Raw genomic sequence first — 53,961 nt, 5'->3', positions numbered from 1 at the left:
ACAACAGTCTGTGCCAAGGCTGGGAGAGGTGCAGGGGGCTGCAGAGCCCAGAGAAGGTCCGGGTGGGCGACAGTGGAGGGCGGGCTTCCTGAGATGGCCCCAAAGGTGCGGGGCGGGGGGGGGGGGGGAGTGGCCAGGGTCCACCCCTTCACAGTAGCAGGGCAGTGTGGGTGCGCGGGCGCGCAGGCGGGGCCGTGCACCTGGCGGGAGACGCTGCTGGGACGCGAGCCTCTGTAGGCCGGGGGGGGGGGGGGGGCCCTGGTGGGAGCGGGGCTGGGAATGGTCCACACGGCCTGGGGTGGGTGGACGGGTGAGTAGGGGACACTGAGTCGGCCGAGGCAGGGAGAAGAGATGCAAGGCTGGGGTAGGGAGGCTTGTGAGAGAGGGTCCTCAGTCCTGGACCAGAAAACATGCCGGGAGCGCGGCCGCCGCGCCGGGGATGGGGCCTGGGCCTCCGCGGGCCTCCGGCGCTCCCCGAGCGAGCGCGCAGAGCGGAGGCCGCGGGCCCGACTCCCCGCTTAAGCAAGGCGCCCGGGGAGGGGGAAAGGACGCCGGAGGGCCGGCGGCGTGGGCCCAGCAGGGACAAACCACCGGGGCCCCGGGACGCGCGCGGCGGCGAGAAACCACTTCCGTTCCATTTCCTTCCTGGCGGCGCGGGAACCAGGTCTCGGGTCTCAGGTGGGGCTGCAGCGCCCCCTGGAGGCCCTGCTCCCCCTCCCGCTCCCGGTCCCCCGCGCGCTTCGGCGCGTGCGTGCCACAGAGGCCCCGGGCGCCCGCCGAGGGGACAGCGCCCCGCGCAGGAAGCACGTAGCGGGGGCCCGGGAGGGCGGAGGCTGCCCCCGCACTGCGTCCTTACTGTCCCCTCTGGTCTCCCCAGGTTCCGAGCTCGGCAGTCGGCAGCAGTGGCGCCCTCAGAGCGGCTGGACAGGCCACGTCGCGCCATGCCCGCGGGCTGAGCGCCGCCGCCGCAGGGCCTCGTCCCGCCTCGCGTGGGGGCCAGGTGAGCCCAGGCCGGGGTCCCGGCGGCCGACCATGGTGCTGCCGCCCCCGGACCGGCGCCACGTGTGCCTGACCACGCTGGTGATCATGGGCAGCATGGCGGTCATGGACGCGTACCTGGTGGAGCAGAACCAGGGCCCGCGCAAGATCGGTGTGTGCATCATCGTGCTGGTGGGCGACGTGTGCTTCCTGCTGGTGCTGCGCTACGTGGCCGTGTGGGTGGGCGCCGAGGTGCGCACCGCCAAACGCGGCTACGCCATGATCCTTTGGTTCCTCTACATCTTCGTGCTGGAGATCAAACTCTACTTCATTTTCCAGAACTACAAGGCGGCTCGGCGAGGCGCGGCCGACCCGGTGGCGCGCAAGGCGCTGACGTTGCTGCTGTCGGTGTGCGTGCCCGGGCTCTTCCTGCTGCTCGTGGCGCTCGACCGCATGGAGTACGTGCGCACGTTCCGCAAGCGCGAGGACCTGCGCGGCCGCCTCTTCTGGGTGGCGCTGGACCTCCTGGACCTGCTGGACATGCAGGCCAATCTGTGGGAGCCGCCGCGCACCGGGCTGCCGCTGTGGGCCGAGGGCCTCACTTTCTTCTACTGCTACATGCTGCTGCTGGTGCTGCCGTGCGTGGCGCTCAGCGAGGTCAGCATGCAGGGCGAGCACATCGCGCCGCAGAAGATGATGCTCTACCCCGTGCTCAGCCTCGCCACCGTCAACGTGGTGGCTGTGCTGGCGCGGGCCGCCAACATGGCGCTCTTCCGCGACAGCCGCGTCTCGGCCATCTTCGTGGGCAAGAACGTGGTGGCGCTGGCCACCAAGGCCTGCACGTTCCTCGAGTACCGCCGCCAGGTGCGCGACTTCCCGCCGCCTGCGCTGGCGCTGGAGCTGCAGCCGCCGCCCCCGCAGCGCAACTCCGTGCCACCGCCCCCGCCGCTGCACTGCCCGCCCGGCCGCCCCCACGGGCCCTCGCCCACGCGTGACGCCCTGGGCACGTGACAGTGCCCGCGAGGCTTGCATGGGATGGAGTGGGGGCGGGCTCCCCACAGGGCCCGGGGGCCGCGGCCACTTCTTCATCTCAGGAATCCCTCGGACCGTGGACTCGCAGCCCCGCTCCCCCAGCGCGCGGCCGCCCCAGTGCGTGGGCCCGTGTGTGCTTGGCCTGGGCGCACCCCTCCTGTGGGGGCCTGGTGGGGGGAAGGGAGAACAGAGCGGGCGGAGGTCCCGTCCCTCGGGGTCCCTTGGTGGGGGCCTCTGGCTCAGAGTTTGGGGCCAAGGAGGCCTCTCATTTTAAAGACTCGTGTTTACAGTTTTGTATCCAAAGCCGCCGTGCCCTGCGTGTTTCCTGAGCCTGTTTCTGACAGCCGGACTGGGTGGGAGGGGGACGTGGGGGGGGGGGCGGCAGCGGCGAGGGGTCTGGGCCAGCTCCTGGCTGCGCGACCATTGCTGCGCTGTCACAGAGACCCTGTCCCAGTTCACCGTCCCCACCCGCACAGGTGCCAGAACGCGGACTCTGGGCTTCCTGGGGTATCTTAACCACGTAAGCGCGTGCACACCTGAGGGCCAGAATTGACCCGAGCCCCGGGTTCTCTCCTCAGCGTCAGGGGTGGGAGGTGGGGTGGGAGGTGGAGGTGGGATGGGGGGGGGCGCGGTGTGGGACCAGGTGCCGGCTTTGCTCCCAGGTGGACCTCGTAGGCTGAGGCCAGGAGCACGGAGCCTGGCCCCACCTCACCTGGGCCTGGTGGGGACAGATACCCATGGAGCCCACAGCAGCGTGGCCCCAGTAGCTTGGTGCCCTGGTGGGGCAGAGGGGACGCCTCAGGCTGTCTGACCTGCCTCTGCCTGGCACCAAGCCCTTGTGATGTGGCCCTGGGCACCCACCCGGCCAGGGACAGTCTCCATAGCGTTTGGGGAAGGGGCTCTTTGCCTCAGGGTTAGCAGGCTGTCGACGTGGCTGTTTGAGGACGCCTTGTGAGATTCCTGGCTGATGGCACCGTGAGGCTAGGCCTGCGCTCATGCATTCGCGTCCCTGCTGGGGGACAACGCCCACCACCCCGTTGCCTGACTGTGTCTAGAACCCACAGCTCCCAGAAGGGTTCAGAGGAGTGGGCGCAGAGCAGGGTCCTGTCCGAGCTCCCTTCCGCCAGCCGCTGGTCAGGGCTTGGCTGGCTGGTCGCTGGGCCCCCTTGGCAGGGTGTGGGTCCCCGCTCCCCTAATGTCTGGCCTCCCCCAGCTTGAGGACAGTCCCTGTCCTCAGATACGCAGGGACTACTCACGGCTACAACACTGCTCTTGTCTTCCAACGTGACCGCTCGGCCCCGCGCTCTGACCACAACCTCGGCAGTGTCTCTCTGAGCCTGGGGAGCCCAGCTGTGGAGCAGGGGTGCTCTGTCCTCCTGTGTTGGCAAGTAGAGGGGGGGAGGGAAGGGGGAGGAGGAGGTGGTGCAGAGGAGGTGCTAGTGGGGAGTTGCCCGGCAAAGGCCACAGGCGAGGCCCGGAGAGCGTGAGGGGCTGCAAGGGGTCCAGCCTGCGAGTGGGGCAGGGGGTAGTGGGGCAGGGTGTGGGTGCAGTCTTGGGAGTGTGTGGTCTGGGGTGGGGGCAGTGGGTGAGCTTCAGTGTTGCCCATCCTGTCCCCTCCGGTCTCTGTGGTGTGTCCTTGGTGAGTCTGTGGAAACAGGGATGCTGTGAGGGGTGCGTGGGGGGCTGACAAGTCTAGGCTCCTGCCACCCTCTCCCCGTGGCCTGTTTTGACTCTTACCCTGGAAGCCTGTTCTCAGAGGAGCCCCTGCTGGCCCTTGGGTTGGGGAACATTTTGGGGGGTCAGCTTTGCTGTGAGGCCCCCGCGTCCAGTGTCAGAAGTGAGAACTGGTCAGACTCCCAAGTAAACCCTCAGCACTGGTCACTGCCTCCCATCTCTGCCTCCGTTGGCCTCCCCAGGCCATTGAGTGCCGAGGACACTGTCCCCACCCCATCCTGACTTGGTTTCCTATGTGCCCTTCCGATGGTCTCTGAGGGCATCTGGACAGATGTGGAGGATGCGAGGGGCCCCTGGCTGCAGTGAGGCCTGTGGCCGGCGTCCACTGTTTTCATGACAGAGCTGGGCTCTGGCTGCAGCAGGTCTGGGAACCGGGGGCGTTTGGAAGGCTTGTGGCCTGAGGTGTCTGTTCTCTGGGGTCTGCCTTGGCAACAAGATGCGGACGGCCGAGTTCCAGCCTGCCCTTCTCTGGCTTCCTGAGGTGGCCTGCGTGGCCAGACGTGGCAGAGAAGCCAGCCCCTGGTCCCTTGCCCCTCGTCCTCTTGCTGGTGAGCTCCCAGGTCCTGATGCAGTTCTGCAGTGGCTGAACTGACCAGCCCTGTGCTGGTCCTGGTGCTGAGCCCAGGCAGAGGCTGTCCCTGTGTAGGTGGGGGGCGGACTTGGGGGGCGGCCAGACCCTGCGGGACACTCTTGGAGGGAGAGGTCGGGTCTGGGAAGAGCGGGGAAGCCTTCCTCAGACGGTGTAGGGGCTGCAGTGAGGGTGATGGGCTCTGGGCCAGCAGGGCAGGGACTGAGAGGTGGGCCGGGGGATGTGGGGTGGACTGACGTCCATGGGCCCCCGGGAGACCACTGGCGACTTGATAAAACTGCATCCATGGATTTTGGGTGGCGGCTGGTCTGGGCTGCTCAGGTAGGAGTGGGAAGGAGAATGAAGAGGGGTGAGGCCAGCTCCGTGGGGAGGGGCAGCAGGGGGGCAGAGGGGAGGACCTGGGCAGTGAGGTCCAGAGAGGGGGTGTTTCTGGGAGCCGTGCCCCTCCCATGGGTCTAGCCTGCCTGTCTTGCAGCCCCTTCCTGCCGGGCCAGGTCAGATGCCCCGCCCTTCCCCACCCTCTGCCAACGGGAGAGTCCATGGAGGGTCCTAGGAGAAAACCCCGATATGGTAACGGCTGGACTGCGATCTGCGCCCATGCCCCAGACTGGGGATGCCCTCCTCCCAGCGTGGGCTGTCCTGGCCAGAGAGACCCCCAGTTCCAGCTGCCTGGGGAGCTGGCCCCAGCAGGATCTGAGGTGCCGTCCTGAGCCCACCAGAGGTGTCGTGCCTGGACACGTGAGGTCCCCAGCGGGGCCTCGCTGCTCACCGTGCTGCTCCAGCCCTAGCTCTGCGGTCACCTGGGACGTCAGGGCCACTGGTCCCGCTCTGAGAAGGCCCCAGCCTGATAACCTCCAACGAGAGCTCGGGCTTAGCTTGCTTCAGGTGGGAAGGTCAGACTGTGGCCCTGAGGACATCGGTCACCTTGTTCGGAGTTTGCGACCAGCCCTCCCAGGGTGTCTGCAGCAGGTTGGCCACGTCAGGCAGCAGCGGGCTCTGTCTGACTACTTCGCGTTTTGGAGGGTTGGCGATGTCTCCCTGGGTCGTCCCAAGGTCCACACAGCACCATGCAGACATCTTCTCAAGAACAACGTCCAAATGCAGGAAGAAGAGGGCTGAGGCCCCTCCTGTTGGTAGGAAAATCTTTCTCTGGTTCCCTTGGGCCCCACGGTCCAGCTCTGGCTCCCGTGACGGCCCCTCCACTGAGGGCTGGCTGTGGGGCCTGGAGGCCGTGACTGGCCGGCTCCCCGGGTCCGAGACAGGGGACTTCATTACGGCGCAGCAGGAGCTCCAGCTTGCCACCCGGTCCCTCTGCCCATGGCCCGTGGGGGGGCGCGGGGAGGGCCCGGTGGGTGTGGCACCCTCCCTTTGATGTCTCGGTGGCATCCGAGGTGTTGGCCCGGGGGCCCAGCTCCCCCGCAGAGGCCGGGCGTGCGCGCACTGCCTTTGACCGGGTCAAAGCCGTACTCATCCCCGGTTCCATTGCTGAGACTTTCCGCGTGATGCCAGCACACGTCCAAGTCCCCAGACGAAGAAATATGCAGGGAAGCCCCCAAAGGGCCCCTCGCTGTGCAGGTCGCCCACCGTGTGAATCACGCCCCTTCCCGAGTGCTCCCAACAGCAAGACTGGAACTGCTGCTGGGCCTCTGGGCGGTCCTGGGGTGTCCCTGGCTGGAGCCCCACCCACCTCCGAGCCCCGTCCTCCCCTGGGCTGGGGGGCAGGCCCACCTTCACCTGCCTGTGGGGTCACTCGGAAACAGAAAACATGAACGTCCGACTCTCCACATTCCACCCAAAGCACATTCACACTTTCTGTAGCAAAACGGCCTCATAACAGTAGAACAATTTAGCAAAATTGAACCCACTCGTGTTAAGTGACACCTGACACCTCACACCATCAGGTTCATTTTGTGCGGCCGGTACTAGCGCTCCACTCGCCGACGGCACGGGAAGAAAAGCCGCCAGCACCCCTGTCCAGCTCAGGATGGCCCCGTGTCTTCTGCCTCCCGTGGCGGGGGAGGGGGCGGGGCTGGTGGCCCCAGGCCAAGGACGAAGGACACTGTGGTCACCTTGCCAGTCTTGGCAAGGTCACTGCGTCTAACCAGCGAGACTAAGAAGACACAGCCCGACCAGAGTACTGCGCGAGGGGGTCAGCCTGGGCTGGGGGCTCTGATGCGTGAGCAGCCGCGTTCAGAAGGATCCCTTCTGGGAGCTGGCTGCAGGGAGGGCTGCGCCGGACGCTGAGAGCGGAGGGGCAGGGGCTCCGGAGGTGGGCCTCAGTCAGCGTTAGGCGGAGACACAGCCACTGGGACAGATGGAGACACACAGAAAGAGATGTGATGAGGACCTGGGCTCTGGGACATCCCCCCGCCCCTGCCGAGTCTGCCAGGTGGGGTCCAACTCAGTCCAAGCCCGAAGGTCTAGGGACCAAGGGCCCCAGTGTCTGTCCGAGGGCAGAAGACGGGGGTCCCAGCTCCAGCACGGAGTCCTCCCTTCTCAGAGCCTTCTAGCCCTTCCTGGTGCTGGGTTGGGCGGGGCTGCCCGTGCTGGGAGGGCTGCCTGCTTCACGCTGTCCACGGACGTGGTGCCCATCGCTCGTGGAGGCACCCTGTCTGACGCGCCATCCTCACACCCCGGGGCCCTGACACGTACGAGTAAGCTGCACAGGTGCGGAGGGAGGACCGTGGGGTTGGCAGCCCACGCGCGGACGGCACACCAGAGGGAAGACTGGGTGCTGGAGGAAGGTCGGCGCGGGTGATGCCTGCTGGGCTGTGAGTCGGGCATTGCTGTGGATGCCCCGTGGTCACCCCTGCGTCTCTCCTCAGCCCCGTGGTCAGTGTGGGACCCTCTCCATCCTCTCCAGTGATCACGGCTCTGTCTGTCAGTCACTGGGAAAGGTGCACTAGCCTCCCACTGACTGTGGCCTCGTCCATGTCCCCTGGGATGGTGGTTGCTCAGTGACGTGCACATTCACACACCTCTCGCATGCGAGTCTGGCAGGCTGTCCAGGCTGCTGTCCCCCCCAGCCTGGCAAGGACACACTCCTCTGTGCGAGGCCTGCTCCCACGGTTCACCTTGAAAGGGACCCTGGTGGGATGTCTGCGTGGCTCTCGGAAGTTGGGGAGAGGCCCGTGGCTTTCACCCCACTGTCCTGAACGTGGACACGTGGGCACATTGAGCTGCGGGGTGCCCAGGGGTCCAGGTGACATTCTGCTTCTGGGTGGGGGGCACTTACTGGTCTGCAAAGGAGCAACACCTCAGAATTTGACCCCAGTTTTTAGTTTTTTCCCTCCAAAATCTTTGTCCTCATTTACGGTCTCGGTGGGAGAGTGTGGGGGTTCCAGCAGCTCCGCCCCGCCCTCGCCTGGCCTTGAGAGTTCCGGAGGGAGAGCATCTGTGCCTCTGGAGACACCCCCGCCCCGCATGAGTCTCGATAATAACTGCATGGAGCGAGCCTTGTTCACCCCGAGGCCAGGAGCCTCCTTCCGCACAGACCGAATCCATAAGCATCCTCGCGAGCTGGCCTTGGTGCCAGCTGCTTCTGGCTTCCTGGAAAGGGTGTCGTGCTCTCTGTGTCCTTCTGTGACTCATCTCTTCCGTCCGTGTTTTACGAAGATGTGCCCGTGTTGCCTGGTGTCTGGGTTAATTCCAGGGCATGCTCATTCTCCTCTGGTCCACTCTGTCCCCGGGGCCGGCCATGGATCTGCCTGTGGTTTTGCCGGTGTCAGCAGCGCTGGGCACTGCAACGGTGAACAGCCCTCCTGCGGGCGAGCTTTCTTGGTGGCACACGTCCAGCAGTCCGTCAGTCTGTCTGCCAGGACGCAGGTAAGGGGATGGTACCCGTCCCGAAGCAATGCCACGTGGCTTCCCAAGAGTGCTGTGTCAAGGGACACCCGGCATCGTGCATGGAGCCCGCGGCCCCGCCATGCTCTCAGACATGGTATTTTTGTCATCCGTGTTGCTGTCGGAAACTCTCCGGTGAGTCTGAGTCTTGAGTCTTCGTGGGGAATGTGTCTGCCGTGGTCTCGGATGTGCCGTGCTGTGCGCAGCTCTGCTTCTCTCCCCCGTTGGGCCTGATGTCTCTGTGCCAGGAATCGAGCGGCGGTGAGGTTCCGAATGCCATCGGTGCCAGTTCTGCTGTCTGAAGGACGGGTCTTGGTTTTGGGCAGAAAGCTCCCGTGAGATCGCGGGTGTCGTGCTCTGTGTGGTTTGCTGTGAGCTCCTCACGGGTTCAGCTCCAGGTCCCTTTGTTACGGTGAGCGTTTGCGGCGGTCCCGGTTTCCCCGGCTTCGGCCTCTGCCTGAGCTCTGCCCACCAGCTTGGCTTCCCCTGGAGTTCGCACAGCAGACGGGTCCCACCCTCTGCCTCAAACGCTGTGCTCCGGGTGGAGCGCCTGTGTCTGGAAGCCACAGCCGAGTCGGTGGCCGTCTTGCCAGGGTTCTTACGGCATGCCGTTTGGGAGAGAGCACGAGTGACGCACACGGTCAAGCCTTTAGGCCCTACTGGGAGTCTCAGAAAACAAACTTTCAACCTTTTATTACGTCGCAAAGGAATATCGAGCATGAAACGGTAAACGCATCGACTGACCGACGGAGTGTTAAGTCCGCATACAGGAACGCTTGTTCCGCCAGGCCTCGGCAGGGAGGCCACAGTGTCTTCCCGGAACTCAGTGCTGCAAGATTTGCCCAGGAAGGTCGCACTGGGCAGTCACGGCGGCTGCAAAAGAAAGCTCACAGTGACAGAAGCCTCCATTTGGCGAGACGGGGTGTGAGTGGACGCTGGCTGCGAATCAAGTCCTCACCGTACACTTGATAAGGAAGAGAACCGTTATTATTTTAATGAATGTGGGTGACAACGGAGGGTACTGGGAGTGGCGTGAGGGCAGTGCGGAGAGAGCCGAGGACGGTGGCTTCGCTCCAGGAAATGCCTCCCCGGGAGAGCGGCGTGAGCGGTTGGTGCCCCATCCAGGCGGCTGTGAGCAAGGAGCCCAGCCCACGCTCAGATCCCACCCCGGCCTCCCGCCCGCCCTGGGGCCCTGAGCCGCACACGCGTGTGTGTGTCCCCCAGGCTTGGCTAGAACGCCCCTGAGGCCCCGCCCCCGTCGCCTCTGGGCGTTGAGGTTGTGCTGATTGTCACTCCCGGGGAGGTGAAGCTCTGGGCCTGGGGGAGACACGTCTCGTGCAGGCGGGTGGCCAGTGCGATGCAGGGGAGAGCAGGGGCGTCATCCCCACTAGGGGATGCTTTGCTGGGGCTGGACCAGGGGGGACAGGGGGCACGGTGGGGGGGAACCTTGTCCTGCACACAGCTCAGGGGCCCCGGGGCCCCAACCTGCAGGCAGATCATGCAATGGCTCAGGCTGGCCACAAGGGGGCTCCAGAGCCTCATCTCTGCCAGGCTGGCCTGTGAGTCACAGGCCACAGGTGCACCTGTCAGTGAGACCCTGACTCTGGTCTGCGCGGTGGTCGCCGGACCCCCGTCTGCTGCCCTGTTGCAGCGAGGCCTGGCCAAAGGGCTGAGGACAGAGTGGTGCGTATGTCACATCTGGGCTGATGTGTAAGCTGTCAGCCATCTTGTGACCTGCGATGTTGTGAGCTTGGGGGTCCGCAGAGGAAGGGCGACCTCCTCATCCTGGGCCCCAGAGGGGCCATGTGGAGCTGATCCTGCAGACCCCTGCCAGACACGGACCCAGGGCAGGAATACACCTGGTTGCTTCTGCCTGCGTGTGTCTGTGTGTCCGTGTGTGAGCCTGCGTGTGTCTGTGTGTCCGTGTGTGAGCGTGTGAGCCTGCGTGCGTCCGTGTGTGAGCGTGTGAGCCTGCGTGTGTCTGTGTGTCCGTGTGTGAGCGTGTGAGCCTGCGTGTGTCTGTGTGTCCGTGTGTGAGCGTGTGAGCCTGCGTGTGTCTGTGTGTCTGTGTGTGAGCGTGTGAGCCTGCGTGTGTCTGTGTGTCCGTGTGTGACCGTGTGAGTCTGTGGCTTGTCGCCCGACCGACCCTCATCATAGACCAATCCCCTGAGCTCAGCTGAACATGGACTTGATGCTGGTCACGCCTGAGCTGGAACCCTGGCCGTGGACCTGGCGTTCGTCAGCCCTGGCGTCCGTGGCAGCATCTTAGCTGTGCCCTGCAGAATGCTAGTGGCGGGGCGCTGTGCGTGCTGGGTGGAGTTCTGTGTAAGCACACCTGAGGTTTAGGGCATGTGCTGAACTGCCCACTGGACCCGGTTTCTCACTGGTGTCGGGCGACCGGCTGCCCGATGGTGATGGTTCCTTAAGTGCCACCGTGTTGGACAAGTCTTAGCTGACCTAGCGAGTTCCTTCCCAGTACAAGTCTGGGTGATGAGTGACAGCACGAGTGCAATCTGGTGACCCCAGTAACCTGCACGCACAGAGCTCAGGGCGTGGTAGTGAGTCAGCAACGGACACTGCGGTCAGTGCACGGTGGCCCCCTGGCCTCCCCGCCAGGCCCGCCCGCCACGTGACCGTCCCTCCTGGGCGTGTCCAGGGCCCCGCCCCGCGCCGTGCTGCGTGTCCGGGTGCGGCTCCTCCCGGTCCGCTGTCCGCTCGGGCTTCAGGGCTTTCTCGGGCGCCGTCTTCCTGGCTTCGGGCACACCGTTGGTCGTGTGAAATGTCCGCTTTTGTCCGGTTCGCGTAGGCGGCTCTGCGGGGCGTGGGCGGTGGCCGCAGCAGCCCCCTGACCTGTCTGGCTGGCGAGGGGCACGTGCGGTGGCGCAGGATGGCCACCGGGGGGCGCCCGAACCCCACGGTGTGGCCGCGGTGACCCGGACTGCTGTGCATGGGGCCCTGGCCGCGCAGGCGGGTGACCGAGCGGACTGAGCCCTGGCTGCCCCAGCCTCAGCCTGACCCCCGCACGGCCTGTGCCCAGAGCCCGATGTTGGGCCACGGTCTTCCCTTTGGCCTGTCCTGGCCCTCTGAGCTCCTGGGACACTCGGAGGTGTGAGGCCATGGACTGTACTACTGCAGGTCTTCCCTGGGGCTGAGCCCCTATGCCCCCTGCCCCTGGTCTAAGCCCGCTGCCCCTGGTCTATGCTCCCCGACCCTGGTCTGTGCCCCTGGCCCCTGGTCTATGCCCTCAGCCCCTGGTCTATGCCCCCTGCCCCTGGTCTATGCCCGCTGCCCCTGGGTATGCCCCCTGCCCCTGGTCTATGCTCCCTGCCCCTGGTCTATGCCCCCCCGCCCCCTGGTCTATGCCCGCTGACCCTGATCTATGCCCCCTGCCCCTGGTCTATGCCCCCTGTCCCTGGTCTATGCCCGCTGCCCCTGGGTATGCCCCCTGCCCCTGGTCTATGCCCCCTGCCCTGTGTCCCCTAGTCTATGCCCCCTGCCCCTGGTCTATGATCTGTGCCTCCTGCCCCTGGTCAGTGCCCCCTGCCCCCTAGTCTGTGCCCCCTGCCCCCTGGTATGCCCCCCTGCCCCCTGGTCTGTGCCCCCTGCCCCCTGGTCTATGCCCCCCTGCCCCCTGGTCTGTGCCCACTGCCCCCTGGTCTGTGCCCCCTGCCCCTGGTCATTGCCTCCTGCCCCCTGGTCTATCCCCTGCCCACTGATCCATGCTTCCAGCCCCTGGTCTATGCATCCTGCCCCTGATCTATGCCCCCTGCCCCCGATCTATGCCCGCTGCCCCCTGATCTATGCCTCCTGCCCCTGGTCTGTGCCCCCTGCCCCCTGGTCTATGCCCACTGCCCCCTGGTCTGTAGCTCCTGCCTCCTGGTCTATGCCTCCTGCCCCCTGGTCTGTAGCCCCAGGTCTGGGAACACCTCTGGTTGGCAGCGTGCATGCAGTGCTGCTGATGGCCACATGACGGCAGCAGAGCTTGGCGCGCGCAGGTGCCTGAGGTCCAGCTTCCCGGACTGCTGTGCTGGGCGCCATCTGGGAGTGGGACAGAGGGGAGGCTGCACTGAGGCCAGTGCCAGGCCCACCTGACCAGGACCCCAGGTCCCCCAGCGCAGGCACCAGCTGACCTGACCCAGGCCCCAGGTCCCCCAGCTCTGGCCCTGGTCAGGCCAAGCTCAACGGCCCTTGGCCTTGCATTGAGCAGTGTGCACCCTGAGGGCTGTGGTTGGACACCTCTGGGGACGCTGGGCCCCTGGGCACTGACGTTGGTGCTTGGTAAACAGGGTGGAGGGACCCCACTCCTGGTCACATGTCCTGGGCTGGGCCCTTCAGGGTGGGGGTCCCAGGAGGGCAGGAGGAGGAAGTCTGGGCCTGTGGGGGCCGCTTGGGCCTCCAGGGGAGGGTCTGGTTGGTCAGACCCAGAAGGGAACCAGCTCCTATGCGTCAGGAGCTCTGGGGCCCCCAGGGATCCAGGTCTCAAGTTGTGCACATCTGCACACAGCTGTGGGGTTTGCCCTTCCGAGGGCCAACAATTCGAGCTGAGAGTGCCGCTCTTGGTTCTAGAACAGTAGTGCCGAGTCATAGCTTGTACGGCTGCGAAGGCTCTGACAATTACAGCGCCTTGCACGTGCATGAAGAGGAGGACCGTCTGCGTCTTCCGTGGAGACGCCGGCTGACCTCTGGTGACACACGCGGGCTCTGGACGCTGCATCACCAGCGGCCCGGACTCCTGTCTGAGCCGCTGCCCCGCATCAGTCTCAGGGGTGTGGACAGGGCTTCAGGCTTCGCTGGCATCGAGTGCGGGTGCTTGCTGGTGGCTGGGTCCTCTGAAACCCAGGCCGGCTCTTGGGGGCCTCCCACCCCCAGTGTCTCCGGCTGGGAGTCTGGCAGCTCACACAGCAGGCCGCGCGCGGTGTTGCGTCGGCGGCTCTCCGCTGCAGACAGCAGGGGAAGGACGCCGCCTTGAGCCCCCCGTAGAGGGGGTCACACTCGTAGTCCATTTGCGAGAACGGGCCCCGAGGAATGGCAGTGCGCGCGTGCACACTGAGATCATTTCAAAGTTCAGAAACTTTGCAGGCACTTTACAAACATATATGCCATTTATTGATTACTGTCCCGGGACTGGGCAGAGCCAGGGTGAATACACGCAGAGACGCAGGCACACGCACGCAGGCGTACCTGTGCGGGGCTTGCTCCGCGGAGCTGGGGCCGGACCAGTCTCCGCGCACCACCTGCCCCGCCCGGTAGGGCATGCAGTGACGCAGGACGGCCACAAGGGGCGCTCTGCGGGAAAGACGGTCTGACAGTGAGGTTACCTCCCGGGAAGCCTATGGTCCGCGGAAAACGTCCTAAACCAGAGATGCGTGCCCCACACTCACCCTGCTGGGCATCACAGCCCGCTTTCCACGCGCTCAGAGTGCTCACAGCGCACAGCTGAGCAAAACGCTCTAACTCGGAGCCTGCACCTGGTGAGCGCACGCTGAAGGCCCCCGCGCGCCCCCGTACGGTCCGCTTGGTCACCTGCCCTAAAGCAAGGGGAGCAGGATTATCACGCACGGTCGCGGCCCCAAACTCAGCAACGTCTTGCCGCGCGGTTAGCCTGCTTGAGGGGCCGGAGAGCGAAGGGTCTGACGGCTGGCTGCACAAACCCTGCCCTTAGGAGGGGACGCATCCGTGAGTCCTGGGGCCCCGCAGCCCTCGCCGCTCCTGCTGGCCCTCTGACCACCGGCTGACCGGAGGGCCGCCACCCCGCGCTCTGCACTGAGCCGGCGGCCCCGGTCGTGACCTTGAGGTGCCGGGGAGACAGCGCACCCACAGTTCAAAGGGTGCTTTTCCGAGTGCGTAAGGCTTCCACACCGTCGCACAGTCGGAACATCTCAGGGGCAGGCATCTAGGGCGGGGCGGTCTGTGCCCTTTGGGCAGCGCAGAGGGGAGCACTCGCTCGACAGCCCAGCGGGAATTAGGGGCGTCAGTCCTGCCAAGAAGCAGAGACGAGCGAGCGGCGGCTCGCTGCAGAACGGCACGCGCAGCGGGACAGGTGAATTCCAGGGCGCACCACACCCCCTCCCGCAGCCGCCCACCCAAATTGTTTGGATTCCCAGCCCGGAAGATCTGTGTCTCCCGCTCAAGGAATCTTGTATTCCAGGATTTGCTTCCAGCAGGGCGGGCGCGGCAACTACTTTATGCTTTGGGCTCGTCCCGGGCATGACCAGAAGGGACGCGCATGCTCCCAGCCTGGCCCCGGGGGCGCATCGGCTGGGGCCCGGGTCACTAGGCTGATGGACACTGTGGTCAGTGCACCGTGGCCCCCTGGCCTCCCAGCCAGGCCCGCCCGCCACGTGACCGTCCCTCCTGGGCGTGTCCAGGGCCCCGCCCCGCGCCGTGCTGCGTGTCCGGGTGCGGCTCCTCCCGGTCCGCTGTCCGCTCGGGCTTCAGGGCTTTCTCGGGCGCCGTCTTCCTGGCTTCGGGCACACCGTTGGTCGTGTGAAATGTCCGCTTTTGTCCGGTTCGCGTAGGCGGCTCTGCGGGGCGTGGGCGGTGGCCGCAGCAGCCCCCTGACCTGTCTGGCTGGCGAGGGGCACGTGCGGTGGCGCAGGATGGCCACCGGGGGGCGCCCGAACCCCACGGTGTGGCCGCGGTGACCCGGACTGCTGTGCATGGGGCCCTGGCCGCGCAGGCGGGTGACCGAGCGGACTGAGCCCTGGCTGCCCCAGCCTCAGCCTGACCCCCGCACGGCCTGTGCCCAGAGCCCGATGTTGGGCCACGGTCTTCCCTTTGGCCTGTCCTGGCCCTCTGAGCTCCTGGGACACTCGGAGGTGTGAGGCCATGGACTATACTACTGCAGGTCTTCCCTGGGGCTGAGCCCCTATGCCCCCTGCCCCTGGTCTGTGCTCCCCGACCCTGGCCTATGCCCCCCGCCCCCTGGTCTGTGCCCCCGGCCCCTGGTCTATGCCCCCTGCCCCGTGTCCCCTATTCTATGCCCCCTGCCCCTGGTCTATGCCCGCTGCCCCTGGGTATGCCCCCCGGCCCCTGGTCTATGCTCCCTGCCCCTGGTCTATGCCCCCCGCCCCCTGGTCTATGCCCCCTGCCCCTGGTCTATGCCCGCTGCCCCTGGGTATGCCCCCTGCCCCTGGTCTATGCCCCCTGCCCCTGGTCTAACCCCTGTCCCTGGTCTATGCCCCCTGCCCCTGGTCTATGCCCGCTTCCCCTGGTCTATGCCCCCTGTCCCTGGTCTATGCCCCCTGTCCCTGGTCTATGCCTCCTGCCCCCTGGTCTGTAGCGCCAGGTCTGGGAACACCTCTGGTTGGCAGCGTGCATGCAGTGCTGCTGATGGCCACATGAGGGCAGCAGAGCTTGGCGCGCGCAGGTGCCTGAGGTCCAGCTTCCCGGACTGCTGTGCTGGGCGCCATCTGGGAGTGGGACAGAGGGGAGGCTGCACTGAGGCCAGTGCCAGGCTCACCTGACCGGGACCCCAGGTCCCCCAGCGCAGGCACCAGGTCCCCCAACCAAAGCCCAGCTGACCTGACCCACCCCAGCCTTACCAGACCCAGATCCCAGTCTTACCAGACTCAGGCCCCAGGTTTACCAGATTTAGAACCCAGCCTTACTAAACTAGGTCCCAGGCTTACCAGAAAGAGATCCCGGCTTACCAGACCCAGGCCCCAAACTTTTTTTTTTTTTTTTAAAGATTTTATTTATTTATTCGACAGAGATGGAGATAGCCAGCGAGAGAGGGAACACAAGCAGGGGGAGTGGGAGAGGAAGAAGCAGGCTCATAGCGGAGGAGCCTGATGTGGGGCTTGATCCCATAACGCCGGGATCACGCCCTGAGCCGAAGGCAGATGCTTAACCGCGGTGCCACCCAGGCAACCCCCAGGCCCCAATCTTACAAGACCCAGGTACCAGGTTTACTAGTCCTAGGTCTCAACCTTACCAGACCTTGCCCCATGCTTACCAGACTTCTGCTCCAGGCTCACCTGGTCCAGGCCCCACCTTACCAAACCAGGTCCTAGCCTTACAAGTCCTAGGTCCCAGCCTTACCAGACCGAGACCCCAGCCTTACCAGACCCAGACCCTAGCCTTAGAGACCCATTTCCCAGCCTTACCAGACCCAGATCCCAGCCTTACCAGACCCAGGTCCCAGCCTTACCAGACCCAGGTCCCAGCCTTACCAGACCCAGGTCCCAGCCTTACCAGACCCAGGTCCCAGCCTTACCAGACCAGGTCCCAGTCTTACCAGACCCGGGTCCCAGCCTTACCAGACCCAGGTCCCAGCCTTACCAGACCCAGACCCAGTCTTACCAGACTCAGGCCCCAGCCTTACCAGACCCAGACCCAGTCTTACCAGACTCAGGCCCCAGCCTTACCAGACCCAGACCCAGTCTTACCAGACTCAGGCCCCAGCCTTACCAGACCCAGACCCAGTCTTACCAGACTCAGGCCCCAGCCTTACCAGACCCAGACCCAGTCTTACCAGACTCAGGCCCCAGCCTTACCAGACCCAGACCCAGTCTTACCAGACTCAGGCCCCAGCCTTACCAGACCCAGACCCAGTCTTACCAGACTCAGGCCCCAGCCTTACCAGACCCAGACCCAGTCTTACCAGACTCAGGCCCCAGCCTTACCAGACCCAGACCCAGTCTTACCAGACTCAGGCCCCAGCCTTACCAGACCCAGATCCCAGCCTTACCAGACCCAGACCCAGTCTTACCAGACCCAGACCCAGTCTTACCAGACCCAGGTTCCAGCCTTACCAGACCCAGACCCAGTCTTACCAGACCCGGGTCCCAGCCTTACCAGACCCAGGTCCCAGTCTTACCAGACCCAGACCCAGTCTTACCAGACCCAGGTCCCAGCCTTACCAGACCCAGACCCAGTCTTACCAGACCCGGGTCCCAGCCTTACCAGACCAGGTCCCAGTCTTACCAGACCCGGGTCCCAGCCTTACCAGACCCAGACCCAGCCTTACCAGACCCAGACCCAGTCTTACCAGACCCAGGTCCCAGCCTTACCAGACCCAGGTCCCAGCCTTACCAGACCCAGACCCAGTCTTACCAGACCAGGTCCCAGCCTTACCAGACCCGGGCTCCAGACTTATCAGACCCGGGTCCCAGACTTACCAGACCCGGGTCCCAGCCTTACCAGACCCAAGCCCCACCCTTACTAGATTCAGGCCGAAGCCTTACCAGACCTAGATCCCAGGCTTTCCAGACCCAATTCCCAGGTTTACCAGATCTAGACCCCAACCTTACTAAACTAAGTCCCAGGCTTACCAGAATGAGATCCCAGCCTTACCAGACCCAGACCCCAGCCTTATCAGACCCAGGTCCCAGCCTTACCAGACCGAGGCCTCAGCCCTACCAGACTCAGGCCCCACTCTTACCAGATTCAGGCCCTAGCCTTACCAGACCGAGGTCCCAGCCTTACCAGACCCGGGTCCCAGCCTTACCAGCCCCAATTCCCAGGTTTACCAGATCTAGACCCCAGCCTTACTAAACTAGTTCCCAGGCTTACCACAATGAGATCCCAGGCTTACCAGACCTAGGCCCCAATCATACCAGATGCAGGTCCCAGGTTTACAGGACCCGGGTTCTAGCCTTACCAGACCCAGGTCCCAGCCTTACCAGACCCAGGCCACAGCCTTACCAGACCTAGGCTCCATACTTACAAGACCCAGGCCCCAGGCTTACCAGACTCAGTCCCCAATCTTACCAGACCAAGGTCCCAGGCTTACCAGACACAGATCCCAGGCTTACCAGACCCAGGCCCCAGGCTAACCAGATACAGGCCCCAATCTTATCAGACCCAGGCCCCAATCTTACCAGACTCAGTCCCCAATCTTACCAGATCCCAGTCTTACCAGACCCAGACCCCAGCTTTACCAGACCCAGATCCCAGTCTTACCAGACCCAGGCTCCAGCCTTACCAGACCCAGGCTCTAGAATTACCAGACCCATGTCCCAGCCTTATGAGACCCAGGTCCCAGGCTTACCAGACCCAGGTCCCAGGCTTACCAGGCCCAGGCCCCAGGCTAACCAGGCCCAGGCCCCAGGCTAACCAGATCCAGGCCCCAATCTTACCAGACCCAGGTTCCAGCCTTACCAGACCCAGGTTCTAACGTTACCAGACCTAGTCCCAGCCTTATTAGTCCTAGGTCCCAGCCTTACCAGACCTTTCCCCATGCTTACCAGACTTCTGTCCCAGGCTCACCTGGTCCAGCCCCCACCTTACCAAACTAGGTCCCAGCCTTACCAGACTCAGGCCCCAGCCTTACCAGACCCAGGCTCCAGACTTACAAGACCCAGGCTCTAGGCTTACCAGACCCAAGTCCCAGCCTTACAAGACCTCTGCCCCAGACTTTTCAGGCCCAAGTCCCAGCCTTATCAGACCCTGGTCCTAATTTTACCAGACCCAGGTTCCAAGCTTACCAGTCCCAGGTCCCAGGCTTACCAGACCCAGGTCCCAGCCTTACCAGACTCATGCCCCAGGCTTACCAGACTCAGTCCCCATTCTTACCAGACCCAGTCCCCAGGCTTACCAGACCCAGGCTCTAGAATTACCAGACCCATGTCCCAGCCTTATGAGACCCAGGTCCCAGGCTTACCAGACTCAGGTCCCAGTCTTATCAGACCCAGATCCCAGGCTTACCAGACCCAGGCCCCTGGCTAACCAGATCCAGTCCCCAATCTTATCAGACCCAGGCCCCAATCTTACCAGACTCAGGCCCCAGTCTTACCAAACCCAGGTCCCAGGCTTACCAGACCCAGGTCCTAGCCTACCAGACCTAGGCCCCAGCTTTAGCTGACCTCTGCCCCAAGCTAACCTGATCCAGGCCCCATGTCAATCAACCAGGCCCCACCTGATCTGACCTAGGCCCCAGGCTTAACAGACTTCTCCCCAGATAGGGCCCTGGGAGGGAGTCCTGAGCCCATGGGGTGTTAGGGTTGGAGTAGGGGGCTGTTCCAGAGACCCTGGTGGAGACACAATGCTACTGCCTGTGTCTAATTATATTTGGAAAGGTATCACACTGGATGCGTGGAAAAGGCTGGAGGTGTGCTCCCCAGTGAGGACACCCCTGGGGGCTTGTCTTCCTTTCCCTTTAGGACATTGGATCGCAAATGGTGCACATGTCTGCAACTTGTGGTATATGGTGTCAGAGTTTTATGAGAGCAGTGTTAGAAGTTAGTGTTTTCTTTTCTTTTTTCTTTTTTTTTCTTTTAATGATTTTTTATTATATTATGTTAGTCACCATACAGTACATCCCCGGTTTCCGATGTAAGGCTCGATGATTCATTAGTTGCGTATAACACCCAGTGCACCATGCAATGCGTGCCCTCCTTACTACCCATCACCAGCCTATCCCATTCCCCCACCCCCTCCCTTCTGAGGCCCTCAGTTTGTTTCTCATAGTCCATAGTCTCTCATGGTTCATTCCCCCTTCTGATTACCCCCCCTTTCTTTATCCCTTTCTTCCCCTACCGATCTTCCTACTTCTTATGTTCCATAAATGAGAGAAATCACATGATAGTTGTCTTTCTCTGCTTGACTTATTTCACTTAGCATTATCTCCTCCAGTGCCGTCCATGTTGCAGCAAATGTTGAGAAGAAGTTAGTGTTTTCAACACAGAGAAATATGACACAACATCGGTGTTCTAACCGTGCAGGGAGAGCCTGAGGCGAGGCCAGGTGAGCAGCCCCCATTCAGTTTCAGGATGGCGGTCCCTCCTCCAGCCAGTCCTGGGGGTGTCCCAGGGCTCCTGTGTCATATGCATCCCCTCCCTCTCCTGGGTGGAGCAGGGCCGGGGGCTAAGCAGGAGGTTTTGGAGGGGGGCACCCTCCACTCCCAGGGTCACCAGAACTTCCTTCCCATCAGCCAAGGGACAATGGGGGAAGGACTGGTGGGGAGGAAAGAGCCGAGAGTGGGGCTTTCTGGGCGGTGCCGTGACCCGCCATCCCATGGGACCCTTTGAAGTCTCCCCTGGCCCCAGCCTGCCAAACTCACTGAAGGGGACCCGGGTTGGCAGCCCGTGCTTCTGCTCTGCCCAGGATGGGCTTGTCTTCCTTTTCTCTTATCTTAAAGAATAGAAGTCCCTTTTTGTTGTGAAATGTCCCATTCTCACAGCACGGTGCCCCAAGCCAAGACGCATACCCACCCCTGGCCCAGCTGGAGCAGCCCCATCCTCCCAAAGCACCCAAGACTTCATGGCTTCAATTTCTGAGGGGCCCTTGTACCCCTCCAGTCCCCTGGAGCCTGTGGGCACAGGTGACCGTGGGGGAGCTTGGCCTCTGCTTGGGTAGTGGTGGCTGGTGACGAGGAAGCTTCCTGCACCAGGGTCCAGGCTGGCTGGAGGGCAGCAGGAGGGGACCAGAGGCAGTGGTGATCATGCCTGCACCTGCTGCCCTCGGCTGGGGCCCTCACAGCTCCATGCACAGACCTTGCTTCAGAGACCCCACCAGCACTGGTGTGTGGAACCAGGGGGCTGAGGGTGGCTGTGCAGGAGGGCAGGGCTTGGCCAGGATTCACCCCAAGAGTGCTGGAGGCCATGGTCTGCTGTGGGTTCTGAAACAATCCCCAGGGTGGCAGATAGGAGTCAGGGGTGCTGCAGGCTGAGAGCCCTACAGGGAAAGGGTCAGTGTGGGTCCATGGCGAAGTGCAGAGCCTAGCTGTGGGGAGACACACACTCAGGGTCTGAAGTAGACTGACTCAGGACAGCTGGACCGTGAGCCGGAACTGCTCGGCCCCTCGGGACTGCTGGGGTCTCAGGGGCTGCTGGCCAGCCAGCTGGGCTCTGTGTGTGCAGGGTGGACATGTGTTCACAGCCCGAGCCATCGCCAACTCTCTGGGTGTGGACCCCATGCTGGTGGATGTGTGTCTGAGGGGCTCTGGGTGTGGGGTTGGGGCACTGTGTGTCCCGTTCTGGAAGTCCATCTCTGGGCCCGTGTTCCCAGAATGAAGCCAACGGGAAGATGTGGGACAACAGGCCTGGGGGTCTCTGGGCTCAGCAGCTTCTCCCTCGGGCTCCTCAGGAAATCCATGGCTATACCCACCCCAAGCTGCATGTGCGTCTCTGGAGAGAGTGTGTGTGTGTGTGTGTGTGTGTGTGACCGTGTGAGCCTGCGTGTGTCTGTGTGTCTGTGTGTGACCGTGTGAGCCTGTGTGTGTCTGTGTGTGACCGTGTGAGCCTGTGTGTGTCTGTGTGTGACCGTGTGAGCCTGTGCGTGTGTGTGTCTGTGTGTGACCGTGTGAGCCCCTGTGTGTGTGTGACCGTGTGTGAGCCTGTGTGTGTCTGTGTGTCTGTGTGTGACCATGTGAGCCTGCATGTGTCTGTGTGTCTGTGTGTGACCATGTGAGCCTGCGTGTGTCTGTGTGTCTGTGTGTGACCATGTGAGCCCCTGTGTGTGTGTGACCGTGTGTGAACCTGTGTGTGTCTGTGTGTCTGTGTGTGACCGTGTGAGCCTGCGTGTGTCTGTGGGACTCTGTGTGACCATGTGAGCCCCTGTGTGTGTGTGTGACCATGTGTGAACCTGTGTGTGTCTGTGTGTCTGTGTGTGACCGTGAGAGCCTGTGTGTGTCTGTGTGTGACCATGTGAGCCTGTGTGTGTCTGTGGGACTGTGTGTGACTGTGTGAGCCTGCGTGTGTCTGTGTGGGACTGTGTGTGACTGTGTGAGCCTGTGTGTGTCTGTGGGACTGTGTGTGACCGTGTGAGCCTGTGTGTGTGTGTGTGACTGTGTGAGTCTGTGTGTGTCTGTGTGTCTGTGTGTCTGTGTGTGACCGTGTGAGTCTGTGTGTGTCTGTGTGTCTGTGTGTGAGTGTATGAGACTGTGTGTGTTGGTGGGACTGTGTGTGACTGTGTGAGCCTGTGTGTCTGTGTCTGTGTGTGACCATGTGAGCCTGCGTGTGTCTGTGTGTCTGTGTGTGAGCGTGTGAGCCTGTGTGTCTGTGGGACTGTGTGTGAGCGTGTGAGCCTGTGTGTGTCTGTGTGTCTGTGTGTGACTGTGTGAGCCCCTGTGTGTCTGTGTGTAACCGTGTGAACCTGTGCGTGTCTGTGTGTCTGTGTGTTACCGTGTGATCTGCGTGTGTCTGTGGGACTGTGTGTGACCCTGTGAGCCTGTGTGTGTCTGTGTGTCTGTGTGTGAGCGTGTGAGCCTGTGTGTCTGTGGGACTGTGTGTGAGCGTGTGAGCCTGTGTGTGTCTGTGTGTCTGTGTGTGACTGTGTGAGCCCCTGTGTGTGTGTGTAACCGTGTGAACCTGTGCGTGTCTGTGTGTCCGTGTGTTACCGTGTGAGCTGCGTGTGTCTGTGGGACTGTGTGTGACCCTGTGAGCCTGTGTGTGTCTGTGTGTCTGTGTGTGACTGTGAGCCTGTGCACCTGTGTGACTGTGGTGTGTTTGTGGGAGCCTGTAGGACTCGTGGTCGTGGCAGGCTATGTGACTGCCGCTCTGTGAGCCTCTGGTACCTGTGTGTGTCTGAGTGTATGTTCATGTGTGCTTGTGCACGTGGCTGTGACTGAGTGTGTCTCCGAGTGTGGTCAAGTGGCTGGGAGGTGTCTGTGTGTGTCTGTGTCCGTGTGTCTGGTCAGTGGGCACCTCTGTGTGTGGAAGCCTGTGTACATATGCGTGTGTGTGTCTCTAAGAGTGTGTCTCTGCCCTGTGTGTGTGTGTGTGTGTGTCTGTGTGTCTGTCCATGTGGCTGTGTGATTCTGTGTGGCTACGTGTGTGGGAGACTATGTGGAAGGGCCACCACACTGACCCCCGTCATCTAGGCCACAGCTGGACACCCTCCTGGAGACCTGGGTCAAGTTTAGGTCTTCTGTGGAGGGTTCTGGCCTGGATGGGGAGGTGGGTGCAGGCAGAGACCCCTGTTCTAGGTGGCCGAGGTGGGGACCGGCCCGCCCAGTCAGGACACTGGGAGCCCACGTCCTGGAGCTGGGCCTCCGCAGGGTGTCCCTCAGCACGGTTGTCATGCCCGTGCCGGTCCTCCAAGGCTCTCAGGCAGGGGTGCTGGCACCAGGGGCAGCTCTGTGTGTGCAGCTCACGGGGCCTCCACAGCCCACTTGGGGCAAGGGCAGGCCTGCATCCAGGGTGGCCAGCTGGGGCAGGCCCTGAGGGTCTCTGGGCCGGGGTGGGAGGGGTGCCCTCAGCAAGGGGCTGCCTCCTGAAGGCACACACATTGGCCATGGAGGGGGCAGCCCGTATTCTGGGCACAGCGGGGACAAAGGTTGGGGGCAGGATGGACTGTGAGGGGCCGTGCAGGTTGGAGCTGAGGGGTGGGTGGAAACTGGCTATGGGCCAGGGGCTTTGTCCCCTCCCGCCCCCAGCAAAGGGAGGCCCCTTCCAGCAGACAGTCCTCTGGGAGGCACCCCGGGGGCCTGGCCACTCTGGACCTGGTCCCCTGGGGGGATGGCCAGGGCAGGGGGACAGTGGTCAGGAATCGTCCCAACTAGCAGCCAGCTGGCACCAGCCTCCCCGCCTCCCCAATGCAAATGCTGCAGGGTTCTGGCCGGGCTGTTTCAGTCTCAGGGGCCAGTGGGGCTTTCCATCCCGGCCCCCACCTGCTCTGCGGTTCCTGACCTTGGTGTTTTTAGAAATATTTGCAAGTGTATGTTTGTGCCCATGTAGGGTGTGGTCGGGAGCCGCACCAGTGCCCACGGGGTCATGTTTTTCAGACTGGGCTGGGGGGAGGGGAGTCCTGCATCCAGCCTCCACGGGGAGGGCAGTGAGGGTCCTGGTGAGGCCCCAGGGTGTGTGTCTCCACTCTGGGCAGCAAGTGGAGCCCAGGCCTGGGTTGTGTCTTTGGTGGGGAGGCCCTAGGGGCCAAGGTGCCCGTCCTGGGTGTGGCCCAGGGCCCTGCCACCCAAAACCTTCCAGAAGCACTGTGTCCCTGGGCTGAGGGACAGAAGGAAAGTGAGCCTCAGTGGCAGGCAGGTCCCAGCTGCACACTCATAGCCCGTGCATGTGCACACACTTGCTACACCGGCCTCCTGGGTGTCCTTGAGGTGAGGGTGACAAGAGCTGGCCTCTTGCCGTGGCCGCACAGCTCTGACCTCGTCTCTGACCACGGAGACCCAGGGGGGCCACTGTGCCCACTCAGGCAGACTTCCTGCCCCAGGGACGGAGCTCAGCTCCACAGTGCTGCTCGTGTGAGCGCGAGTGTGCAGTGAGCACACGAGTGTGTGTGCCGAGAGTGGGGCGAGCAGGGCCCGTGGGCATGCGTGCGTGTGCACAGATATACACAGGGGCTTGCGGTGTGGAGGGTGTGCAAGATGTGTGCAGTGAGTGTGTGCACAAGCCGGCGGTGGGCGCCCCTCTCACTCTCCAGGCTGGCTCATCACCACACTGCCTCCGGGACAACCCTGGGTCGTCCTGGTTCTCCCTGTGCCCCCCAAGCCCCGTGGGCAGTGACAGGGCTGGGCTGGTGGTCAGGGCCATAGCCAGGCAGGGACAGAGGCACTCGGTCAGCTGTGGAGCCCTGGGGGGCAGGGTGAGTGGAAAGGGTAGGGTGGGGGGCCCTGTGATTCAGCCTCCTGGGGGAGCCTGGCTCAGGTCAGGTGGCCCAGACCTACACAGAGATGGACACTTGGAACCCACTCCCCGTACACACCACACGAAACATGCAGAGACACTCAGCCCCCACCCACCCTCCAGCTCCAGGCCCTGGGGGCTCAGGGGGTCCCTCGCTCAGGCCTGGCCACTCCCTATAGGGCTGAGCAGCACACCCAGGTGTCTGGGGCCCAGCCTCACCACTCACGAGACCTGCACCCTCGTCCAGCCTTGGCGTCCCATCTGTGAGGTGGGCACATGCCCTCTGTGCAGGGAAGGCCTCCCCCCCCCGGCCAAACGGTGCAGGAGCTCGTGGGCAGAGGTCAGCCAGCAGCGGGGAGCAGCCGAGCAAGCCCTGGGACAGAGCCAGGGGGCTGTGTGCAGGTGGGGACAGAGCAGCTTGGGGACCCCAGTGCCCCTCGGGGGTCCGGCCCCCACGGCGCTGGGATGCCCACCCAGCCCCGTGCGCTCTGCATGGTCACTGCCGGCCTGAGCAGGCCCTGGAGCCTTGGGAAGAACCCCGCAGGCCTGCCTGAGTCCCCAGCAGGGGGCTGGGAAGAGGGGGCCCCCGAGGCAGGGGAGGCACTGGGACTCCAGCTGCGAGGCTCAGGCCTGGGGCCAGTGCAGGTTTCCCCACAAGGAGCTGACAGCCAGGGCCGTGGGCCTGCTGCCCTTCTGGCCGGTGCCTGGGGGACAACCAGAGAGCAGGACGACCACACAGCACAGCCTGAGGACAGGGATGGACGCTGGGAGGTCATCAGGCCAGAGGGACGGGGTGACTCCCAGAGTGCTGGGGGCCCTGGCAGGGCCATGTGTGGCGTCGGTGTCCGTGGGAGGGGTCCAGGAGCAGCCCAGAGTGGCCAGGCTGGGTGGGGAATGGGGGCAGAGGAGCAGTGAGGCGGGGGCCTCTGGGGGAGGCTGACCTTGCTGGCAGGGAGCTCAGGCCCAGAGGGGCTGCCACGTGGGGAATAGCCCTGGAGCGCGGGTGGGGGCAGGGGCATCGTGGGCAGCGGTTGGGGGTCCGGTGGACTGCAGGGGTGCAGGGCGGGGGCCAGACCGGGAGGGAGTGTGGAGGTCAGCGGGGGTTTGGACTGCTCAGAATGGGTGTTTCAGACGTGCCCCAAGAAGAGCAAGCTGGTGGTGGCGGGGGCAGGGGCGAGGGTCAGTGGCATGGATTGAGGTCACGGGGATGAGCGCCCAGCGCGGGAGTGTTCTCACGGGCACGGTGATGGCGGAGTGGGGCATGGGTGCCGCCTGCACTCCCCAAGGGGAGCGTGAGTCCTGTGCAGACCTGGGTGGACTTGTGCCGTCACCCTGTCCCGCACCTGACACCAGCGGGACGTGGTGTGTCAGCTCGGCTCCGTAGGAAGTAGAGCCTGCCCCAGCCCAGGTCCCACCACCTCGCATGTCAGAGTCCCTGCAGCCCCTCCTCTCCTCCTCCGCACCTTTGGAGGCCCATCCGAAAACCCTTGCTGAGGAGGGCGCGTGGCGGGGGGCTAAGGGTCAGGGCACGCCCGGGCTCACACCCTGCCCGCAGCCCCAGACGCCCCAGAGCTCACCTGCGAACCCTCCGCGTGTGCCTCTAAATCCCGGGGCCTTTGCAGGCAGCCAAGCTGTGCTGTGCTCACTGCTCCCAGTGGCGACCCCTGACTTCCCGGTGTCCCCCAGGCCCACTCACATTCCCCCTCCGTCCGGATGGAGTCCGGTGGCCGCCCCCCTCCCACCCACCACATGCACGTCGTGTCCCCTGTCCTTGGCGGTCCCACCCGGACCCTCGCCCTGGTCCCCTGTCCCTGCCCTGCCGTTCCGGGGGTGGGTCTGGGCACGGGGGCAGCCCCGGCTCCTTGGACCCTCCATCCCATGTGGTGAAACCCCAGCTCTCTCTGGAGCTCACGGAGCTGCAGGTTTGGGCATGGTGGCCACTGGCCATCGCTGCCCCGCCGTGCCCCAGACTGGCCCACCGGGTGGGTCGGCATCAGGAGACTCTAGAGTCCCCCGTCAGGACCACTGGCCTCGGACACTGTCACCAAGGGCCACACGACGCCTTGGGGCGTGACCCTGCTGTGACCCCATCCCTTGGCTGCCATGTGCAGCAGGGACCCGGGGTCCAGGCAGAGGCAGGGACACCCTTTCATTGAGGGTCGGGGGTGGGGTCTCCCACTTCATTCCCTCTCTGTGTGTTAGCCGGGAGCCCTCCAGAAGAAGTTCCCTCGTCTGCTTTCTAGCTGGTGGTTGTGGAGCCCAGATCCTTCTGGAAGGCGCGCTCTGAGCCGCTGGGATAAGGCTGCCTTCCCCCCACTCATCAGTTTGAGACATGAAGAGACACCAGTGGAGAGAGACAGATGTGCAGAGAGAGACAGAAAGACAGAGACAGAGAGATAGAAAGAGACAGAGAAAGAGGGAGACAGAAGCAGAAAGACACAGATAGGGAGAGACAGACATATAGAGAAGGACACAGGGAAAGAGAGACAGAGAGAGGCAGAGACAAAGAGACAGAGAGACAGAGGCAGAGAGAGAAGGGGTGAGAGGTAGAGGGGAAGACAGAGAGAGACATGGGCAAGGAAGAGGCAGAGCCAGAGGTTCAGATGCAGGCAGGGTGTGGACAGGTGGGATGGGGACGAGGACAGGCCCAGGCAGGGACAACAGGCTGACCCGGGCTAGGTGCTGTGGACACCCATGGGCCCACAGGCTCGGGGGCCCTGGTGCCCATCCCCACGTGACCTCAGGCCAGCTCCGTGGCCCTGCCGAGCCTCCCTCTCTTGGTGTGTAGCGTGAGGACTACCAAGCTGATGGGGTGGCCGGTGCACGGGGCACAGGGCCCCTGGGCTTGTCCTCAGCACACCCTCTTGCTCCCTCTACACCCCACCCACACTGGAGCTTGGAGCACCCCAGTCTGGCCTCCGGGGCGCCTCCCTGGGGACCCTGGTCACAGAGAGGAGACACGCTGAGAACCATCTTAACTCACTAAAGGCACCATTTGCAGGGCAGTCACTGTGTCAGTAACCCAAGGTGGGCCTCTGCCAGCTGGGAGGGGTGGAGGGCTGCCCCGAACCCTGAGGCCGGGGCTAACCTGGCCGTGCTGTGGGGCGGTGGCTGGGGCTGCAGGTGGGGATGGGTGCAAGCTATTTCTGGAAACAGCCCCCGCGGGTGAGAAAGATGTTTTTCAGTGTGGAACAAACAGCCATTTGCATGTCCCCTTCAGGGCCAACTTTGCCCAAAATGAGTAACTCGGGGAGACACGGAGGCTGGAGCCCTGACACCTGTCTTGGGTGGGGGTGGGGTGGCAGGGGTGGGCGCAGTGTCGGAGCCTGGTGTGGGGACCGGAGACCCTGACGGTGCAGCCCCAGCCCCGCACAGCCGTGCCGGCTCAGCCCAGGGCCTCAGAGGCCGACTTGGGCTGGGACCAGGCCACGCTAAGCCGTGGCCTCGCTGCACGCCCGTGGCCAGCCAGGATGTGGCACCCTCAGGGGGCAGGGCAGTCAGAGGGAGCAGCCGTGAGACCCCGGCTTGCCCTCTGGGGCTCCCAGGCAGAGTGAGGGTGGGGCGCTTGACCAGCGAGGGTGTGAGGAGGTGGGGGTCCTCAGGCACCGCCTCAGCACTCGGGTCTGTGGGACCCCGGCCGGCGCGGCTCCCCCAGCAGCAGTTGTCGCTGGTCCAGACGCAGGGCCGTGCCCAGTGCGGGCGATGGGAAGGCAGGGAGGCCAGAGGGCTGGCTTGAAGGGGGGCACCATGGCGTTCATGTTCCAAAAGTAACCCTTGACACTTGGGACCTGATTCCTTGTTGTGAAAACATGAGTGGGGGGAAGGCAGCCTTATCCCAGCGGCTCAGAGCGCGCCTTCCAGAAGGATCTGGGCTCCACAACCACCAGCTAGAAAGCAGACGAGGGAACTTCTTCTGGAGGGCTCCCGGCTAACACACGGAGAGGGAATGAAGTGGGAGACCCCACCCCCGACCCTCAATGAAAGGGTGTCCCTGCCTCTGCCTGGACCCCGGGTCCCTGCTGCACATGGCAGCCAAGGGATGGGGTCACAGCAGGGTCACGCCCCAAGGCGTCGTGTGGCCCTTGGTGACAGTGTCCGAGGCCAGTGGTCCTGACGGGGGACTCTAGAGTCTCCTGATGCCGACCCACCCGGTGGGCCAGTCTGGGGCACGGCGGGGCAGCGATGGCCAGTGGCCACCATGCCCAAACCTGCAGCTCCGTGAGCTCCAGAGAGAGCTGGGGTTTCACCACATGGGATGGAGGGTCCAAGGAGCCGGGGCTGCCCCCGTGCCCAGACCCACCCCCGGAACGGCAGGGCAGGGACAGGGGACCAGGGCGAGGGTCCGGGTGGGACCGCCAAGGACAGGGGACACGACGTGCATGTGGTGGGTGGGAGGGGGGCGGCCACCGGACTCCATCCGGACGGAGGGGGAATGTGAGTGGGCCTGGGGGACACCGGGAAGTCAGGGGTCGCCACTGGGAGCAGTGAGCACAGCACAGCTTGGCTGCCTGCAAAGGCCCCGGGATTTAGAGGCACACGCGGAGGGTTCGCAGGTGAGCTCTGGGGCGTCTGGGGCTGCGGGCAGGGTGTGAGCCCGGGCGTGCCCTGACCCTTAGCCCCCCGCCACGCGCCCTCCTCAGCAAGGGTTTTCGGATGGGCCTCCAAAGGTGCGGAGGAGGAGAGGAGGGGCTGCAGGGACTCTGACATGCGAGGTGGTGGGACCTGGGCTGGGGCAGGCTCTACTTCCTACGGAGCCGAGCTGACACACCACGTCCCGCTGGTGTCAGGTGCGGGACAGGGTGACGGCACAAGTCCACCCAGGTCTGCACAGGACTCACGCTCCCCTTGGGGAGTGCAGGCGGCACCCATGCCCCACTCCGCCATCACCGTGCCCGTGAGAACACTCCCGCGCTGGGCGCTCATCCCCGTGACCTCAATCCATGCCACTGACCCTCGCCCCTGCCCCCGCCACCACCAGCTTGCTCTTCTTGGGGCACGTCTGAAACACCCATTCTGAGCAGTCCAAACCCCCGCTGACCTCCACACTCCCTCCCGGTCTGGCCCCCGCCCTGCACCCCTGCAGTCCACCGGACCCCCAACCGCTGCCCACGATGCCCCTGCCCCCACCCGCGCTCCAGGGCTATTCCCCACGTGGCAGCCCCTCTGGGCCTGAGCTCCCTGCCAGCAAGGTCAGCCTCCCCCAGAGGCCCCCGCCTCACTGCTCCTCTGCCCCCATTCCCCACCCAGCCTGGCCACTCTGGGCTGCTCCTGGACCCCTCCCACGGACACCGACGCCACACATGGCCCTGCCAGGGCCCCCAGCACTCTGGGAGTCACCCCGTCCCTCTGGCCTGATGACCTCCCAGCGTCCATCCCTGTCCTCAGGCTGTGCTGTGTGGTCGTCCTGCTCTCTGGTTGTCCCCCAGGCACCGGCCAGAAGGGCAGCAGGCCCACGGCCCTGGCTGTCAGCTCCTTGTGGGGAAACCTGCACTGGCCCCAGGCCTGAGCCTCGCAGCTGGAGTCCCAGTGCCTCCCCTGCCTCGGGGGCCCCCTCTTCCCAGCCCCCTGCTGGGGACTCAGGCAGGCCTGCGGGGTTCTTCCCAAGGCTCCAGGGCCTGCTCAGGCCGGCAGTGACCATGCAGAGCGCACGGGGCTGGGTGGGCATCCCAGCGCCGTGGGGGCCGGACCCCCGAGGGGCACTGGGGTCCCCAAGCTGCTCTGTCCCCACCTGCACACAGCCCCCTGGCTCTGTCCCAGGGCTTGCTCGGCTGCTCCCCGCTGCTGGCTGACCTCTGCCCACGAGCTCCTGCACCGTTTGGCCGGGGGGGGGGGGGGCCTTCCCTGCGCAGAGGGCATGTGCCCACCTCACAGATGGGACGCCAAGGCTGGACGAGGGTGCAGGTCTCGTGAGTGGTGAGGCTGGGCCCCAGACACCTGGGTGTGCTGCTCAGCCCTATAGGGAGTGGCCAGGCCTGAGCGAGGGACCCCCTGAGCCCCCAGGGCCTGGAGCTGGAGGGTGGGTGGGAGTGTGGCTGTATGCATGTGCGTGTCTGGATGCCCACGTGTGTGGACAGGAGTGTGGGAGCTTGAGAGTGAGGAGGTCAGTGTGTTCAGAGGCACGTCCGTGAGTGCACGCATAGCAGGGCGCGGGTGTGTGAGTGTACATGGGTGGGCTGGTGCTTGCGGGAGGGGCTTGCCCCGGGGCCTGTACCCGGCCCTGCCCCTCTGTCTGTGTGTCCTGGTCCTTGACCTTTCCTTTGTGGCTCTCCAGTCCTTTCTCCTTTCCCATCTCTGCGTCTCTCTCCCTTTCTGTCTCTGTCTCTCCCATTCCCTTCCTTCCTGGACCCTCAGCGTCCCCAGGTGTGGGATGTGGGTCTTGCCGTGAGCCTCATGGAGAGTGTGCCTGTCCTGGTCCACAGCCCAGGCTGTGTGCTGTGCCCACCATCTGCCCTTGGTGGGAGAGAGGGAAGGGTGCGTGGGTGCAGGACCAGCAGAGGTCAGTGCCAGGCTGTAATGCCAGGGTCCCAGCCAACCTGGCTGCTCTGTGGGCACAAACCTCACAGCCCGTGGGGGCCGCATGCTGATGAGTCCTGTGGCTGTGAGAGCCCCACTGACCTGGCCTGAATGCCGTGGATGTCAGAATGATCTGCCCAGATCCTAGCGCGACCTTGGCTGAACCTGGGCTGACCCTGGTGGACCCTGCTGACACTGGCGACCTAGGATGACTTTCGTCTAATTCTGGCTGAACTTGGCCTCTCTAAGGCCTGACCCTGGTGCACCCTGGCTGATCCCAGACTGATGTTGGCTATCCAAGGTGATCCCAGCTGACCGTGGACGGACCCTGGCTGACCCTGGCTGATGGGGGCCCACGTGAGGTGGGGGCTGGGGCGTTCTGCAGGCTTTGGGAACCTTCCTGCCACCACATTGCCCTCTGGGCTCCAGCCCGCCGCCCAGGCCCCAGGCCCATCTGGCCAGGTCTCGGTTTTCGGGTCTGATTCTGGGAACAGCGGTCTCGGGTGGGGACACCTGGGCCAGGCCGCGCTCACAATGACTCAGCCTCCCCAAGGCTATTTTGGGTGTTCAGCAGGTGAAGCCTGAGAAGAAAGAGAAAAACAAGAGAACGCAAACACCATCGCCTCTACCCCTGTCCCCACCCCTGCACCTGAGCCCTCTCCCCTGGTAACAACCTCCGTATGGGTGACTCTCATGAACTGGGGGTCTGGCTCATGTCCCCCTGGGCCCTGGACTTGGGCCGATTGTCTTTTCCTCAAGTCTGCACCTATATGCCCCTCTGGGCCGTGGAAATGGTGAAACCAGACGTGGGGGTCAGCACCTCATTCTCCATCCAGTGCCCAGGCCAAGAGGGTCTTGGGCCTCCCGGGAGGCTCCCTCTCCTTCATGTGGTCACTTCTGATGAGGGTCAGGACTAAGGACCCAAAGCATGGGGACAGGACTCCAGATCTAAGTGTGATGCAGGCCGTGAACAAGGGCTCCTATTCAGAATAAATGGGCATTGGGTCAGGACTACACCCTGTACTGAACACTAAGACCCAGTTTTTAGGACAAGGGCTCAGTGACCAGGAATTGGGATTAGTGACCAGGACCAGGGGAGAGTGACTGGGACCAGCACCCATTGATCAGGACTAGGGCTCAGTGATCAGACCAGCACCCATTGATCAGGACCAGGGCTCAGTGACCAGGCCCAGGCCCAGTGATAAGAACCAGGGCTCATTCATGAGGACTAGGGCTCAGTAACCAGGACCAGAGCTCAGTGACCAGAACCAGAGCCCAGTGATAAGAACCAGGGCTCATTCACAAGGACTAGGGCTCAGTAACCAGGACCAGAGCTAAGTGACCAGAACCAGGGCCCAGTGATGAGGACCAGAGCTCAGTGATCAGTACCAGGTTTCAGTGACCAGAACCAGGGTTCAGTGACCAGAATCAGGGCTCAGTGACCAGAACCAGGGCTCAGTGACCAGAATCAGGGCTCAGTGACCAAGACCAGAGCTCAGTGATCAGAACCAAGGCCCAGTGATGAGGACCAGAGCTCAGTGATCAGTACCAGGTTTCAGTGACCAGAACCAGGGTTCAGTGACCAGAATCAGGTCTCAGTGACCAGAACCAGGGCCCAGTGACCAGAACCAGGGTTCAGTGACCAGAATCAGGGCTCAGTGACCAGAACCAGGGTTCAGTGACCAGAATCAGGGCTCAGTGACCAGGACCAGAGGTTAGTGACCAGGACCAGGGCTCAGCGACCAGAATCAGGGCTCAGCTACCAGGACCAGGGCTCAGTGACCAGGACCAGGGCTCAGCTACCAGGATCAGGGCCCAGTGGTCAGGATCAGGGCTCAGTGACCAGGACCAGGGCTCAGTGATCAGGACCAGGTTCACAATGACCAGAACCAGGGCTCAGTGACCAGGACCAAGGCTCAGTGACCAGAACCAGGGCTCAGCTACCAGGATCAGGGCCCAGTGGTCAGGATCAGGGCTCAGTGACCAGGACCAGGGCTCAGTGATCAGGACCAGGTTCACAATGACCAGAACCAGGGCTCAGTGACCAGGACCAGGGCTCAGTGACCAGGACCAGGGCTCGGCTACCAGGATCAGGGCCCAGTGGTCAGGATCAGGGCTCAGTGACCAGGACCAGCACTCAGTGACCAGGACCAGGGCTCAGTGATCAGGACCAGGTTCACAATGACCAGGACCAGGGCCCAGTGGTCAGGACCAGGGCTCAGTGATCAGGACCAGGGCTCAGTGACCAGGATCAGAACCCAGTGATCAGGACCAGGGCTCAGTGACCAGGACCAGGGCTCAGTTACCAGGAACAGGGCCCAGTGGTCAGGACCAGGGCTCAGTGACCAGAACCAGGGCTCAGTGGTCAGGATCAGGGCCCAGTGACCAGGACCAGGGTCCTAGGTACAGTGCTTGGGAGTGGTCTTGCTTCATACTATCCCTGGTGAAGGATGGCTCTTGTCCCGTGTCTGTGCCTTATGCAAGACCAGATCAGGTGGGCTCTAGGTGAAGGGGGCCTCCCTTTGGGCCATGAGGCCAGTGTTCCCCTCTCCCAAGCCTCTGTCCCTCTCCTTTCCCTTCCTCTCACTCAGACTCTGAGAACTTTTGTCTTTGGTATCACTTTATTGCACCAGCAGGGCCTGTGTGTGGGGTGGGTGGGCAGCTTCTCAGCAGGGCTGAGCTCTGGCGTCCAGCTGGGGTTCCAGAAGGCTCCTCCGGACTCCTCCCTGCAAACACAGTGGGGTCAGGGCCCAGGGGAGCTCCTGGGCCTTGTCCCCAACCCTGCCTGCCTCAGGGGAGATGGATTGAACCCTGCAGTGACTGCCCCTAAGGTTGCTAACTCCCAGATCCTGCTGGGGGACATTTCAGCTCTGCCCCCAGGACTGCCTGTATTCACAGCGTCTACGAGGGGGGACTACCTCCTTGGAAAGTCAGATGCCCAGGGGTGGGGAGCAGGCAGATGCTCTGGTGGCCGAAATCCCTGCCCCAGCCAGCCCAGGGGTCTGCCTCCTCACCCCTACCTGTGCCTGGCTGGCCTCTGCTCAGTACTGGGGGCCCTCTCTGCTGTCGGCTGGGCCCCGCACACTTGTCACCGTCAGTGCTGTACTGTAGAAGAGACTCAGTAGGAAGAGGGTGAGCAGGGTGACGGTGGTGGGCCACAGGCTGGCTCCTGGGGTGTCTTCCTCCAGGTCCTCCTGTGGCAGGTCCAGCACCAGCCAGGGACGTGGCTCCTGGCAATCTGCAAGACACTGTGGGTCTGCCAGACCCATGCCTGTGTGGGTGGGGGCCGAGCCAATGCCTTCCCCTCCCACACACCCTCAGGGTCGGGACAGGGGCAACGGGGGTGCCATTTTTCAGGTCTGAGTCTGCCTCAGGGAGGATGAGATGACAGATCCCCAAAGGACGCCCATGTTTAAAGGAGTCCTGGCAGAACCTTAGGGAGAGAGGCCTGGGCACTGGCTTTGCTGCTCTAAATAGAGCCCAAGCCCAAGGACTCCTGGGCCCCAGCCCCATGGACATGCTCAGCCAGCCCTCACCAAGCCCTTGCTCTTGTCTTGGCCTTGGTCTGGACCCTGGCTGTGGTCAGAGAGGACCAGACATGGACCCTGAGGGTGCTCCAGGTTGACATCTAAATCTGCGACTGGGGTTCAGTGTGCCAAGGGCTGGACGGGCATGCTGCCTTTCCAGGGAATGTGGCTGATGAACTACAAGGAGCATGAGGGAGACCCAGGTGAAGGCCACAGGCTGTTTCCAGAATCCCAGGCCCCAGACCTTCTATGTTAAATGGGATTTGGACCCACTTGTCATATGCTGACACATCCAATCATCCATCCATCCGTCCATCTGTTTGTCCATCTGTCCATCCATTCATCCATCCGTCCATCCATCCATCCACCCATCTGTCCGTCTGTCCACCCATCTATCTGTCCGTCCATCCATCCATCCATCCATCCATCCATCCATCTGTCCATCTATCCATGTATCACCCGTCCATCCATCTATCCACCCATCCGTCCATCCATCCATCCATCCATCCACCCATCCATCCATCCGTCCATCTATCCATGTATCACCCGTCCATCCATCTATCCATCCATCCATCCATCCATCCATCCATCCACTCATCCATCCATCCATCCATCCATGCTTCCATCTGTTATGTGTCTTATGATCTGTCCATGTGCTGCCCACCCATCTATGGACCCTTCCTCCCCTCCCCATCTCTCTAGAATACTCTTTCTATGGGCCAGGTGCTGGCTCCCTTGCTGGCTGGAGTACCTTCTCTATGGCAGCACTCCCCCCAATTTACCTGTTGCTTCCCCTATTGTCCTGTGGAGACTGGACCCTTGAGAGGCAAGCAGTGGGCATGCGGGTAGGGGTCCCCACCTCACTTTGGTCTTGGGAGCAGAGGGAGGACGCCAGAAGGCCAGGTCCCCTGGGGAAGCCGGAAGGTGTCTGAGACAAGAGCAGGGCCCGCTGCCCCCTTGTGGGGACTGTGCTGCCAGCTGCCCCACGGTGGCCACGGTTCTGCGTCTATGCTCCGTCTCCCCAAACCTCCCTTTCTGCCAGAAGCCTCCAGTAGGAGCTGTAGAGGGGCCCTGGGTGGGGGCTGTGTCTGCTGACCTCTCCCCAGCCTGTCTCCCCATCTATGGTTTGGACCATCCTTGGGCTCAGGGAGGGGTGGGAGACCTGAGTCTGGGGTCAGGCAGGGGGCAGGGGCTGCCTGGGTGGGGTCTGTGGAATTGGGCCCTGAGCTGTGCCCAGCGGGGCACACAGGGAAGGGCCTGGGCAATCTGGCTGGGGCTGGGTCTGGGTCTGGGCCGGGCACTCCCTGCACCTGGCGGGCACGCGAGCACGAGCATGGGGGAGACCGTGTGTGCAGAACAGTGTGGAGCAGGCTGGCTCCCTTGTCTAGTGCACCGGTGGAGCCGTCCCACAACTGTGTGCGCTGCACCCACCGAGGGCGGGGTGGGCCCTCCTGGAATCCTGCCCTCCCCCCCATTCCTGCCATGACCCCTGACAGGGACACCGGCCCCTGCTCCCCTGCCTCCCTCGGGTCCCTCATGGCTGCCCCTAGAGGCATTTTCTGAGATACAAGCAACCACGTCCCTGCCCACGGAGGGCTTTGCTGGCGCCCCTGCTCTCAGGACCCCCTGCTGTGCCCCTCGCTGATGGTCAATCCCAGAGTTTGCTCGCGGCTTGCCTGCCATGGACCACGCGCTCACACTAATGCTCACACACTCACACGCACACGAGCCCACGGTGTGAAGGCTGGGCCAGGCGAGTGAGGCCCAAAAGGGTCGGGGAAGCAGATGCCCTTTCCTCCTCGGGCCCCCCCCGCCTCAGTGTGCCACAGACCCCGAGTATGGACAGACAGTGGCCTCATGGAAGCACGGGGCTGCTCCGGGCGAACATGGAGTTTATTCAGGGAGGGGCGGGCGGGCGTTTCAGTAGCAGACGCCATCCACCTCTGCCATGACCACAGACACATTGACGTGGGTGGGTTTACCCGCCAGGCGGTCGATGGTCTTCTGGGTGAAGGACAGGGACAGGGCCTCATGGCCCACCATGCAGGAGAACTTGTCTCCCTGCTTCCAGGCCTCGGCGTCTACCCGCAGCACGCTGGTCACGGAGAAGGTGGGGACGCTCTGGCCGGGCTCCTTCAGGGGCTTCCAGGTCACGTACTTCTCTGGGGGCAGCTCCTGGGTGCCCTGCAGCCAGCGGATCAGCACGTCCTCGGGGCTGAAGCCCCTCACAAGGCACGTCAGGGACACCAGCTCGTTGAGGGCCAGCTCCTCCGACGGCGGCGGGAGCAGGTGGACCTGGGGCCGGAAGGTGTTTCCTGGAGGGCAGAGAGCCTGTCAGGGATCTGGGCGGGGCCTCAGTTTCCCTTTGTGAGCTGTGGGTGGGAGCCCCCAAGCCCAGGGGGAGAGGGAGGAGGCGGCCTCAGGAGCCGCCTCAGAAACTTGTGGCTCCGGGCAGGGTCTGTGCTCACCTGTGGGTTTCTTGATGGTGGCAGTTAATGAGCTCTTGGACTCAGGGTGGGTGGCCGCGCAGGAGAAGGTGTCCCCACGGTTCCACTGCTCCGCACAGCCCGGCAGCACACTGGTTACGCTGTAGCAGCCGCAGGAGTCTTGCTCAGGGCTCCTCTGGATGGCGTCCTTCCCGCCTGAGGGCTTCCAGGTGAAGGAGGCTCCCGTGGGGTCTTTCAGGCCACTCAGTGTGCACGTGAGGCTGGCGTTGGAGCCCAGAAGCAGATCCTCGAGTGCGGGCTGGCGTAGTGACAGGCGGGGCTGGTCGCACGAGGGACACTTACAGGGGGGAACAACCGGACACGGATCTGGAACTGAGAGAGAGATTGGAGCAGATCAGTGGGGCCCTCTGCCCGCCTGCCCTCCGACCCGCAGCTCCTTCCTGGGGGCCCCATCTCGGCAGCCCACCCTCGTCCCAGTGGAGCGCCCTCAGGGACGGTCCCAGGTGGCCGGTCAGAGAGAGAAGGTGGTGGCCCTGCCGCCCTCCCCAGCCTGCCCTCTGACCTTTGCAGGGCACAGACACAGGTGGGAGGGTGTTGGAAGAGTGCTGCACTTGGCACTTCAGGACCGAGTCGTCAGGGCACTGGTTGGCCGGCAGGGTCAGCTGGCTGCTCATGGTGTACGAGGCCCCCGCCTCGGCCTTCACGGGAGGGAAGTTCCTGACGGTTGCATTCTCGTTGCTGGGGCTCCAGGTCACGCTCACGGGCTCCGGCGGGAAGAACCCCTGCACCAGGCAGGCGATGACCACGTACTCGGCTGCGGCAGCGCTGCAGAGGCCCAGCGGAAAGACACTGGGGCTGGTTTTGGGCTCTGCAACACAGGACGCTCTGTGAGGCCGGGGCCCGAGTGCGGCCCGGACCCCTGACGCAGCCTCACAAGCCTGGCACGGAGCTGGTTTCTTCTGTGCACTGGAGGAGACTTGCACAGAGATGGCCAGTGAGTGCCCCAAGGTCACGCAGCTCACGTGCCAAGCTGGGGTCAGAACCAGATGCCTGAGTCCAGCTGTGCTGTTTCTGAACGTGGTCCTCAGGGTTCTCGCACGACCACCTGGACAGGCTCCTCGGGGAAGGCCTCGGGCACAAGCCACTCCCACACAGGATCCGGGCGCACGTGGCCCTCCCACGCACTGGCTGAGTCTGCAGGAGCTGCTGGGGCCTCAGTTTCCCATGTGCAGCGGGCACAGACACACTTTCTGCTGGGCTTTGGGGCTCATGAGAGGTGGGCCCTGAGGGAGGGCACAGGCCAGGACAGAGCTTGAAGCGAGCCTGCGCCTCGGCCTCTTGGGCTGTGCAGGGGGTGGCACAGGGGAGGAGAGAGCCCGCTCCTCCTGGGACCCCCTTGCCACTTCCCAGTCAGGCTCCCGGTTGAACCACTCACCCCTCACTAATCCCACCCCCAGCTTCCCTGTTAGCGACAGTTGACCTCTGGTCTACGAGGTTTTGGAGGTCAGAGGCCCAATTCCAGCTCGGTTAGAGGATGTCCCTGATGGAAAAGCCAGAAACACAGTGTGTCGTCTACCTACGTGTACAGGACCAATTCCCTTCAGGGCACAGGGGAGGGGAGAGACAGCATCATGGGTACAGCCTAAGTAGCATGCCCCCATGCACCCCTTAGAACACAGGGAACAGCCTGGCTGGAGACTCGATCTCGGGGGTGGGTCACAAACCCAACCTGCCCTTCCCATTCACCTCGGTCACTAGCCCACTACAGCCCAGCCCAGCCAAGCCCAGCTCAGACCATTTCAGCCTAGCTGCCCAGCCCAGCCCAGCCCAGCCCAGCCCAGCCCACCTGAGCCCAATTCAGCCCAGTTCAGCCCAGCCCAGCCCAGCCCAGTTCACCCCAGCTCAGCCCGTTTCAGCCCAGCTCAGGCCAGTCAGCTCACCCCAGCCGCCCACCCCAGCCCAGCCCACCTGAGCCCAATTCAGCCCAGTCCAGCCCAGCCCAGCCCAGTTCACCCCAGCTCAGCTCGTTTCAGCCTAGCTCAGGCCAGTCAGCTCACCCCAGTCCCCAGCTCAGCCCTGCCCAGCTCAGCCCAGCTCAGCCCAGTTCAGCCCAGCTCAGCCCAGTTCAGCCTAGTTCAGCCCAGCTCAGCCTAGTTCCCCAGTTCAGCCCAGCTCAGCCCAGGTTAGCTCAGCCCAGCCCAGCCCAGCCCAGCTCAGCCCAGTTCAGTCCAGTTCAGCGGAGTTCAGCCCAGTTCAACCCAGCCCAGTTCAGCCCTACTCAGCTCAGCCCAGTTCAGCCTAGTTCAGCCCAGCTCAGCCCAGTTCAGCCTAGTTCAGCCCAGCTCAGCCCAGTTCAGCCTAGTTCAGTCCAGCTCAGCCTAGTTCCCCAGTTCAGCCCAGCTCAGCTCAGCTCAGGTTAGCTCAGCCCAGCCCAGCCCAGCCCAGTTCACCCCAGCTCAGCTCGTTTCAGCCTAGCTCAGGCCAGTCAGCTCACCCCAGTCCCCAGCTCAGCACTGCCCAGCTCAGCCCAGCTCAGCCCAGTTCAGCCCAGCTAGTCTAGTTCAGTCCAGTTCAGCTGAGCTCAGCCCAGTACAGCCCAGCCCAGTTCAGCCCTACTCAGCTCAGCACAGTTGAGCCCAGCTCAGCCCAGCTCAGCCCAGCTCAGCCCAGTTCAGCCCAGCTCAGCCCAGTTCAGCTCAGCTCAGCCCAGCTCAGCTCAGCCCAGCTCAGCCCAGTTCAGCTCAGCTCAGCCCAGTTCAGCTCAGCTCAGCCCAGCCCAGTTCAGCTCAGCTCAGCCCAGTTCAGCCCAGCTCAGCCCAGTTCAGCTCAGCTCAGCTCAGCTCAGCCCAGTTCAGCTCAGCTCAGCCCAGTTCAGCCTAGTTCAGCCCAGCCCAGCCCAGTTCAGCTCAGCTCAGCCCAGTTCAGCCCAGCTCAGCCCAGTTCAGCTCAGCTCAGCTCAGCTCAGCCCAGTTCAGCTCAGCTCAGCCCAGTTCAGCCTAGTTCAGCCCAGCCCAGCCCAGTTCAGCTCAGCTCAGCCCAGTTCAGCTCAGCTCAGCCCAGTTCAGCCTAGTTCAGCCCAGCTCAGCCCAGTTCAGCCTAGTTCAGCCCAGCTCAGCCTAGTTCCCCAGTTCAGCCCACCTCAGCCCAGGTTAGCTCAGCCCAGCCCAGCCCAGTCCAGTTCAGCCTAGTTCAGCCCAACTCAGCCTAGTTCCCCAGTTCAGCCAGCTCAGCCCAGTTCAGCCCAGCCCAGTTCAGCTCAGCTCAGCCCAGTTCAACCCAGCCCAGTTCAGCTCAGCTCAGCCCAGTTCAGCTCAGCTCAGCTCAGCCCAGTTCAGCTCAGCTCAGCCTGGTTCAGCTCAGCTCAGCTCAGCCCAGTTCAGCTCAGCTCAGCCCAGTTCAGCCCAGCTCAGCCCAGTTCAGCTCAGTTCAGCTCAGTTCAGCCTGGCTCAGCCCAGCTTAGCTCAGCTCAGCCCAGCCCAGCCCAATTCAGCCCAGCTCAGCCCAGTTCAGCCCAGCTCAGCCCAGTTCAGCTCAGCTCAGCTCAGCTCAGCCCAGTTCAGCTCAGCTCAGCCCAGTTCAGCCCAGCTCAGCCCAGTTCAGCTCAGTTCAGCCCAGCTCAGCCCAGTTCAGCCCAGTTCAGCTCAGCTCAGCCCAGTTCAACCCAGCCCAGTTCAGCCCTACTCAGCTCAGCACAGTTGAGCCCAGCTCAGCCCAGCTCAGCCCAGCTCAGCCCAGCTCAGCCCAGTTCAGCCCAGCTCAGCCCAGTTCAGCTCAGCTCAGCTCAGCCCAGTTCAGCTCAGCTCAGCCCGGTTCAGCTCAGCTCAGCTCAGCTCAGCCCAGTTCAGCTCAGCTCAGCCCAGTTCAGCCCAGCTCAGCCCAGCTCAGCTCAGCTCAGCCCAGTTCAGCCCAGCTCAGCCCAGCTCAGCCCAGCTCAGCCCAGTTCAGCCCAGCTCAGCCCAGCTCAGCCCAGCTCAGCCCAGTTCAGCTCAGTTCAGCCCAGCTCAGCCCAGTTCAGCCCAGCTCAGCCCAGCTCAGCCCAGCTCAGCCCAGCCCAGCCCAATTCAGCCCAGCTCAGCCCAGTTCAGCCCAGCTCAGCCCAGCCCAGCCCAACCCAATTCAGCCCAGCCCAGCCCAATTCAGCCCAGCTCAGCCCAATTCAGCCCAGCTCAGCCCAGTTCAGCCCAGTTCAGCCCAGCTCAGCCCAGCTCAGCCCAGCTCAGCCCAGTCTAGCCCAGCTCAGCCCAGCTCAGCCCAGTCTAGCATAGCCCACAGTAGCCGTAATTGTGCTCATTCTAGTTTTCTGTTCTGTGATGTCTATGGCCTCCCAGCGAATCTTCCTTCCTTCCTCGGCTCTGACGTGGTGCCTGTTCTCCATCCTCTTGGGCCCAGCAGGGTTCAAGATGGTCTGACTGAGGAGATAAGGTCTGAACCACATTGGGACCCACCTGCTCGAGACTGCCCGGGGGTCCATTACCTCTGAGAGGCCAGGCCTGCCTCCCTTTGCCTGGTGGCCCAGTGCTGCACGTCCACCGGCCTGCCTCCCCAGAGGATTGGCGTGAGGATGGAGACCACGGCCTCCTGTAGGCCGCATGCTGGCTGTGTGGTCTCAGCAGCCCCCCGCCCTGCTCTGGGGTATTTGCTGCTGTAGGCCGGCTGAGGCTGTGAGGGGTGGGCTGGGAGGGTTTGCATGACTGCGTCTGGCCCACAGATGGGGTCACTCGCCCACTTCCTGTCCCACCAGTGGTGGCTGCTCGCCTCCACGTCATGTCTGGTCTGTGGTCTGGCTGTGGCGGGGCCAGGTGTATGTGGCCTGGCCTGTGCGACCCCCGGGAGCCTGGCTCTGGTCTGAGGCCATGTGGGTTCAAGGCGGGTGCCCCGGTGGAGGTCATGGCTCCATGCGACCGGCTGGGGACGAGAGGCAAGGAAGCAGAGGCTGAAGCGGACACTGCGAGGGGCTCAGGGACACTGGGGTAGAGACGCTCTAGGAGGAGGGGATGGAGAGGCGGCTGGCAGGGGTGGGGCCTGGAGGGACACGGTTTACCCAGAGTGACCCCCTGGCGAGCCAGCAGGCCTCAGTGGACCTTATGGCCACAGGTGAGGATGTGAGGGTGAGGAACCGCTCCAGTCTGGCCGTCACCAGTGGCTCCCCTTCCTCGGCCAGCTCTCCGGCAGCTGGGGTGGGTGGGGGGCAGTACCGGTGTCTGGGAGCCTGGAGCCCAGGGGGGCGGGGCAGCTGAGGGGCCCCCCGTGCCCCATGCTTCTAGCCCAGGGCTCTCCCGCCAGTGCCCGAGCCGCACCATGTTGACTGTCCCCCGGACCCTGCCTTGCCCTCCCAGGGGCAGCGTGGGTCCAGCTGGTGTCTGTGCCCATTTGATCCTTCACTTCTTCAAGCACGCCCGGGAGCCGATGGTCTGCCCCCAGGAAGGACACCACCAGGGGAGTGGCGACAAGCTTCAGGGTGAATGGAGGTCTCTGCCAAGCATGCTTCTTCCCTGTGGACTCGGGCGGCCTGGTCATGGGAGAGGAGGAGACGGATGCAGGGAAGGGAGCCCAGGGGGGTGCAGACACCCTGTGGCCTGGCTCAAGGGAACTCTGGGGTACTATTATAAACCTGGGATCCCCGCAGCATCACCGTGAGGGACACCCCCGCACACCCTTGTGAACACCTGTCTGTGTTGCAGGTGACTGCCCCTGGAGCTCGGCCTTGCAGCCCGCCTGTGAGTCCCTGGGCTCTGCACCCTCTGAGGCTCCAAAACACTCAGGACCCCCAAAGCAGTCACCGCCCCAGGGACCAGGAGGAATGAGAATCAGCTTGGGCAGCACCCAGTGGTTGGGCAGACGTGGTGGGCCGCCTTCTCCCTCAGCCTCACTGCTCCTCAGCCCAGACACTCCCATGCGTCATGGGCACACGAAGCCTGGAACACAGGGCAGACGAGGTGTCGTTTGGGCTGAGATATGACGTCATCGTATCGCCCACCTGCCTGCGGCAACGAGTGGAAACAGCTGGAACTCAGGAAAGAGGTCTGACGTGCATTCTTCTAAGATTGACCCAGCACCTTCCACGGGTCAGGGTCCGTGCCCAGCGTGACCCAGTGCCTTCCATGGGTCAGGGTCCGTGCCCGGTGTGACCCAGCACCTTCCACGGGTCAGGGTCTGTGCCCAACGTGACCCAGCACCTTCCACGGGTCAGGGTCACCTCTGGGCTTCTGTACCCACTCTTCCCTCCCGTGTCTCCATCTTCATGGGGCTTCTCCTCTGTCTGTGTCTCTCCTCCCCAGCCTCTGGTAAGGACACCTACCATCAGATTTAGGGGCTGGACCATCTCACCTGAAGGTCCTTAACGTCAATCACATCGGCAAACACCCTTTTGCAAAGGAGGTCTCATTCACAGGTTGCAGGGATGAGGCAGTGGACATAGCTTTTGGGGTCAGCATTGAGCCCACTGTGCTGGGTTCATAACAGAAGGAAAGCAAGTGGGTCTGTGGGACCCTGAGGAGGGAGCCCCTTCCTGCTGGGAGGGACCGTGAAGGCAGCATCCCTGGCAGTGTCCACCCTGCGGCCTGCTCTCAGGCTGTGTTCCCCTTGTGCCAGGACCCCGCTGGCCCTCCTGACCGGTGACAGACACACTGGCCTCCCAGGCTTGTGGGAAATGCATTCTGCCATGTGCAACGGCCTCTGGCTCTCAGGGCCGGTGTGAGGGAGCCCTTGTTTTCCTTGTGCTGGGGTCCACGGGCCAGGTCTCCTGACCTGGGGCACCAGTCGAAGAAGGAAGACACTCAGCTCTGCCCTTGGGGGACCGTCAGTCCAGGAGATGGGAGGAAGGCACCCAGGCCTGAGTTCGGAGAACCTTGCTGGTAGGTGTGGGTCTTGTCAGCTCCAAATGAACAAAACTCCCTTAAAATTGCATTATTTCTATCATCTATCTATCATCTATCTATCATCTATCTATCATCTATCTATCTATCTATCTATCTATCTATCTATCTATCTATCTATCATCTATCTATCATCTATCTATCTATCATCTATCTATCTATCTATCTATCTATCTATCTATCATCTATTTATCATCTCTCAATCCATCCACGTATTATCTATCTTCTATTTGTATCTATCTATCATCTTTCTATCAATCATATATCTATCATCATCATCTATCTATCATCTATCTATATACATGTATCTATCTATCCATTTAGCTACGTATCTATCATCTGTCCATCCATCCATCCATCTATCTATACTTCTATCATCTATCTATCATCTATCTATCTATCTATCTATCTATCTATCTATCTATCTATAATCTATCTATCATCTCTCCATCCATCCACGTATTATCTATCTTCTATTTGTATCTATCTATCATCTGTCTATCCAACCATCCATCAGTCCATCCATCTAACCATCTCTCTCCATCTAGCTATCTCTCTATCTATCTATGTGTAGTTTTGGGCGTTATCCAGGTTCCAGGTCCGTGGTACTTTCCTCCCCCCTTGCTGTGCTCTCATGGGCCCTAGACCCCGTGGGGAGAATACAGGGCATGTTCTAGCATGCACCCCCTTTTAAAAACTGTAAGGGAGAAGGAGAAGCATTTTCCTGGAGGCCCAGTGAGGACAGCCCTGGGACCCGCGCTGGCCCTGGCAGCAGCATTTAGGGCAGGGTTTCTCCCATCGGAGGTACAGATCTTCGTGACCAAGGACATTCCAGAAAGCTCCAGATCATCTCTTGTTGCGTCTGTGCGAGGCTGCATGGCTCCGACGTTGTGAGGACTTATCTGGATGTTTCCTGCAGGTTGTCCACAGCCAAAGCTGACATGCAGAGTGTGCTGGGGGCAGAGATGGAGCCCCTGCTCTGAGGTCTGGTCACATCCCTGTGACTCTGGTCCCAGTTAGAGTAGAGCCTGGCTGGGTGCTCCAGAATGGCCTTAAAGCTGAAAATCTCCTTTATTTGATCAGTGTGGGGGTGGGTTTCCTGAGACGGCGTGTGTCCCTGCATGAGTGCCGGGTGGGGCCGTGCCGTGGCCTCGTCCTGTTTTCAGCCCGCACCCCTGCTTCCCTGATGTTCTATTTAGACCAAACCCTCCAGGTCTGGGAATGAGCCTCGGAGCTGCCGGGTCCTGGGAGTTGTGCCCCGGGCGGGAGGCCAGCGGCCAAGGTCCGACCCCCGTCAGCCTGCACGCTAGCCTCGCTCACTTCCCTCCCTGGTCCGGGACCGAGTCCGCCTCTGAGTCTGTGTGACAAGCGTCAGGGATGGAGCCTGTCTCCAGAGGGCCGTCCCCACGTGTGGAATCTCCCGTCCAGAGGACTGGGGATTTGTGCGCTGGACGTGTGGCCACGGGCCCTGAGCCGTGGTACCTACAGTTCACGCGCCCCAGACAGGGCCCAGAGGGCGCCCCGGGCTGCTCACGTCTTTCCTTGTCTTGGGTCCTGAGCACTCTTGGTAGATGAGGGAATCCTGCCTCTCATCACGTGTGTTCACATAGTCTCCCCGTTTCCAGTGGACTTTGCAGAGACCCGAGTGGGACGGGGTCTCCAGGCCGGGAAACCACCTCTTTCTTCTGAGAGGGGCGCAGCCTCAAGCCCAACACTGCCTGGCCAGCTGGCCATCTGTCCCGCACCTTGGCTCCTGCGTTCCGGGCTCTTCAGGCCTCTTCTTGAGGACGGCGGTGGCCAGCCCCCGACAGCTCTTGCTTCGTGTCTCGCTCAGCTCATGGGGACCTCCAGGCTGGCTGGCGGGATGGGGGCCCAGGCTTGGTCTGTGTGTGTGTGCTCAGGGGGTGGACAGCTGGGGGGACGACCAGCGGTCCCTGGAGGCCCATGGTGGCTCTGGGCTTGGTGCTTGTGCAGCTGTGTTCCTATGGCCTCCTGCGCTGACCACGGAAGTAGCTGCTTTGGGTGTGTCCAGGGGAGACCGTGCCTTTCATGTCGGTGTGGGAAAGGGTGGTGAGTCTTGGCTGGAGACCAGGAGAGCAGGTGCAAGGGACTGAGCTGGGTGCCTCTGGGGGTGTCAAAGGGACAGTCGCAGGGAGCAGCCGGCTGGCCACCTGGGCCTTCTGCTCCCTTCCCTCTGGACGCTTGTCCACATCGTTGGGGGGGCCCGCCCCCCAGCCCCCCAGGTCGGTGGATACCTCTCCCAAAGCGTGCTCGGGCGCATGGGATTTGTAAAAAGGAACTTTACTGAGGGACTCAAAAGGAAGGCAACAGGGCTGCCAAGCTCGGAGCGAGAGGGGAGGCCAGGGTGGATGGGGTTGGGCGCTGCTGGCTGAGGCGGGACCCCTGGGAAGCTCCTTCTGCTGGGAGACCCCTCCTCCCACCCCAGGAGTCCTGGCCACAGCCCCGAGCCGTCCCGTGGCTTCTCCCCAGCAGCTCTTCTCTGTCTTGGCATTGTGCAGGGTGGGAGCTGCCAGTGGCCGGCAGGAGGGCTGGGCAGGGGCCCGGGGCTGGGCAGGGGCAGGGCACTTGGACCCGGTGCCGTGGAGGTGGGAGCCAGTGTGGGAGCCGAGGTCCCGCACTGGACTTGGACTGTGAGTCCCGGTTTGGCTCTGGACTCTGAGTGGTGGGCGGGCCATGGGCTTCCCCCTCCCTGTGCTCTGGGGACTGTTCCGTGAGAGCAGAAGTAGCCCTGACCCCCAGGACCAGGGAGAGCCCAGGGGCCAGCACCCGTGCCCAGCTCAGGTCGCTGCGTGGGAGGGGCTTGTCCCAGAGCGGGCTGGGGTCGGGGCTGTGATTGGCAGGTGCCCGTGGGGCCTGGGGCCTTGGAGCTGAGCTGGAGCCGTCTGCGTGTCTGCGTGCTGGTCAGCGTGTGTTGGCTGTGGCCTCGCCTCCCACGGCGGGCAAGCAGACCGCCTGCGACACGGGGAGGGGAAAGCAGGGCCTCGTTGCTCTGTGCCCGGACCTAGTCTGCGGGCCGCACGACGTTGGCGTAGTCTCGGCTGGCATGGGGCTTCTCCTGCAGGACGGTGGCCAGGACCCACCTCACCTGGGGGCAGGGCACGCGCGTGAGGACGGCTCCTTCGGGCGCGCTCCCTCCCTCCGGGCCTGCCCTGCCCTGGCCGCGGGCCTCCAGGCTCCCACCTTGAACAGGCTGGCGGTGGCTCCATAGCTGACGCTGACCAGGAAGAGGATGACGAAGACCAGCAGGCTGGCCCACAGCTCGTCCAGCTCCGTGCTCTCGGAGGCATCCGCACAGAGCTCCTGGAGCTCCAACTCTGCGGGCACGGGCCGGTCAGCCGGCCCCGGCGCAGCCTCCGCACGGGCTGGTGGGGACGGCAGGCCTGGCCCCCCACCCCGAGGAGAGGAGAGCATCATGACGCCCTGGCCTCCGCCGTCCTGCTGGTGGCTGCAGTGGCAGGCCGGCCAGTCCAGCCGCCCAACCCACCCGCTCTTCATCCGGCCCTGGTGGCCGGGGGTCCGATGCCCCGCGGGGCTGCAGGTGTGGCAGGGACCCGCTCTCTGTGGGTCCCCACCCGCAGCCCTGGCCCAGACCGCCCAGCGGCTCTGCTGTCCCTGCACGGCCCGTGGCCCCCGGCCCGTCCCCCAGCCCCGTCCCCACTCAGTCTTACTCCTGCCAGCCTGAGGACCTCTGTGACGTGTACACGCATTTGCAGCCTGCCCGGAGCCCTGAGGGGCTCAGCTGTGTAGCCGAGCTCACAGGACCTGGGGTAGCCCCGGGAATCCATGACGTGGGTGCTCCGGGGGGCTGGCTGGTCCGTGCGGACCTCGTGGAGGCCCGAGGTGCCCAGAGCTGCCCCCGGCCCTATCCCGGGCCCCCGGTGTCCCCGGGCTCCTCCTCCCTGGCCCACCGTCCCCTGCACAGTGGGCTTCCATGCTGATGAGTGAGGGTGTGGCGTGTGCATGGCCCTGGGGCTCCCACGTGGCGCGTCGGAGCCGGGTGCCTCCGACCTTGTGTGCGCGGAGTGTGGGCCAGGTGTGTGCCGCTTTTCACATGGACGTGTGTGTGTGTGTGTGTGTGTGTGTGTGTGTGTGAGCACGGCTGAAACACAGGGCCTAGGGCTGTTGGAGACCTGCACAGAGGCGTGGTGACGGCAGGGGTGGGCTTGGAGCCTGGCTCTGGCCCCTCAGCCTCCTGCCCTGGGATGGGGCCCGTGGCCTGTTTGGGGTGTGGTGCAGTGAGGGAGGAGACAGAGTCCACACTCTAGCCATGTGCGTGTGGGTGTGGGTGTGTGTGTTGGTCCCTGGGGAGAGGATGACAAGGAGGGTTTGGACTTGGGAGGCCAGGGTTTGGAGGAGACTGCCAGGTGGGGGTAGGAGGCCTCTCCACGTCCATCATGGATACATTGGTCCAGGTGTGACAGTGAGAAAGGGCTAGGGAGTAGCCTGGGTGACAGGGCAGGCCGTGGGAGGCCACTAGTGACCACGTGGGTGCTGGTGGTCCGTGGCGATATTGGAGCTTCCCTAGGACTTGGTGTGGTTGAAGGGAGACTCGGGTGAGCCCTGGGGGTCCCGGGATCCATCAGGGTGGAACGGCGGTGAGCAGAAAGCAGGGCAGAGGGTGTTGACCCCCGTCTGGGTGACCAGTAGGCAGGCAGGATGCGGCTGGAGGTGGGGTGTGGGACCAGGCTTGGCACTGGCCACAGTGTGCGGTCAGAGGCCTGCCCGGTCCGCGTGTAGGAGGGAGGTGACAGCGAGGGGACGGACAGGTGGGGCAGTGGGGTTTCTGCGTGCAGGTACCGGTGTGGGGGTGTGACTTGGTCCATTTCTCCACTCAGAGGGCCTGTGTGCAGCTGGGGCTGGCGATAGGGACTTGTCTGTGTCCAGAGGGCTGGCAGGAGACTGGGGAGGGGGCTGGCTGGAGGCTGAGGCCTCTGGGCCTTCAGGAGAGGGAGGGGCTATGGGGTCTGTAGTCTCTGGTCCCTCTGCGGGGACCCCAGCCGCCCCAGCTCTTCGGACTCCTTTGAGTGGGCATGACCCCTAGTGGGGTGGCAGGGAAGGCCCCATGACTTGGATGGCGATGGTGGGCCGAGCCCGGCCTCAGCCCTGCTGCGCCCCCTCCTGTCCCCTCTGCTGGGGGCCCCTTCCTCTGTGCCAAGACCTCCCTGCTTGCGACCCTGCCTGCCCGCAAGAATGGCTGTGCCCGGGGCTCTGAGCGGACACTGCAGTATTTATTGAGAATGAGGGAGGGAGGCCTGGTCAGCCCCGCCCCTGCCCCAGCAGGAGGGAGCCGGGAGGGGGGCAGCGGGTGGGGGAGGGGCGTCATTTACCGGGGGTCTTGGACACTGTTTTCTTGAGGATCCTAGAGTCGGACAGCGCCTCGTGCACCACTTGGCAGGTGAAAGCGTTCTGCTCTTCCCAGTCCGCCCGGCTGACCTCCAGGCGGCTGAACACGAAGAAGGCGGGCCTGGAGCCCGGGACCTTGTGGGGCCACGTGGTGGCGTGCTGGTCTGTCTGAAGGGGGCTGTCGTTCCGAAGCCATTGTACCGAAATGTCCGCAGGGAAGAAGTTCTGGATCAGGCACGTGAGGGTGACCTTGTCCTTGGTCCCCTCGTCCTCCTCCGGGGGCAGGAACACGTAGACCTCCGGGGCGGCACGCTTGCCTGGGGACAGGTGTGGGGTCAGCCCAGGCTCCCGCCCGGGAGGCCCACCCCCTGCCCTGGGGCTGTGGCTCACCGGGGGCCTTGGCGATGGAACGCACGAGGTCCTTGGGCAGGTCTGGGTGGGTCACCGTGCAGTGGTAGGTCTCGCCCTCGATCCAGTCCTCCGTGTCCACTGGCAGGGTGGACGTGACGCTGATTGTCCCGTTGAACTGAGCCCTCTCCTCCGGTTTGCCTGGGTGCACGGGTTCCCCACTCTCCCGGGACCAGGTCAGGCTCATGCCCTCCGTGCTGGCCAGGTCCACCACCAGGCAGGTGATCTTGGGCGACTTGTGGACGTACAGGTCAAGGGGGCTGGGCGGGGTCAGGTAGCTGCTCACGCCTCGGGGGTCAGACTCTGCGTGTGTGGGAGGGGCTGCGTGAGGGCGTGCGGTGGCCCCTCTCTGAGCCCGAGTGTGTGGGAGTCGGTGGGGGTGGGGGGCCGTACCTGTGCACTTGCGAGCGTTAGCATTAAAGGTCAAGCCTTGATAGACGACCTGGCAGGTGTAGGTTTTTTGGGACACCCACTCGCCCTGGGTGATGTTGAGCTCGCTGTGGGTAGAGGTCACGTTGCCCTCCTGTGTGCCGGGCGCGGTGTACGAGAACATGTTTGTGGCCTTCTGCCCGTCCACCAGCCAGATGACCTCCATGTCCCCCGGGACGTAGCCGGAGACGAGGCACAGCAGCTGGATGGTGGTGTGGGTGTCGCCGAGGGGGTTGCAGGAGGAGTGGAAGAGCTTCACGGTGGGCGGAGTGAAGCTCCTGGCGCATGCTAGGGTAGAGGTGGCAGCATGGCGTTGGCCTCCCTGAGCCCAAGGACTCGCCCGCCAGCCTAGGCCCCATGTGGGCCGGGCACTACCAGGCATGGCAGTGTGGGAGCCCACGCACCGCTCCCGTTCAGCCGGTCCCTCCTCCCTCCGGGGTCGTGTGGGCAGCCCAGGCCTGGCTCACCTCGGAAGGTCTTGTTGATGGCGGGGGACCCCGCGTGAGCCACGCTGCAGGTGAACGTCTGCTTGGCCCACTCGCCCCAGGTGGTCACCTGGCCGATGGCGCTGTGGAGGCCGGAGGTCTGGTGGAAGGTGGTGGGGAGGGTGGCAACGCTCTTGTTTAGGGACCCTGTGTCCCAGGTCACGGTCACCGGCATCGGGAGGTAGCCCGAGACCATGCAGCCCAGGGTCACCGAGGGGGTACTGGCGATGTCACAGCAGGAGGCCAAGGGGAACACGGACAGGTCCCGGCTGGAGGCTGTGGGGATGGGGCCAGTGTCAGTGCCCATCTTGGCACGATCACCCCGTCCCATGCCGGGCCCACAGCTGACCCGGGGCGTCCCGCTCCCAGGCCCCTGGGTGGGGGTCTGAGAAGGAGAAGCATGGGGCAGAGTGGAGGAGGCTCTGGGACCCCTTGTCCATCCTGGGGGGAACCTCCCTTATTCCCGAAATCTGCTGGGAACCGGCATTCCCTGCCCTTAGCCCTGAGGGGCAGGAGTGTGGGGTTCTTGGGGAGTGGAGGTGTGTGACCCCTCCTCTCCTGACCAGCTAGGCCTCTCTGGTCCTTGCAGGGCTTTCAGGGAGCCTGACTAGTGGCCCCGTTCACAGAGGAGAAGACACCATAGCACTCCTCCCCCAGCTGGTGACTTGGGTTTGCAGCCTGCCTGTGCTCCCTTGGCCTTGGAGCTCAGACCCCAGCTCATGCTGGCCCTGCCCCTCAGCTCCACTCTGCCAGCCTGTGCAGGGAGGCCAGTCCCATGGCCTTGTGTGTGCACCGCGGAGACCAGTGAGACAAACCAGCCTCACTAGCTCTGCCCGATTCAGGTCAGCTAAGGTCAAGGGGCCCACCTTGGTCTAGCCTGGCCCAGGTCAGCCCAGGATATCCCATTTCAAGCAAGACAACTCATCCGAGTTCAGTCCACAAATTCAACCAGATTCATTCAGCTCGGCCCAACTCAGCCCACCAGCCACGTTCATCCCACCTGGTCGGTTGCAGTCGTGTTGTTCCCATGACCCCAACCACTGGGCCTACACCACCCTTTGTGCCTCAGGGAGCCCGATGCAGCCAGGCCAAACCAACCAGCTGAACCCAATTTAGCCCAGCTAAGCTCAGTTCAGCACAGTTCAGCCCAGATCAGCCCAGTTCAACCCAACCCTGTTTAGCCTAGCTCACCTCAGCCCAGTACAGCCCAGCTCGGCTCAGTAGAGCCCAGCCCAGCCCAGCCCACTTCAGCCCAGTGTAACCTAGCTTAGCTAAGCCCAGCTCAGCCCATCCCAGACCAACCGAGCTCAGCCCAGTTCAGCCCAGCTCAGCCCAGTGCAGCCCAGTGCAGCCCATGTCAGCTCAGCCCAGTTCAGCCCAGCTCAGCCCAGTGCAGCCCAGTGCAGCCCAGTGCAGCCCATGTCAGCTCAGCCCAGTTCAGCCCAGCTCAGCCCAGTGCAGCCCAGCTCAGCCCAGTGCAGCCCAGTTCAGCCCAAGTCAGTTCAGCTCAGCTCAGCTCAGCCTAGCTCAGCCCACCCAGTTCAGGCCAGTGCAGCCCAGTTCAGCCCAGTCCTGCTCAGCCCAACTCAGCCCAGCCCAGTGCAACCCAGCTCAGTCCAGCTCAGCCCAGCTCAGCCCAGTTCATCCCAAGTCAGTTCAGCTCAGCTCAGCTCAGCCTAGCTCAGCCCACCCAGTTCAGGCCAGTGCAGCCCAGTTCAGCCCAGTCCTGCTCAACCCAACTCAGCCCAGCTCAGCCCAGCCCAGCCCAGTGCAGCCCAGCCCAGACCAACCCAACTCAGCCCAGCTCAGCCCAGCCCAGTGCAGCCCAGCTCAGCCCAGTTCAGCCCAAGTCAGTTCAGCTCATCTCAGCTCAGCCTAGCTCAGCCCAGTGCAGCCCAGTTCTGCCCAGCTCAGCCCAGTGCAGCCCAGTTCAGCCCAGCTCAGCCCAGTGCAGCCCAGCTCAGCTCAGCCCAGCCCACCCAGTTCAGCCCTGCTCAGCCCAGTTCAGCCCAGCTCATCCCAGTACAGTCCAGTTTAGCCCAGTTCAGCCCAGCCCAGTTCAGCCCAGCTCAGCCCAGTTCAGCCCAGCTCAGCTCAGCCCAGCCCACCCAGTTCAGCCCAGCTCAGCCCAGTTCAGCCCAGCTCAGCCTAGCTCAGCCCAGTGCAGCCCAGTTCAGCCCAGCTCAGCCCAGCTCAGCCCAGTGCAGCCCATCTCAGCTCAGCTCAGCCCAGCCCACCCAGTTCAACCCAGCTTAGCCCAGTTCAGCCCAGTGCAGCCCAGTTCAGCCCAGCTCAGCCCCGTGCAGCCCACCCAGTTCAGCCCAGCTCAGCCCAGCTCAGCCCAGTTCAGCCCAAGTCAGCTCAGCCCATCCCAGACCAACCCAGCCTAGCCCAGCTCAGCGCAGCTCAGCCCAGTGCAGCCCAGTTTAGCCCAGTTCAGCCCAGACCAGTGCAGCCCAGTTCAGCCCAGCTCAGCCCAGCTCAGCTCAGCCCAGCCCACCCAGTTCAACCCAGCTCAGCCCAGTTCAGCCCAGCTCAGCCCCGTGCAGCCCACCCAGTTCAGCCCAGCTCAGCCCAGCTCAGCCCAGTTCAGCCCAAGTCAGCTCAGCCCATCCCAGACCAACCCAGCCTAGCCCAGCTCAGCGCAGCTCAGCCCAGTGCAGCCCAGTTTAGCCCAGTTCAGCCCAGACCAGTGCAGCCCAGTTCAGCCCAGCTCAGCTCAGCCCAGCCCACCCAGTTCAACCCAGCTCAGCCCAGTTCAGCCCAGTCCTGCTCAGCCCAGTGCAGCCCAGTTTAGCCCAGTTCAGCCCAGACCAGTGCAGCCCAGTTCAGCCCAGCTCAGCCCAGCTCAGCTCAGCCCAGCCCACCCAGTTCAACCCAGCTCAGCCCAGTTCAGCCCAGTCCTGCTCAGCCCAGTGCAGCCCAGTTTAGCCCAGTTCAGCCCAGACCAGTGCAGCCCAGTTCAGCCCAGCTCAGCCCAGCTCAGCCCAGTCCTGCTCAGCCCAGTGCAGCCCAGTTTAGTCAGCACAGCCCGGATGAGGCAGCTATGCCCACGTCAGACAGGCTCAGCTCATTTAGGTCTAGGTAGCCCCTTTTTTTGCCAACCTCGTCTCGCTGGTCCCTGGTTAGGTGGCCCAGGTTTTCCTGACTCAGCTCTGCTCAGCAATGCTGTGTGCAACACAGTTCAGGTTAGCCTCGTTCAGCTAGTTGAGCC

At 63.4% G+C, this 53,961-nt stretch overlaps 1 protein-coding gene and 2 gene segments (V, D, J or C); 1 reads left to right on the top strand and 2 right to left on the bottom strand.

Moving 5' to 3' along the window:
• Positions 1 to 882: 882 nt before the first annotated feature.
• On the top strand, positions 883 to 2,309 carry LOC113267172 (transmembrane protein 121). Its single transcript, XM_026515136.4, has one exon. It carries the CDS (start codon positions 1,033 to 1,035, stop codon positions 1,987 to 1,989), a length of 957 nt encoding a protein of 318 aa, XP_026370921.1. The 5' UTR covers positions 883 to 1,032; the 3' UTR covers positions 1,990 to 2,309.
• A 31,505-nt stretch (positions 2,310 to 33,814) lies between these two features.
• On the bottom strand, positions 33,815 to 43,151 carry LOC113267145 (immunoglobulin heavy constant alpha 2-like). The segment is given in 9 exon segments: positions 33,815 to 33,938; positions 34,233 to 34,468; positions 36,722 to 37,054; positions 37,208 to 37,558; positions 37,749 to 38,392; positions 41,661 to 41,845; positions 42,228 to 42,395; positions 42,515 to 42,695; positions 43,057 to 43,151. Coding segments are annotated over 8 exon segments (2,172 nt in total).
• A 3,932-nt stretch (positions 43,152 to 47,083) lies between these two features.
• Positions 47,084 to 51,078, bottom strand: LOC125282867 (immunoglobulin heavy constant epsilon-like). The segment is given in 6 exon segments: positions 47,084 to 47,167; positions 47,263 to 47,396; positions 49,410 to 49,742; positions 49,816 to 50,136; positions 50,227 to 50,550; positions 50,730 to 51,078. Coding segments are annotated over 6 exon segments (1,545 nt in total).
• Positions 51,079 to 53,961: the final 2,883 nt, after the last annotated feature.

Source organism: Ursus arctos, unplaced genomic scaffold (genome assembly GCF_023065955.2).
Source record: "Ursus arctos isolate Adak ecotype North America unplaced genomic scaffold, UrsArc2.0 scaffold_93, whole genome shotgun sequence".
Classification (NCBI taxonomy): Eukaryota; Metazoa; Chordata; class Mammalia; order Carnivora; family Ursidae; genus Ursus; species Ursus arctos.
Note: the sequence above shows the minus strand (reverse complement) of the source record. Positions and strands in the feature narration are given on the sequence as shown.

Coding starts and splice junctions, on each gene's coding strand:
- LOC113267172 (XM_026515136.4), top strand. CDS start 1,033: ATGGTGCTGCCGCCCCCGGACCGGCGCCACGTGTGCCTGACCACGCTG.